Genomic DNA, 72,089 nt, shown 5'->3' with positions numbered 1-72,089 from the left:
CTCACCCTTTTCCTTCCGTCAGAGAACTACGATAAGGCTCCTCTTGTCCTCATCTCCACACCACAGTCAATGGATTATATTCATAATGTTGGTCACGTCCAGTGTGATGCCATGACCAAGATACATTGTTCCCTTGTGTCCTAGTTCAGCATTCAAAGGGGATGCTTTCCTCTGTGTCACCGTAGTTGACTCCTCAATTGTTCCCCAACAACCCTCCCCCTTCCCTCAGCATAGTGCAGGAAGTGAAGTACCTGCCCTTTCACCTCCTCCCCTGCCACCATGGAAGGCCCCAAATACTCCTTCTAGGTCAAAGACTGATTTATTGTAGTTCTTTCAACTTAGTATGCCATATTTACTGATGTGGCTTCCTTTAAAAAAATGAAATGATTTGAATGCTGGAAAACTGAAATTAAAAACATAAAATGTTGGAGGTAGTATGAAGATGGGTGGCAGCATTTATGGAGAGAAGAATACATATTTTTTCACTCTTCCATGGGATGTGGCTATCCCTAGTTTCCCTTGAGAAGGTGGTGGTGTCTTCTTGATCCGCGGAAGTCCATGTGGTGTGGTTACCTCCACAATGCTGCTAAGAAGGGACTTACAGGTTTGGACCCAGCGACAGGGAAGGAAAGGTGATATAGTTCCAAGTCGAGATGGTGTGTGGCGTCGAGGGAAACTTGCAGGTGGAGGTGTTCCCATGCATCTGCTGCCCTTGTTCTTCTAGGTGTGCGAGGCCATGGGTGCTGTCGAAGGAGCTTTGGTGAATTGCTGCAGTGTACTTTTTATGCAGTCTACACTGTTGCCACTGCACTTTAGTGGTGGAGGGAGTGAGTGTTTAAGGTACTGGAGGGGGCGCCAATCAAGTGGAATGCTTGGCCCTGGATGATGTCGAACCTCTTGATTGTTGTTAGATTCGTACTCACCTCGGTGAGTGGAGAGTCTTTCATCACACTCCTGATTTGTGCCTTGTAAATGGTCATCAGGCTTTGGGGACTCACGACTTGAGGTTCTTGCCACAGGAATCTGTGGCTCTTGTAGCTACAATATTTATCTGGCTAGTTCAGTTCAGTTTCTGGCTAATGGTACACCCCAAGATGTTGCCAGTAGGGGAGTCAGTGATGGTAATGCCGTTGAATGTCCAGGGAGATGATAAGATTATCTCTTGTCGGAGATGGTCGTTGCCTGGAACTTGTGTGGCACAAATGCTGGTTGCCACTTACCAACCCAAGCCTAAATGGGCGGCACGGTAGCACAATGGTCAGCACTGTTGCTTCACAGCACCAGGGACCCGGGCTCGATTCCCAGCTTGCGTCACTGTCTGTATGGAAACTGCACATTCTCCCCAAGTTTGCGTGGGTTTTTTCCGGATGCTCCGGTTTCCTCCCACAAAAGTCCTGAAATACGTGCTTGTTAGGTGACTTGGACATTCTGTAATCTCCCTCAGTGTACCCGAACAGCCATAGTAGTCTGGCGACGAGGGGATTTTCACAGTTCATTGCAGCGTTAATGTAAGCCTATTTATGACACTAATAAAGATTATTATATTATGTTGTCCAGGACTTGCAGCATAGAATCATACAATCATAGAGCCATTGAGTCTGCACTAACCATCTGACCTTACCTAGGTGCACTACCGTACCCCTGTAACCCCACCTAACCTGCACATCCCGAGATACGAAGGGGCAATTTTATCATGGCCAATCAAGATAACCTGCACATCTTTGGACTGTGGAACAAAACTAGAAAACCAGGAGGAAACCCACGTAGGCAAGGAGAGGAAGCGCAAATTCCACACAGACATTTACCCAAGGCCGGAATTGAACCCAGGTCCCTGGTGCCGTGAGGCAGCAGTGCTAACCACTGTGCCACCGTGCCGCCCATAAGCACATGCACACAAACTGCTTTGATATCTGAATGGCATTGAACATTTTGCAATCATCAATGAATATCCCGATTTCTGAATTGATGACTTCCAGCAACTGCAACCATCTTCCTTTGTGTTATCAATGACTACAGCCAGTAGAAATCTTTCCCCCTAATTCCCACTGAATTCAGTTTGCTCAGGCCCCTTAATCCTGCACACAGTCCAAAGCTGCCTTGATGTCAAGGGCAGTCACTCTCACCTCACCCCTTGAGGCAGTAATGTGGTCTGGAGCTGATCGGCCCTGGCAGAATCCAAACTGAGCACCAGTGAGCAGGTTATTGCTGTGTAAGTGCCAGATGATAGCATTGTTTATGAAATGTTCCACCACATTGCTGATAATCGAGAGTAGACTCATAGGGCAGTAAGCAATTGGCCGGGTTGGATTTGTCCTGCTTTTTGTGGACAGGATATACCAGGGTAATTTTCCACATTGCCGGGTAGATGGCAATGTTGTCACTCTACTGGAACAGCTCTGCTAGGTGCACGGATGGAGCACAAGTCTTCTGTATTAGTGCTGAAATGGTCCGTAACTATCTTGAAATTAGGTGGAGTGAATTGAAGTGGATGAAGACTGGCACCTGTGATGCTGGGAAACCTCAAGAGGAGGCCAAGATGGGCATTTTTGGCTGAATATAGTTACGAATGCTTCAGTCTTACCTTTTGCACTGATGTGTTGCGATCCCCCATCATTGAGGTTGGGGGCATTTGTGGCATCTCCTCCTTTGGTTATTTGTTTAATTGTCCACTAACATTGACGAGTGGATGTAGCAGGACTGCAGAGTTCTGATTTGATCTGTTGATTAGGGGACTGCCTGGCTTTGTCTATCACAAGCTCTGTTATTTGGTCTGCAAGTAGCCCCGTGGGTTGCGGTTTTACAGGTTGACGCCCTATTTTAAAGTATGCCTGGTGTTGTGCTGGCAGGTTCTCCTGCACTCTTCATTGAAGCAGGATTGATCCCCTGGCTGGGTGGTAATGGTAGAGTGGGGGATATGCTGGGCCATGAAGTTACAGATTGTGATTGAATACAATTCTGCTGCTGCTGATGGTCCACAGGACTTCATAGATGAACAGGAATACTAACAATCCTGCAGGTTATTTAATGGAATCAGGAAGGAAAGAAGCCATCTCAATGACAATTTACAATGTTTGTGTGACCACTGGAGAACAAATAATGATAGATGATAATTGAATCAGGAACTAATTCCATATGTATGGAGATTTATGGACCATGGCTGGTTTAGCACAGTGGGCTAAACAGCTGGCTTGTAATGCAGAACAAGGCAGCAGCGTGGGTTCAATTCCTGTACCAGCCTCCCCGAACCGGCATGTGGCTTCATTGAAGCCTAATTCTGACAATAAGCGATTCTTATTATTATTATGTTTCTCAATGGAGCCGTGTGCTAGTCTCAATAATTTTCAATATCCTCCTAAAAGGCAGCACGGTAGCATTCACAGCTCCAGGGTCCCAGGTTCGATTCCGGCTTGGGTCACTGTCTGTGCGGAGTCTGCACATACTCCCCGTGTGTGCGTGGGTTTCCTCCGGGTGCTCCGGTTTCCTCCCACAGTCCAAAGATGTGCAGGTTAGGTGGATTGGCCATGCTAAATTGCCCTTAGTGTCCAAAATTGCCCTTAGTGTTGGGTGGGGTTACTGGGTTATGGGGATAGGGTGCAGGTGTTGACCTTGGGTAGGATGCTCTTTCCAAGAGCCGGTGCAGACTTGATGGGCCGAATGGCCTCCTTCTGCACTGTAAATTCTATGTAAAAAGAACCACAAACACCTAATAGTCTATTGGCCTAAGGCAACTGTTCTCTCACGCCGACTGCTATTGCCTTGATAGTTCGGGCAGACAAATGTAATTTTTATTTTCCTATCCATAACTGAAAGAAAAGGAATGGAGGAGGAGCATACAGCAAAGCATCTGCTAAAATATAGGAAAATGTGTAAAGGCATAATTAAAAATAAAAAAGAAGTTGAAATTAATTTGATTTTTGAAATTTTTAATCTAAAGAAATGTCACTTGGTTCATTACTCCTCAAAATCTAACAGTTATTGATATAAACATCAGTAACTAGGGGTGAGAGTGATGGAAAATACAAAATAAAAATTGCTCAGTCTTCATAGAATCCCCACTGTGCAGAAGGAAGCCATTCTGCCCATCGAGTTTGCACCTACCCTCCAATACCCACTGGGCCCACTCCCCCGCCCTATAACCCTGTAACTTCACCTAATCTGTACATTTTTGGATTGTGGGAAGAAACCCATGCAGACACGGGGAGAAAGTGAAAACTTTGTGTAGTCACCCAAAGCCAGAATCAAACCCATTTCCTGAGTGCTGTGAGACAGCATTACTAATCACTGTGCCACCATGCCACCCATATTTTGCTATTCCCATTCAGGAAGCAGGGTATTGCTTGATCCACTGATTAACAACACCAAGGATAAAGAATCCTTAAGGACAAGTAAAGTTTGGTGAATAATATTCTGGCCAATAATTTTAAAAAATATCTTATTTACTTCAGTGCACACTTTTCTTTGGTTATGGTTACCACAGTTGCAAAATAGTTCTGCACGCCTTCCTATTGCACAAGGAATATCAGTTTCATGCAGATACGATAATGTAAATTCACTGGTGTAATAGCAGGCATGAAAGATTATGCTTCAGAAGAAAGGTTTGAAGAATTGGTTTTATTTTCATTGCAAAAAGAATTTTGATGAAATATCCACTAATGCAACCCCATCATTATGACCAAAATCAAGAAACGTTCACAGAAGTAAATGCTATGCTTGCTCAGTATGAATATCATATCCACTCTCCTTAGTTAAATACCTTACTTAACTAGTCCAAGGAGTTTAAGCAAAAGGCGGCAGAGCCAAGGCTTAGACACTCACAAGTACATCTCAGGGGTACTGCTGAAATTCAACCAATGAATACCATGCAGCTTTGGTAAGCTTTCTGTTGGCCTGCCTGCCACAAAATAGCATTATTAGCAGGTAGGAGATTAGCATAGGAGTAAAACATCAGTGGAAGCTTGCTTCTGAAATTGGCCAGGAGGCCAAGAGTAGAGAGAAGTGATAAATGTTTGATTTTTTTAGACTTCTTTCTTCATTTTAAGGGATGTGGGCGTCGCTGGATGGGCCAGCATTTATTGCCCATCCCAAACTGCCCTCCACTGCCCAGCACTGTGTGAGTACCTACACCTCAGGGACTGCAGAGGTTCAAGAAGGCATCTCACCACCACCTTCTGAAGGGCAACTAGGGATGGACAATAAATGCTGGCCTAGCCAGCAACGCCCACATCCTGTAAATGAATTAAAAATACAACTTCAGAAGATATTTTGAGAGTCACCTACACATTGGTGTGGACCTGGAGTCGCATGTAGGCCAGACCAGGTAAGGATGGCAGATTTCCTTCTCTTAAGGACATTCATGAACGAGATGGGTTTTATGACAATCGTTTCATGGTCATTGTCATAATATGCACCCAAGCACATCATGAGGTAAAAGCAGGCAGTGGCAGACACCCAGGTGAGCAAATCAACATACAGAACAGAACACAACCAATCACCAGACAGAACACCAGAGGGGGGCTTCCAACTATAAACCACACGAGGCATTAGCACTTTGCCTCTTTCCACTGGTGACAACTATAGTGACAGTCAGGGTGTATAAATCATTCAACACCTTCTACACATGGATCAGAGCTAGCCTGGTCTAGATAGTTAGAGTTAGTTTACTTAGAGTAGTAGAGAGTCAACCCACAGACAGCTGCGTGTTTTGTTACTGAAGTTCAATAAATCCTATTGAACCAACGCCTACGTTTGGTGTATGCTTTATCGTTTATCTGCATCGTGTTGCAGTCCTTGTTACCCCAGGGTGAAGAACACAACAGTCATCACTAGACTTTTAATGCAGATTTTAAAGAATTCAAACATCCGTGTTGGGATTTGAACCCAGGTCCCCAGACCCTGTCCTGGGTCTGTGGAATACTATTCAGTGACAAAACCACCACCCAACTGCCTTCCTCAGTTGCGCCCCCAGGAATCAGTATCAGGACCATTTATTTTCCAACTCCCATGTCCTCTCATACCTACCGTGCCACACTATGTCCCTTTACACACCCTCCATGGCCCATCACTCTCCTTATGCTACCCTATGTCCTCTCCTCAACCCCAAATGCCCCTCATACCTGACCCATACATGCCAACCCTTAATCTCACACATCTCCGTGGTCCTTCATAGCTCCTATTCCAACTTAGTGTTAGCCCGTTCTCATTATTATCACCCTTTGCACTTACTCCACATGCCAATTCACCTAGTATCCACCATAGGAAAATATCAGAAGCCATGCTGACACAAAATAAAGTGATGTGTCCATTACTGTTAGGTTGTGAAATCACCACAAATCCTACAATGGTAACTCTCAAGTTTATGTTTACAAACATTATGAACTAATAATTTTTAAACTCCACACATTTTCTTTTAAATTTAAAGCCCAGCAGAGTTATATCACTTGCTATATTTAACATTTCCAATGAGCTTTGATAGTTCAGATGTCTTTTGAGTATTCTTTGATAGTTGGACAATTCTTTGACAGATTGAGAGTTATTTGACAACTTCCAATTGGTTTGTGCACTTTTCACATGCATTTATGTCTACGTTTAACACTATCAAATACCACCTGATCTCTGCAAAATGGTATCTTACCTCTCTCAGAGGTGCACCGAGACCATATCCAAAGGGGTAATGCACCTGTCAAATTGGTTATCCTGGCTATTCAAAACAAAAACACAATCCACAATTGGACTGGTTGGCTCTGATGCTCCCCACACACTGCTCCTTTGCTTTTCATACTGCCTTTGACATCTTGTGTGATCAACTCGTTGTTTGCACATTCATTGCCCAGAATTGGGATGCTGTTGTAACATCAGCTGATTGGGCTATGCGGCATCAGGACAGTGGCAGGATCGTGCATGTTCTGGTGCACATAGGGAACATACTTACCTGGCCCCTTATCCTCAAAAAATCCCATGTGGGCCATGCAGGAAATGGTCAACAATGCAGGCCATTCAGGAGAAATTACCTAACCTCTTCAAGCGCTACCACAAGTGGGGCTCTGCGAACCACATTTCGGCCCCAAAGCTCTTCCTCATTGCTCTCAATGATTTGGGTGAATTCATTAAAGGAACAATCCTTGAGTTTTCTGATGACACAAAAGAAATGAGAGTTTGGGTCATGAATGTTGTTTGTGTTGGCAGTGTGAATGGTAATAGGCCCATGTATGACAGCAATCCTTCAATGTGAAGAACTGCTGTGTGCTACATTTAGATCTGGGTAATTTTTGGAATCTATATATATACATACCATGCAAGGCTATCTGCTCAAGGTTGCATAGCTGGGTGGGGACCTGGGGGTTGTAGTAGAAAAACACTGACAGACCATATGCTGTATCAAGGATATAAGGGAAGCAAATAAGGTGTTATGATACATCTCTGGGACAGTATAGTACAAAACTAAGATTACAGTCTTGGATTTGTATAAAACAATACATTTGGGCTAGTGTGGCAAGTTTTGGTCCTCCTCACATACTGAGGGATATCGAGGGGCTGGAGAAGCTCCAGTGTTGGACAACCAGAAATTTACCATTTTTAAAAAATCCTTCGTGGGCTTTAGTGTGGCAGGTCCAACATTTATTACCCATGCCTAATTGAACCTTGAGATGATGTGGAGATACCGGCGTCGGACTGGGGTGAGCACAGTAAGAAGTCTTACAACACCAGGTTGAAGTCCAACAGGTTTGTTTTAAACACTAGCTTTCGGAGCACTGCTCTTTCCTCAGGTGAATGAAGAGGTATGTTTCAGAAACATATATATAGACAAAGTCAAAGATGCAAAACAATGCTTTGAATGTGAGCATTTGCAGGTAATTAAGTCTTTACAGATCCAGAGATAGGGGTAACCCCAGGTTAAAGAGGTGTGAATTGTCTCAAGCCAGGACAGTTGGTAGGATTTCGCAAACCCAGGCCAGATGGTGGGGGATGAATGTAATGCGACATGAATCCAAGGTCTCGGACGAGGCCTTACTCATGTGTGCGGAACTTGGCGATAGATTTCTGCTCGGCAATTTTGCGTTGGTGCACATCCGGAAGGCCACCTTGGAGAACGCTTACCTGGAGATCAGAGGCTGAATGCCCTTGACTGCTGAAGTGTTCCCCGACTGGAAGGGAACATTCCTGCCTGGTGATTGTCGCACGATGTCCGTTCATCCATTGTTGCAGCGTCTGCATGGTCTCGCCAATGTACCACGCCATGGGACATCTTTTCCTACATTGGCCGAGTCGCACAAGTCTTGAGATAGCAGTGGTAAACCACCGACCTGGATACAACTGAACTGCATGGTGGACCATTTTAGAGCAGTGGTTTTCAAACTTTTTTGCCTGCGATCCATTTTTGCCAACTGGCCTCCTTCAGGACCCACACCGGACAGCCTTCATGACCAATGCCGGCCGACCTTTGCGACCCCCCCATTTTCACTTACCTTTAATATGACAGATGAGCCTGCTGGGTATTCTTAATGTCACTTGCTTTGTTATTCAATGTTACATTTCTTTTTTAAATAAATTTAGAGTACACAATTAATTTTTTCCAATTGAAGGGGCAATTTAGCGTGGCAAAATCCACCTACCCTGCACATCTTTGGGTTGTGGGGCAAAACGCACGCAAACAGGGGACGAATGTGCAAACTCCACACGAACAGTAACCCAGGGCCGGGATCAAACCTGGGACCTCGGCGCCGTGAGGTAGCGGTGCTAACCACTAAGCCACCTAATGTTACATTTCTGATACTGACTTCCACTGATGATTTAAGATCTCACTGCATCCATTGAAAAAAATAAAGAGGTCTTCCCTTGAACTCGCCAAGTCTTTGAAGTTTTGAGGGTTTTAAACTTTAATTTGCCAGTGCTTCCCTGCAGATTATACACATGGAGCTCTGTTGACCAAAAATGGGTCTATGTCCCCACGCCAGTGTAAAAATGCTGGGTTTCACTTTTGACATTCCTTAAAAACGTCCTGAGTGATTCTCTTACCTAGGGGGCTGGCAGGGCCTCGGAGAGCTTCTCACAGCTCTGGCTGCGGATACGGGCCCCCGCACTTCCGGTCGGGAGTCCGCGCATGCGCACGGCAGATGCCAGCAGCGGCCACGCCGTGCGCGATGGCATACTCGGACCGTGGACCAACATCGAGAATGTAGGCCCACCGGAAACGGCGTGCGCCCATGGATCCGAGCCGCCCGATCGCTGCCTTGGCCACCCATGAGGGCCCCCCCCCCCCCGCCGGGTACTTGATCCCCCGCGGGCTGAGACCGCAGCCGCCACCCGAGGTTCCCGACGGCCAATACGTGGTTAGAACCACGCTGTCGGGAACTTGGCCAGTTTTTTCTCGGGTGACCGGAGAATCGTGGGAGTGGCGCCAGCTACGATTTCCAAGTTAAGATCAATTCTCTGCCCCTGCGCCAAACGCAATTTCGGCATGGGGCTGCAGAGAATCCAGCCCATGTACTTTGGATCCTGATTTATAGTGACACAATTAATAAACACATACCTCAAGTAATCATCTTTGTGCTGCTTTGTTCCTGTTTTCAGCTTCTTCTTCATGGGTTGTGCACCAGAGGCCCAGGAGTTCACACCAGCACTGCTGGCAGCTGCAAAATGGAGGAATCTATCTCGTGCCCAGTACACGTGACATCAACAAACCAGCATCCTGCCGTCGCTTCGGGAGGTAGGACTCCATTATTTGTTGAAAAAGACTGGCCCTGGACAGCACGCTGACGTCAGCAGGAGGCTGTACACCCCGCTGGGCACTGGGCCTTCGCGTTGCTTGCTATGGCAAGCATGCGTGGGATGGCAGCAATCTCAAAAGTCTGTCGCTGCTGGCATTTTTAAAAGCCAGTCCCGTCCGTTTGAATTCCCTCCTGAAATCTGTCCATGTCCCACCCGCAGGTCGCGACCCTGAGTTTGAAATACTCTGTTTTAGAGGGCAGTTAGGAGTCAAACACACTGATGTGTTGGGTATGCTTGGTCTGCGAGGACTGCATTTATCATAGCAGTGAGAGAGTCAGGCTTCCAACACTTGTAGAAATGCAACTCTATTTTATTGAACTATGAACTGTTAAACATACTTGAACTGTGGGTTGACACTATGCTGAGTTGACTGGAGACCTGAGGCTAACCTGACCAGACTATCCTACTACCACATGTGGATGTTTGTGTCACTGCTCACGGGCTCTGACTGTCTCAGAGGCTGCATCCCAAGAGAGCGGGAAAACTAGTACCCTCTGGCTTTATAGTGGCCGTATCCTGTCTGGTGATTGGCTGCTGTGTTCTGTGTGTTAATTGGTCATCCTGTGTGTCAATCAGTGTATGTCTGTGCACCATCATATACTTGTGTGTATATTATGACACACATTACTGGAATTAAACATGGGAATAGTCAGGTAAGGATGGCAGGTGTTCTTCACGAAAGGGCATTAGTGACCCACATAGGTTTTTATGCCAAACTGGTCGTTTAATGGTTGCCCTTACTGGTACTAGCTCTTTCTGGATTCTGTTTATTTTCATAGAATTTAAATTCCCTCATTGCAGTGATGAAATTTGAACTTGTGTTTTTAGATCATTAGTCCAGATCTCTCAACTATTAGTCCAGTGACATAAGCAAAATGTTACAGTAACTTTAGATGGGCCATTTTATCTGCAATGCTCAGTGGGAAACAGGTAGGACTGAATTGGGCATTGGTCTGACATGCTCCTCAAGTTTACTGTTGAAACCAGTAAAAAGTAAACTTGGGCAGACACCTGTTCGATATTATTTGTCTTCCACCAGATGATTTAGGTCAAAATTGCCATCTGTCCACCTCCCAAGTTTTTGGACTTTATTAATGTGCAAGAATTTTTGTATTTTACTGTAATTTAGACTTTCTCGGAGGCTTTGTTGAGTTCACATGTCCAATACAGTTCCTGTAGAGAATACTAACAAGTGATGGAGAATTGTCATTAACTCTATTCAGCAGAGAGGTAGTTCAATCCCAGAGGATTGTGTCTAAATCCCCCAAATAAACAGGTCAGTATTAGGTGGAATAAAAACCTACCTGTGCATAATCCATTACTCTGGGATATTTACCAAGTACAAAACAATTAACGGACTAATGTAATAGTGCTTCCTAAGGTACATGGTGGTAGCATGATTGGAGCACACAGAGGACACAAATGAAATCATCTGACATTGTGTGAATCAATCAGGGAACAATATATTCAACATCAAGCACTGATTTCTGCAGATAGTTGCTGTGAAAGGCCTTCAGGAAATGAATAGTGCCTAGTTACAGAGGGAGGGACCTTTGGAGAGGAAGATCAAGTGTGAAGTTGAGAACTTTAGAGAGTTGACTGTCAAACTGCCACCTAACATGGCATCCTGCATAGAATGCTGGGAGAATTGGCCAACTTTAAGGACAAGCAGGCTGCAGCTCAAATAAACATTGATGAATAAACTGTAGCCCAGACTTATACAATACACAGAAAAAGGCTATCTCCAGGCCAAGCCAGGGACAATAGAACTATTCTGTCAATCACAAATGTTTACCAGACAAAGCGGCACCTGATTTGGAAGGGCCTACCTGCCCCCAATACTTGCAGGCATGGCCACTGTGTGCCCACCCCGAAATCGATGTGACAGCCCCTGATAGGACCAGATCGATCAGGGTGATCGAGCCCTTATCAATTGACTGACAATGACCCAGAGAGTGCCCAAAAAGGGCACAAAATCCAAGCAGGTTTAAAGGTGCTGCACCACCTTAGAATTGCGCTCTTCAGCAGCAACGGAACAACAGTGACCTTCATCGGCCAACATGAGGAAGACCATCACCCGACTAACCGAAGGAAGACCAGAGTCAGGAACAGACCAGACCAAGGTCCGGACACTGAGGACTACAGGATTCAGCACACAGATAAAAGCAAATATCTTTCTGGTACTTGCTAGTCACTCTGAAGTTAAGTCAAGGTCTTGTATGAACGTGTAGATTCTGTTGTGTAACTTATGTTGATAGTGTGATTGCGTAACTATAACATTGTATGAATGTGAATAAATATTGTTTGATTTAAATAAGTAGACTTGTTTAAAGTCGACTTTGTCCACCGTATATGGGTTATGACACACTGTGATTGCAACACTGTAAAAGGATAGACGTAAGAATGATGACAAAGGCAGTTGGGAGTGAGAAATAACCGGGACCAAGTGGTGCAAATTCTTCTTTCAGGAGTGCAATTTAACTTAGGGGTTTGATCTGGCATGTCAGTTTGCAGTGTATACTATTTGCTGAAACATAGACTGGAGGGTGCGATTCTCCGCCCCCCACAATGGGTCCGAGAATAGCGGGAGGGCCTTCCCGACATTTTTCCCGACCTCCCGCTATTCTCCCCCCCCCCCCCCCCCACGGCCGCCCCCCGACACGAATCGCTGCTCGCCGTGTTTTACAGCGAGCAGCGATTCTCCCCTAGCCGATGGGCCGATTTCCCAGGCCTTTACGGCCGTTTTCACGAACTCCAACACACCTGCTCTCACAGTTCGTGAAAACGACCGCAAAGTGCCGTTCTGGAGAACCATGCCACCGATTGGCACGGCCGCACCACGGCCGTGCCAAGGGTGGCATGGGCCCGCGATCGATGCCCACCGATCGCGGGCAGCGGGTCCGAACCCCGCGCACTCTTTGTTCCTCCGCCGCCCCGCTGGATCAGTCCGCGGGGCGGCTGAGGGGCATAACGGCCCGAGCATGCGCGGGTTTCACGCATATGCGCGATGACGTCATCGTTTGCGTCAGCCGCCGTTAACCTTGGCGATGTTCGCTAAGCCTGTGATGCCGAGGTTCACGGGGCCCCGCTGCTAGCCCCGACTGGGGAGCAGAATCGAGTCCCGGGAGGGGGCGCGGAGGCTGCCGTGAAACACTGCCAGTTTCACGGCAGCCTTCACAACTCTCCGCATTTGCGGAGAATCGCGCCCCCAGGGTTTTCACATCAAGTGCATTAAGATGTGAGCTATGGCTTAGTGGATAGCCTGCATCATAAGGTTGTGGGTTCAAGCTGCACTCCAGAACCTTGTGCACACAATCTAGGCAGGCACATCAGTGCATTGTTGTAGCTCTGATAGTGTGTTACTGGTGCCCAGGGTCCCGAAGCTGGCAGAGGAACAAGGTTAAGTGCAGCTAAACCATTTTCTCCCAATCCCCCCACCACCACCCATGGTGGGAGCCCAGCAATAGCTGAAGTAGAGTTATGTGTGCCACAATTATAGAATTGCAGCCAACAAATTAACCATTATCAAGAGGACATGTAGGCAAGCTTCAGATAGAAATCCTGTTCCATTAAAACGGCAACCCATGGAGGATGAAAGGAAAATTCGCTCCTGTAATATGGATACCTCACATTTACCATTATATGCTTTGAATGATAACTCTCAACATGTAACCTTACAGAAGTGACAATGATGTCTTGTGTAATGAAAAAAAGACAAATGGACTGTTTGCCTTTATCTCAAAGGAGTTGGAAAACAAAGAGGAGTAATTATGCTTCAGATCTACAGAGCCTACATCTGAAATACAGTGTTCAACTTTGGTGAAGACGCCTCAGTACGCCTTACAGTGGCTGCAACACAAATTCATCACATTATAACCAGGCATAAAAGGATAAATTATGAAGGCAGTTTGCGTAACCTGGCTTGTAAATTCTGGAGTTGAAAAAGCCGAGAAGCAAGCTAATCAAGGTCCTTAAAACAATAAAAGGGATTTGATAGGTTAGGGGACAGATAGCCTTTGAGGTGGGAACCCAGAACAATTCTTAAAATTATATCCTGCTCATTTAAAAACAAAAGTAAAACAAGAGATGCTTTTTCACACATTGGGTCATGGAAATCTGGAACTCTCTCCCCTAAAAGCCTGTAAATGCTGAGTAAATCAAAATGTTCAAGGCTCAGAGATTGTTTGGTTGATTTTTTTAAACTACAAAAATGATCCTGAAGGTCAAGAGTTAAACTTTTAAGAACCATCAAAGCTGTGTTTATATGAAACTTTTATTTCAGAAAGTGTCAGGGTTAGCAATACTTAAAAAAGATGAATGGTATGAAGGAAATTAAATAGAAAACTGTTTAAATGTTTTCAGAATACCAATAAAAAGCAAACTAAATGATTAATCATCCTCCATAACAATTATTAAAAAACACACAACCTTAGCCAGTGGACGAGAATGATCCAAATTGATTCCATTGGAAATAAAGAAGCTGAGAACCGTATCATAACGCTGCAATAGAACACTATTTAATGACAAACAAAAAGCAAAGCAATCATTAGAATATAAAAAGGCAAGCAAATAAAACCAGACAATCAGCAAAGAGTCTTCTTTACAATCCACAATCCATACAACGTTCTAAAGAATATGTGCATTATAATCTGGTAAAATACTGTGATAAAATCCTTTCTCTTTTCGATGTTGAAGCTTACTGATTTTAATCGGGGCTTTCTTATTGTTCCGAAGGAAGATTCTAATACCATGCTTATTAAGAGGTTAAGATGAATAAACTGGAAATAACAGAGGCAAGCGTAAGAATTGCAATAAGATTTTCATTTTCATCGTTCCCAGTTTTACTTGAAGGCACTGGAAGCAAGGACTACAGTTCTGAATGAGATGCGAGAATAATTTCTCTCACGTTGATCAAACAAACACAAAAGGCAACCCAAGTTGAGATAAAATCAGACAATGCTGGAAACGAAGGGTGAAGCAAGTCAACATCTCCAACAAGTAACCATTGGTTGTGATGACTCGGGCCCTTCACCAGAACTTTAAAAAAAATAAATTTAGAGTACCCAATTCATTTTTTCCAATTAAGGGGCAATTTAGCGTGGCCAATCCACCTAACCTGCACATCTTTGGGTTGTGGGGGCGAAACTCATGCAAGCACGGGGTGAATGTGCAAACTCCACACAGACAGTGACCCAGAGCCGGGATCGAACCTGGGACCTTGGCGCTATGAGGCTGCAGGGCTAACCACTGCGCCACCGTGTTGCCATCCCTTCACCAGAACTGACCAATAAAAAAAAAGCAGCTATAAGTAAAGTCAGAAAAGTTGATGGGTATCTGGTGAGACAGGGGGAGGGATCGAGGTTCGAGAGAAGAGAGAGGAAAGAACAAAGAAGACAACAAATCAGCAAATCTGGTCATTCATTGTTTGTCTCTTATTCGTGTGTTTTTCCATTTTTTGGTCTTTTAGTTGGTTTAGCATTTGGCTCTGATGAAGGATGCACACAAAAATGTCAGAATCTATCTTTACACTTCACAACGGACCACCTGTATCCTCAGATGTCCATATCTTCCTTTCTCATTTACCTTCCTGCAGGGTTCAATTGCTCTGTATATGATTTCATGAGTCTGTTTGCTACTGGATTGAATAAAATGGAGAAAAGGGCTGGGAGTTTCCAGCCCCGCCATAGCAGAGCCTGCCGCGAGGGATGCGGCGGGTCAGCCAAAAGCCTATTGGGTTTCAGCGGGATGGGAAGATCCTGGTGGTGGGCGGAGCCGGAAAGCCCCAGACAAGGTTCTTTAGCTTAGGTTGGGTGAAAGTGGTGTTGGTTGCTCCAGCTTGACTAATGATGGACCTGTATTCCAAACAGGAGATGCCTTCCTCTTAATGTTGAAACATATCTGAAAACATAGAATCAATTTGTCCAAAAGTATCGCAATGTACACAAGTATAAAAGAAAAATGCAAGTCTTGTGACTGGCAAGAGCAGGATAGGGACTTGACTTGTCTGAAACTCTGGTTGTTCGTGCTGGCAGGATCTTCCAGACCCACCGATGGCACAGTGTCGCTGAGGTTTTCCTGGTGGTGAGCGGTGCAATCAACAGTAAACCCCATTGACAACGGATAGACCAGCAGATCCCATCACTGGCCAATGGCGGGTTGCCTCCACTGCCATGAACCACACGGAAGGTTGCGTGGAAAACCTTGCCCAATATGTTTGACTCCCTTTAATCAGGTCTCCATCACTGACAGTGCCAAATAGCTTTTGCCAAAGTTACAAATAGCACCATATGTGATTGTGAGCATACATACATAGAAGATAGGAGCAGGATGAGGCCTTTTGGCCCTTTGAGCCTGCTCCGCCATTCATCACGATCATGGCTGATCATCCAACTCAATAGCCTAATCCTGCTTTCTCACCATAGTCTTTAATCCCATTCTCCCCAAGTGCTATATCCAGCCGCCTCTTGAATATATTCAAAGTTTTAGCATCAACTACTTCCTATGGCAGAGTTCCACAGGCTCACCACTCTTTGTGTGAAGAAGTTTCTCCTTATCTCTGTCCAAAATGGTTTATCCTGAATCCTCAGGCTGTAACCCCTGGTTCTGTTCACACCTATCATTGGTAACATCTTCCCTGCATCTACCCTGTCTAGTCCTGTTAGAATTTTATAAGTCTCTATGAGATCCCCCCTCATTCCTCTGAACTCCAGCAAGAACAATCCAAACTTACTCAAACTTTCCACATATGACAGACCGCCATCCCTAGAATCAGTTTGGTAAACCTTCGCTGCACTCCCTCGAGAGCAAGAACATCCTTCCTCAGAGAAGGAGACCAAAACTGTGTACAATACTCCAAGTGTGGCCTCACCAAGGCACTGCACAATTGCAGCAACACCTCCCTGCCTCTAAACTCGAAACCTCATACATACGAAGCCAACAAACTATTAGCCTTCTTTACCACCTGCTGCACCTGCATGCTTACCTTCAGCGAATGGTGTACAAGGACACCCAGGTCCCACTGTACACTTCCCTCTCCCAATTTACAACCATTCAGGTAGTAATAGGCCTTCCTGTTTTTGCTTCCAAAATGAATAACTTCACACTTATCCAAATTATACTGCATCTGCCATTGGTTTGCCCACTCGCCCAACCTGTCCAGATCTTGCTGTAGGATCTCTGCATCCTCATCACAATTCACCCTCCCACCTAATTTGGTATCATCTGCAAACTTTGAGATGTTACATTTTGTTCCCTCACCCAAATCATTAATATATATAGTGAATAGCTGGGGTCCCAGCACCGATCTCTGTGGCACCCCACTGGTTAGTGAATTCAACACAAGAGCATGGTGAACTATTCCTCCTCATTCATCTCAATGCATCTGTAACCTTTGACACAGTTGAGCATGCCAGCCACCACCAGCACCTTTCCACATATATTCATCTGTGGGGGTGGGATTTACCTGTTTTCATTCTTAGCTATTTAACCATAGCTGGGGAATATCCTACAGTGGCTTTTCTTCCTGCTCTTGCACTGTTAATTCCAGCACTGGCACAAGCACCAGGTGAATGAGGCAGTCACCAGGGCAGCAAGATTTGTCTGGCGGGGTGTGTGGTGGGGGGGGGGGGGGGGGGGGGGAGAGAGAGAGAGAGAGAGAGAGAGTGAGAGAGAGAGAGAGAGAGAGAGGGGGGGTTGCAAAACAACTGCTAGCTTTTTAAGAAATCAGAGCTGCAAGCCAGCCAGAAACCGAAGAAGCTGTCTGAGGGTCAGAAAGCAGCAGTTCCTGGTCTGCCAACTTCTGACAGTTGCTGAGAGCGGGAAATGACTGCAGAGTTGTGATTGAAAAAGCCGCAGTAGGCCATCCAAACGCAGATTCTATCTCTCTAGGTTTGGTGTGTTGTGTTTGAGGAATTGTTTGCTCTCTCATAGCGTCTCAGGAATACACAGTGAAGGTTTTGGACACATTGAATGAATGCAGGGAGATGGAAGACTTGTAGTTATATATTAGCAGCTTGGAGGAGGCTGCAACAAGCCAGAGGAAGAGAAAAAAATACTTTCCAAGAGAAAAAACAACTCTATCCTGGGGCCAGTGAACAGCTAATGCCCATTTTTTTTGTGAGCAATATCAACAAATCTGTAATGTTCAATTTCTGGCTATTTAACCTGGTTATAAATGTTATAGAATTATATCTACAGATCCGTACAATATTTTAAAATTTATTCTTTCACACGGTGTGGGCTTCACCGGTTAGGCAGGCATTTATTGCCCAATATTAATTACTCCAGAGAAGATTATGGTGAGCTATCTTCTTGAACCATTGCAGACCATATGGTGTAGGTATAGCCACTGTAGTTTTAGGAAGGGAATTCCAGGAGATTAACCCAGTGACAGTGAAGGAACATCAAAACAGTTCCAAGTCAGTGTGGTGAGCGACTTGGTGGGGCAGCTTGCAGGTGGTGATGTTCCCATGCATCTGTTACCCTTCTTGGCGGCAGAAAGTGCAGGTTTGGAAGGTGCTGTCGGGAGCTATGGTGAATTGCTGAAGTGTACCTTGTCGATGGTACACACTGATGACAGTGTGTGTTGGTGGTGGAGGAAGTAAAGGGTATAAATGAAAATCTGTTCTCTCTTGTTTTCATTTCTGTAATTAACAAACCTTTATCTTGTGCTGAAATTCATTGAACCTATTTATTTAATGTTTTTGCAAGTGGATTAAAAAGCAGAAACGCTAGTTTGATATATAAAAAAGGCACGGCAAATATCTGAGCACAGCACTGGAAAAATAAATCAGCTTTTGGTTGCATAGATCACATGATAGAATCTTCACAAATGCCTATAAACCATGCTGGATGTCATCACCAACATGGCAGCGCTTTTGAGAGCTGTGTAATTCCACAAGATCCTTAATCTCCCCAAATTTACTCGTGATAACTGATTCAGTCAGCTAAATAAGGTGCCAGCTGAGTCCCACCAGAAACTTAGTGAATTCAACACTACCTCAGATGTATCTGAATAATCATGCTCTGATTGCAGAATTAGTGTTCTATTTCTATAAATGTTTGAGAAATTAACCTTGTTACTGATCCTCAAACACGTGTTGTACGCTTAACGCTGTAAATATGACAGCTTTAAATAAGCCTCACTAAGGCTGAAAGTTAAAGATTGACCAACTGATGCTTTATCAGATTGGACTGCAGTGCATCAGACAAAACACAATCTCTGAAACCTATAAAAATGCCATCTTGTTTCTGGCTAACATTAATATGTAAATACGGTCTTAATTTTATTTTTCATAAAATTACTTGGCATTATTTTACTTAAGGCTTCAGAATAGACATTTATTTTTTACAATTGGCAATTATTATTCCCCGTATTTTCATTTTACCAAACTGGATTATTGTTGATACAATGATTGAAATTGGGGACAATTTGCTGTGGTTTATATTTCAATGTAGTCAGCACTGAGGGGAAGGTTACTGTATTGATGACAGCACACTTGCATTGCAGTCTCACCCTACATACACAGCAGGGAAGGAGGCACAGGAGAAAATAGAGAGAACAGAAAAACAGCTAGAGCCAAGCAGAGGGACAGACAAAGGGAAAGACAGAAGGAGAGGGACACAGAGATAGAGACAGAGAATAAGAAAGGGATAGAGGAAAGTAAAAATACAGGACAATGCCACAAGGGCAGCAAAATAAGGATGTGATTTAACACGCAACAAAGAGTCCCATTTTGGGCATGTATAGTATGGTCTTAGCACCGAGAAACACCATGATGCCCAGAGTGCCCAGGTGGCAGTGCCAAGGTGCCAAGCTGGCAGTTCCAAGGTGCCCAGGTGCCAGCAGGGATGCCAGGGTGCCACCCTGCCCAGAGCCCCACCAGGCAGTGACATCGTGATATTGTCACTGGAGTAAGGATCCAGAGGCCTAGGAGACCTGGGTTTGAATCCCACCAGAGCAGTTGGTGGAATTTGAATTCATTAAAAAAATCTGGAATTAAACCATAAAACCATTTTCGATTGTCGTAAAACCCCATCTAGTTCACTAATGTCCTTTAGGGAAGGAAATCTGCCATCCTTACCTGGCCTGGCCTACATGTGACTCCAGATCCGCAGCAATGTGGTTGACTCTTAACTGCCCTCAGGGATGGGCAATACATGCTGGTCCAGCCAGCCATGCCCATATCCCATGAATGTATAAAGAAAAAAAGAAAAAAAACAGTGGTCTCTAATGGCCTGGTAGACCCCACCCCCCACCCAGGTACCATTACACCTGGTCTACTTTTGTTTATTTGTGTGGATCAGTGTTAAATGACCCCATGGCAAGGTGTCCCAGGTGCGGGCATTTGTTCCTGGGTCAAGGGATTTTCGGCACAGACATATTCAAATGAGGCTAATTGTTCATTTCAGCGAGGGCGAGATCCAGATCGTGGCATCTTGTGAGATCTCATAGGCCTCTTGTGAGATATAACGGCCTCGTTGCGTCACTGGGTTGGGACCGATGAGGCCATTCGATCGTGCCTGAAGCCTCTGTGTAGAGCAAGGATTTCTGAAAAGACAGATAGATTACTTCATTACTGGATATTTAGGAAAAGAAAATTATTGTTGACGAACATTAAAATTGAGCTTGAATATATACATAATATTGGAAAACAATGGCAGGGGAAAGGTTACTTAGTCTGGATTTGCATCTTCCTGTCTTCCCCTCAGCCAAGTGTCCACGAACCATCCACCTGGTCACATAGGTAGAATTATTTTAAATTCATATTGCATTCATAAATTTAAATAATGACATTCAAACATGAGCTTCAAATAAGTGATGGTTTTAAAGCGTGCAGTTCGAATGAAATATTTTAATGCATTGGATCAAAATCGATTAGAAAATATAAACATAAAAGAAGTTAATTTAAAAGTTTTTTATTGTTTAAAAGTTGTTTGTCTTTTCAGCATGGTTGGGGAATCGGTGATGTTGGTTGATCAAAATATCTTATCTGTTGGGCAGCACGACGGCGCAGTGGTTAGAATTGTTGCCTCACGGCGCCGAGGTCCTAGGTTCGATTCTGGGTCAGTGTCCGTGTGGGGCTTTCACATTCTCCCAATCTCTAAATTTATTTTTAAAAATGCCTTATCTGTGTTGTCAACCATTCAGAAAGCTCCTTTTTGACCTTGTTTTGAAGAGTTCCCACCACTAGGAGTCTCATTAGTATATAAGTGAATGCTAGAGTCAGGTGACTCCTCAGACTGGCTGGAGGAAGCTGGAGAGAGGTTGCTTGTGCATGATTATACTGTTATTCATCTGTTTTGGATATAGTTTACCCACAGTTAATGTTAATAAATTGTTTCTAGCTTCAGCTACAAGTATTCTTGCAATATAAATCAGGCCAGCTGACAAAAGCATTACGTGTATGATATCCAGTATTTGATGAGCAGTATTTCCAAACATTGGGAAGACAGAAACCATTGGCTTCAGCCCCATCATAAACTCTATTCCCTATATCAACATCAGCCCTGTCCCTGACTACTTGTGGCTGAATCAGACAGGTGGTAAACTTGGTGTGACACTTGACATGCAATGAACTTCCAAATTCATATGCAATCCATCGCTAAGACTGTAGGGATACGATCTAACCAAAAAGTGCCATTGTGGGCAAGTTTGGCATGGTATTTGCCATCAGTTTTTTTGGGTGGGAGCCACACTGGAATTCACCCACACTCCCCGGTCTAACCCACACTTCAATTTTTTTCTGCAATGGTTAGCTGAGCTCACTGTTGACACGGACTCCTCAGATATTGGGCCACCGTTTTGAAAGGGGGCTGGTTTAGCACACTGGGCTAAATCACTAGCTTTTAAAGCAGACCAAGACAGGCCAGCAGCACAGTTCAATTCCCGTACCAGCCTCCCCGAACAGGCGCCGGAATGTGGCGACTAGGGGCTTTTCACAGTAACTTCATTGAAGCCTACTCATGACAATAGGCAATTTTCATTTTCACTTTCATCTCTAAGTGAGTTCGAGGATCTCCCATAGCCCTGACCCAAGTACAATGTCACCCCCGCCCACCCATGCTCATTACCACCCCCTGCCAAGTAAGGACATCCTTTCAGCCCCCTCCCTTTCAGCCCTCCCACCCCCCCTTTAGGGTCCACCTCTTTCAGAACCCCACCTTTCAGCCACCCAGCCTTCATGAGGCCCCTTCATACCTACCCTTCAGCACTTCCCCATGCTTCATTACCCCCACATCCCAACTTTTATGGGCATGACCCCTCTCAGGCCCTGATCCTTGACAGTGCCACACTGGGACAATCACCCCCTGGCACTGCCACTCTGGCACCTTGGCAGTCCCTCTTCCAGCCTGGCAGTGTCACTCAGGCTGCCATCTTGGCAGTACCAGGGTGACAGTGCCAAGGTGCCAGACAGGCAGTGCCAAAGTACCCAGTTGCCAGAGGGAGAGCCATAGTACCACCCTGCCCTGTCCCTGACAACCCAGAAGCATCCAATGGGCTGGGAAACCTCCCAGGCGCTATTACGATGAATCCACTTTTGTGTAGACCAGTACTGAATAATGTCCTGGCGAGGTCTTGCTGGGGAGGCCGGTTGTTCCTGGAAGCCCAGAGAATCAAGCACATGCATATTTAAATGACTCATTTAAATATGCTGATCTGAATCTTGCCCATCATGGTTTCTCGCGAGATTGAATGGCTTCATTGCGACACCAAGGCGGGTGTGACGAGACCATAAAATCGTGCCCTATACTTCCATTTCCTTAACATTACCTTAATATCAGGGGCTGGTTTAGCACAGGGCTAAATCGCTGGCTTTGAAAGCACTCCAAGGCAGGCCAGCAGCACGGTTCAATTCCCGTATCAGCCTCCCCAAACAGGCGCCGGAATTTGGCAACTCAGGGCTTTTCACAGTAACTTCATTGAAGCCTACTTGTGACAATAAGTAATTTTCATTTTCTCCTGAATCTGAACAGTCTCAGCTCATCTGTTATCTCTGGAGTCAAGCTAGCCTCTCATCTTCTACCCTCCACGATTTTGAGGTCATTCAAAACGCCACCCTCCCTCCCCCACCCCTGCCTTGCCCCAGTATCCTTACTTGCACCAAGTCTCCATTGTTAGTCATCCCTCTGTTAGCTGGCTTTCATTGGCCCCCAGTTAAGCTTCTCCTCGACTTTAAAATGATCAAATGATCATATTTGTGTTCAAATCCCTCAAACATCTTGCCCCTATCTCTGTGATCGCTTTCAGATTCACAACCCTCTAACACTGGCCTCTTAAGAATCCCTGATTTTAAACTCGCCTCCAGAAGTGTCCATGCCTTCAGCAGTCAAGGTTCCAAGCTTTGGAATCACTTCCCTAAACCCTCTGGGGTCAATGTGCCGACTTTTTTTATGGTTAGGGACAAAGCAAATTAATTGACACAAAAAGTGAACTTCATGCCAAACCTGAGGTACACGTGATCCAATTAGCATTGCAAACTTTTTTGTACTCCTTTGTCACTAGATGGATGAATCAAGTTAATTATTTAATAGCAGTGGTAGCTTTAAGTGGGCACAAAGGCTGACTTGGCATCTGGAACAGTACATCAACTGATTTCCCCAGTGATTAGCCTGCTGCTTGTAAAATAATACAGATGAAAACCAACAGGTTCAGTGTTCAGGAAAATCAGCAAATCAGCCATTCCAAAGACTGAGTCACTCACTGTGCCACAGCTTCTTCTGTGCAATCAGTTTGGGGGGGGGGGGGGGGGGGGAGCAGGAAATTGAAACTGGGGTGAAAGGTTTTGTGGAACAGAATTAATAAATAATGAAAGGTTAGTAAAATCATCAATTAGAAAAGAGGACAAACAGAGCGATTGAAATGCTTATCCTGAAAGAAAGTTATTGATCAATGATGAGGTGGCATGCACAGCAGACACGGCATGAGTAATGCTGGTGGGGAAATGGATCTTCAGCGGCAGCACAAAAAGGGTGAATACAAATCTGCAGCTCATTTTTCATAGAATTTACAGGCAGAAGGAGGCCATTCGGCCCATCGAGTCTGCACCGGCTCTTGGAAAGAGCACCCTCCCCAGGTCCACACCTCCACCCTATCCCCATAACTCAGTAACCCCACCCTGCACGAAGGGCAAATTTGGACACTAAGGGCAATTTAGCATGGCTAGTCCACCTAACCTGCACATCTTTGGACTGTGGGAGGAAACCGGAGCACCCGGAGGAAACCCACGCAGACACGGGGAGAACGTGCAGACTCCACACAGTGACCCAAGCCGGGAATCGAACCTGCGACCCTGGAGCTGTGAAGCAATTGTGCTAACCACAATGCTACTGTGCTGCCCACGTGGGTTTCCTCTGGGTGCTCCGGTTTCCTCCCACAGTCCAAAGATGTGCAGGTTAGGTGGGCGGGCCATGCTAAATTGCCCTTAGCTCTTTTTACATTGCACACCACCTCCTTTTGCACTGAAGGTGAACAATTTCACAGCAGTGAATTGAGAACGCCTGCAAGGAAATTCCTGGAAGAATTTGGGCACAATTTACCAGCCTCATCGCGCCCGGCTTGGTGTCGCAACGAGGCTGCTGAATCTCGCAAGAGGCCTCTCGTGAGATTCGTGAAGCTTGAGGCGTCCTCCGAGATCCAGCCGAACCTCACGAGATGTCGCAATCTGGATCTCGCTCAACAAGGCCTTAACAAGGCGCCGTTTAGTACAAATGTGGATCAGTCTTAAAATCACCTGGGCAGTGGGGGGGGGGTGGGGGGGGGGGGGGGTTCTCCCAGGCCATTAGAGACCCCAGGATGGCCGGGGACAGGGCAGAATGGTACCCTGGCACCTGCTGACATCTAGGCACCATGGCACTGCCATCCAGACACCCTGGCAGTGCCACCTGGACACCCTGGCGGTGCCAAGTGCCAGCCTGGCAGTGTCAAGATGCCCAGGTACCATGCCTGGGTTTGGGCCCGGGGTTATCTTCCCCATAAGCGGTGGGGTGAGGTGGTGGGGGCTCAAGGACCCTGGAAGAGTTAGATCGTGTGAAGTGGGGGTATCCAGAGGCCGCTGCCTTTAAAAATGGCATCCCGATCCACGAGTAGTCTTCCTACACTGAGGAGCTGAACTCTTCAGTGCAGAAATGACTAAAGTGTGGCCTTGAGTGGACGGGGTCTTTTTTGGCGCTACTGATGCTGAGAAACACCCCACTAAAGGCACCTGAAACAGGACTCTGACATTTTTTTAGTTGAATCACGCCCTTTATCTCTGGCAATTGGAGCATCTTCTTTGTGCTGAGTGGGAAATCAAATTGTGTGTTATCAATAATTAAATAAAGCAGAATTTAAAAATAACTGATTCGCACTAATGTCCATATAGTAACTGATGAGGAGCTGGATTCTCTGATTTGCAGACTAAGAGCTGATGCCGGCGGGGGAACAGTGGCGGGTTCTGCCAGTAAAAAAGGCGCAACAGCTACACCGATCCTCCGTCCAGTGGGGGAAAGCAGCCGGGCAACGTACAGCCCCAATGCTTTACCTGCGGAAACGGCCGGAGAATTGTCGGGTCCATGGCAGCACGGTAGCATTGTGGATAGCATAATCGCTTCACAGCTCCAGGGTCCCAGGTTCGATTCCGGCTTGGATCACTGTCTGTGCGGAGTCTGCACATCCTCCCCGTGTGTGCGTGAGTTTCCTCCGGGTGCTCCGGTTTCTTCCCACAGTCCAAGGGTTAGGTGGATTGGCCATGATAAATTGCCCTTAGTGTCCAAAATTACCCTTAGTGTTGGGTGGGGTTACTGGGTTATGGGGATAGGGTGGAGGTGTTAACCTTGGGTAGGGTGCTCTTTCCAGGAGCCGGTACAGACTCGATGGGCCGAATGGCCTCCTTCTGCACTGTAAATTCTATGTAATTCTATGGCCGCGCATGTGCCGGCCGCGTGCAGACCCGGCCTGCCAAAAAATGTTCCCCAGTAATCCCCCTCGCCACCCCCGGACCAACACCCACCAATCCCCCCAGCCCCTGCCGCAGCCCCCCCCCCCGCGCTGGACAAAGTCCGCAGCTACCACGCGGGGTCCAAAAAAAAACATAAGTGTTCCGCGCCATCGGGAACTCGGCCCATCGGGGGTGGGCCTCGGGTGACATCCTGAGGCCATCCGTACGACGTGCGGCGTATTCATGGAGTATGCCATTTCTGAGGGTGTGGTGTATCGCCAAAGCGGGGATCCTCCAGCTGATCGGCGAGCACCATTTCGGCGTCAGTGACAGGAGAATCCCGCCAAGGGATTTGTCATTCATGAAGATTAATTAATTTACATATTTACAATTACATGCATAGCACAGCACCTTGAGGGCGGCATGTGATGCAGTGGTTAGCACTGAGACTACGGCGCTGAGGACCCGGGTTCTATCCCGGCCCTGGGTCACTGTCCGTGTGGAGTTTGCACATTCTCCCAATGTCTGCGTGGGTTTCACCCCCACAACCCAAAGATGTGCAAGTTAGTTGGATTGGCCACGCTAAATTGCCCCTTAAATGGAAAATAAAATAATTGGGTACTCTAAAAAAAATGTTTAAAGCACAGCATCTTATTCCCAATGCAAACGTTACTGTGAGGATCGGGTTCACCAGGCCCTGAGTTTGGCCTGCTTTTATCTCCTGCATCACATGTTACAATCAAGGGCCTAGTTGGGTCACAGCATGTCAAGAGTTGTTTGGAAGATTGTCGCCTCTTTACGGCCACGAATGCCTCATCCTGAGACCTGCCCCAGCACCATTCCTGGTCTTCAATAATAATAACAATCACTTATTGTCACAAGTAGGCTTCAATGAAGTTACTGTCAAAAGCCCCTAGTCGCCACATTCCGGCTCCTGTTCGGGGAGGCTGGTACGGGAATTGAACCCACGCTGCTGGCCTTGTTCTGCATTACAAGCCAGCTGTTTATCCCACTGTGCTAAACCAGCCCCTTCACAACACATGCAACTGGGCAAATAGGGAGGCCAGATTTGTGATAAACTTTGTTATAATAATTAACGAGACCGAAAATGGACCTAGCTCAGTGTCGCCCTGTGGGCTGTGGGCCCCCTTTATCACCCGGACATTATCTTCGACTAGGTGTAGCGCATCACTATCCATGTGGTCCATTACTCTCTGAAATATCACGGGAGCTGACGATACTCCAAAGGGAAAGCAGGTGCAATCAAACAATCCTAGATGTTTATTTATTTTGGCAAATTTTCTAGACTTCAGGTTGAGCTCCACTTGTAAAAGGCTCATGTATAGCTTTGTAATCAAACAGTCCCCTGGCCAAATGAGGACATAGATCTGGGATCCGGGGCATTGGATGGCGGTCCAATTGCGAAGCCCTGTTTACGGTAAGCTTGAGTCTCGAGGTAGGAAAGGCATGGGTGAGGTTTCCAGCATCAGCAAAGTCAAATTATGTTATGAGAATGCCTTTGTCATGGCATGAATTTGAAGTCAAAAATTCATTTCAGCGTCAAAGGGGGCACCAAGGCTGTGTACAGACTGGCTTAATCTCAGACAGTTTCCAGGGAGAGGGATGAAGTCAGTAGCCAGGAAAGAGTTTGGAGTGGGTCCAAAAACATTGGCTTCAGTCAAATACGTAAGAATGTAATTATCGTAATTAATGAGAGCCAAAAGAATTAGACAGACTCTGACATTGGAAAATAGAAAGATCTAGAGTGTAATACAAAGGTAGATGCAAAGGGCGAGAATTAACGGGAAAAAAAGAGTTCCATTGTGGCCACTTTTAGCAGGGTGTTTCCCGGCACTGGCAATGCCGAGAACGACTCCTATTAAACGGGACTCTGTTATTTTTTGAGGCCTCGGTAAGGAAGGCCCGCGAGGACGCACTTACCTTTATTTCCTGCACTGAGGAGTACCAGTTGTCAGTGCAGGAGGAGATCGTGGCACCATTTTTAAATGGCACCCCGATCTCTCGATTCCCCAAAGCAACCCTCCGATCCTCTCAATTCCCTAATTTACAGATTAAGGGGTTCCCCCCTTCCCCCTTCATCAGGACCGGGTATCCGTCAGCTCGATCCCCAGCACAGGCAAGGTGCAACCTGGACACCTTGGCAGTGCCAGGGTGGCACCCAAGTGGCACTGCTGGTACCTGGGTGATGCTGCCAGGGTGCAAGGCCTACAGTGCCGACATGTCAGTTGGCATCTTTCCTATGCCAAGGATCGGGCTTGGCAGTGCCTGCCCTTGTGAGGTGAGGTACGGAGGGATCGAAGACTTTCTGTTGGTAAGTTGATGCATTGGGGAGGGGGGGGGTCCGGAGGCCACAGTTCAGAGATCGGGGGTACCATTTCTATCCTGCACCAACGAGCCAAGCTCATTCATGCAGGAAATAGAATGAAGTGCGGCCTCAACAAGGAGTTCCTCGCAGTGGTCCAGAAATGAAGCAGAGGCCTGTTTAACAGCGGGATCATTCTCGGCATTGCCAACACCAGGGAAACCCGACTAAATGTGCCCGGAAAGGGACTCTGTTTCATTTCTGTTTAATCGCGCATCAATGTGCGTGAATACCAGTGTGGATCTCACCCAAAAAGCCGACAGGAAACAACCTGCCAAACATGCCCAAAATGACACTAAGAAATGTTTTGTTAATTCGTACCTGAGCTTTCTAAGGTTCAGTGTGACAGTAGCTGAAGGAAAGCAACAACATCAAAACCGTTCACTCAGTTCTGACCTTGTGTAACATGAAGGAGTTGGCATCATTTCTCAGTACTACCGACTTCTAGCACAAATTTGTTTCAAAGTACACAGTGACTATGGAACTGTTTTGAAAGCTGCCGAGCAAAGATGCATAATGGTAATGCAATCACAGAGCAAACACTATTAAAGGTGAAGATAGCCTCTCCACCAATCCGCACACATTTTAATCCACATGCAGAAATATATGTCACAACAGATGCATTAGAGAATGCAACCAGATCTGGACTTTTACAGTACATCAAAATAAGAGAATGTTCTATTGTTTCCGCATAATGTCCTTTGTTGGAATGTGAAAGTAAGTGCCCTACTCAAGGGTGGCAAGCACTAACTCGCATCTACAATTATGGACATTAGCACATGAATCACTATTGCGGAAAGTTCGCACACCACAACAAGCACTTGTTCTAACCACATCATTAGCCATGTCAGGATTTCATCATCGACCTCTGCACATCTGCAGTTGGTCAGGTCGACTTCAACAGTACAACCTTCAGGTCGCGTATCTTGCAAATTCACATAACTGAGTAGCTGACATGCTTAGCTATGCGTCACCAACAGCTTTAGCAAAGGCAAAGTGACTTGCAATGTTGAAGACCAATGTGATCATGATGACTTTACACGCAGGCACAAATCTTATTATGCAAGAGGAGTTGAAGGCAGAATCAGCGACAAAACAACGTACTGCAGAAAGTAAGTCAGTACGTAAAAACCGAGTGTCCTTGTGGAATAAAGAAAGAACCTAAAGAAAGTGCGCAATGATCTCACGTCATTTAATTTTTGTTTTATAATCTTTATTGTCACAAGTCGGCTTACACTGTCTGTGCGGAGTCTGCACGTTCTCCCAGTGTCTGCGTGGGTTTCCTCTGGTGCTCTGGTTTCCTCCCACAAGTCCATAAAGACGTGCTTGTTAGGTAAATTGGACATTCTGAATTCTCCCTCAGTGTACTTGAACAGGTGCCGGAATGTGGCGATCAGCGATTTTCACAGTAACTTAATTGCAGTGTTAATGTAAGTCAACTTGTGACATTAATAAAGATTATTGAAATAGAGGTGGGTCACTGAGAAGTTTGCACTTACCAGCATTTGTCAAAGCACATCTGCTGTGCGTGGGCAATTGTTGAGCAAGTCAAAGTCAGGTGTAGTATATTTGCTATGGAGTTAGCATTTGCACAGGATATCGGCAGCAGAGGCATAAATGTCATGGGTTGAGGAAATGCCATAATACCCAGTAGTGACTAAAATAATTATCACAAGTTCAGGGTGGCCGTAAGAACCCAGTAAGAGAAGTCAGTAAAGTACAGGCTGAGTCATTTTGGAAATGCCAATCTGTTAGGAAGCTGTTTTCAGTAGAGAGGGAGAGAGAAAGAGATTCAACACTATATAGTGGGCATCTCCAGCAGTTAGAGTGGAGTAGAATCATTAACAGTTAAGGTAGACAGGTAGACTAACCAAAGTTGAAGTCTTAAAGCTGCAAAGGAATTTGTAGAGACATCAAAGTTGATCAAATTAAAATATCGAAGGATGTCGCAAGCCAAATTATCAGGTTAAGGTAACCAAGAAGATGAAAAAATCCCAGAAATCCTGGGATTCATGGAGACAGACATATTGACATGTTAAACTTGTGTATCATTCTGTGCCTTAACTGGTAGAAAGGTAAATATTAATTTAGATATTAATTTCCATTCTAAATTAGAGCTTGTCCTTTTTGCCAATAAGGTTATTCCCCAACAAGAATTGTTTAGTTCTGGAGTCTCATATAGAGTCCAAATCCCTACACGGTGCAATACAGCTGTCAGGGCAGCATGGTAGCACAGTGGTTAGCACTGTTACCTCACAGCGCCAGGGTCCCATGTTCGATTCCCGCTTGGGTCACTATCTGTGCGGAGTCTGCACGTTTTCTCCGTGTCTGCGTGAGTTTTCTCCGGTTTCCTTCCACAAGTCCTGAAAGACATGGGCTGGTTTAGCACACTGGGCTAAATCACTGGCTTCTAAAGCAGACCAAGGCAGATCAGCAGCACGGTTCAATTCCCGTACCAGCCTCCCGAACAGGTGCCGGAATGTGGCGACTAGGGGCTTTTCACAGTAACGTCATTGAAGCCTACTCGTGACAATAAGCGATTTTCATTTTCATTTCATTCACATGCTGTTAGGTGAATTGGACATTCTGAATTCTGTCTCAGTGTACCCGAACAGGAGCCGGAGTGTGGCAACTAGGGGATTTTCACAGTATCTTAATTGCAGTGTTAATGTAAGCCTACTTGTCAGAATAATATATATTATTATTGCATCCGTTCAACAAAACTAACAACTTCTTAATCAAATGTTTGTGACTCTTGACCAATGGAAAGTGTTCCTAGCTTCCCCGCAACAAAGTGAGCGAATCAGCTTGGCGTGCCTTCCAACTGCTATCTATAGCTAATATCTAAACAGGATGTCCTAGAACACCTGGTACTTTGACCCCCCCCCCCCCCCCCCCCCCCCCCCCCAACCACCACCACCCCGAACGTAACTTCAGTTTTTAATTAAAGCTATATTACAGTATCTGGCACTATGGAGGCAAATTTAAACCTTTTCATCATTAAGCTGATGGACAATACAATTTGATAATCTTAAACCTTGTTAATTACACAACTGTGCCAACGAGGTGAAGTCCAACAAAGAGGAACTTGAACAGTTACCCCGAAAGTGTGACATGTATTGCATTGTGACCAGGGAGAACACCCAGATGTTGTTAAGCTGAAACAGCAATTCTGTGAAGCAGTCTGACAACCAGCAATAGATCACCACATAGAACATTTCATTAGAAACTGTGTAGCTTGTATACTCTGAAAATTTGTTAAACCATGTCCCCACACCTCTACAGCAAACCCCATGGCCAACAAAAACCATGGCAACAATCCACGTTGATACTTTTCAACAAGTGCAGGCAACACTTAGCAGGGTCAGGGAGAGAAATCATGAGCCCTGGTGCTTTTTATGTTTCTGGGCCCCTAATTCTCCTCCCCCTCCCCAATTAAACCCTGCCCCCCCCAATCATAAATGATAATGTTTCCTCTTTCAAGATTCACCAATCAATTCACCAAACAATCACAGAAAGGTCCAGTAAAGTGATAACATCCATTGTTGGCATTTGGTTGCAAATATCTGATTTATATGCAGCAATGTTACAATGGAGATTTAGTTTGTGTGCAGTCTATAGATGATCATGCGGCAACGATTTTTAAAAATGTTTTATGAAGGATTTTTCATATTGTACAGAACAAAGGTAAGCCTGAACAAACGAGAACAAAAATATGCATACATCGGTCGTCTTCCATTATTTACATCAGTTGCCTTTTGTTATTTACAATGGTTACAGCTTCTTGTTTTGCTTTCTCCAGTAGGCATTTATCTCTGGCTAGGTCCCCTGCCTCCCTCTCCCTCTTTTTTTCCTGACTCTTCTCCCCTTCTGGTGTGCCCTCTTCCATTCTCAGTTCTTATGTCCTGTTTCTGTCTGGTTGGCATGACCCCATGCATTGTGTTATTTGCTGGGCATGGTTGGTCTCCATGTCTCTTTATCCCCTCCTTCCGACTCCCGGATGGCGAATTTAATCTTCTCCATCTGGAGAAATTTCAATAGGTCGGTCAGCCAGTCTGCAGCTTTAGGTGGTGCTGCTGATCGCCAGCCGAGCAGGATTCTACGGCGGGCGATTAGGGAGGCAAAGGCAAGGGCGTCGGCCCTCCACCCCATGAAGAGATCTGGCTGCTCTGATGCCCCAAAGACTGCCACTCTTGGGCATGGCTCCACCCTCAACCACATCACCTTGGACATTGCTTCGAAGAAGGCTGCCCAGAACATGACAAGTCTGGTGCAAGACCTAAACACATGGGCATGGTTGGCTGAGCCTCCATGGCAGTGTTCACATTTGTCCTCCACCTCCAGGAAGAACCTGCTCATTCGGGCTCTGGTGAGTTGGGCTCTGTGTTCCCACGGCAACTATTGAACAAACCAGAGAGTGCAAATGTTACATTAACGGCATCATGCAGTATTGTTAATTTGACAGTGTGGTGAACCACTGTACACCTGTATTAGGGGATGTAAGGGAGGACCTGTATTACAGGTTCGCCGGTAGCCCCTGCCAGCTGGCTCCGCCCAGCAGGAGGAGTATCAATATGCGTGTCCTCCATTGATCTGCCATTTCGCCAGCTGCAGCAGGAGGCTACACATCTGACTGCAATAAAGCCACAGTTGTACCCAACCTTAGTCTTTGCGCAATTGATTGTGCATCAGACAGGAAGATATCCCATTAGTTGTTGATACCACTGTGCAGATAATATCACAGATTTCAGTGACTTCCTCAGCCTCATTGACATGTTTTGCCTATTGCACCATCGGGACACCATGACAGTGATGCTCGATCAATGACTCCAGAAGCGAGATTGGAGTACAATTGAAGGCTTTATTGGACAATATGTTTCCCCCAGCAGCACAGGTAAAGAATGCCGCAGCTGGAGAGACACAGACTCTTATACTCCGCCTTACTGGGCGGAACCAGCAGGCAGGCTTCACCAATGATATTGCTGTCTCAGGTACCTCCCACACCAATGGTCTTACAGCATCAACCTGGGTACCGTAATACCCCTAATACTGACTACCACATTCACCCCCATTTAAAAAAAAGAGTCCGGCGGGGGTGGTGGTCTTGCGTTATACAGTGGTAGAGGTTGAGATTATGGTGGTACCCGTCGGTGGTACAGTGTTTTGCCTTGTTACATGTCACAACTATTTACAGTATTTATTTACATGTACATATCAAAGTGAAGCAATTAGTCCATCGGGGGCCCTGGTCGTCCTCTGCGAAGGTCGCAGTTTCGGCGGCGATGCAGGCGGTGACTCGGGCATCCGTGGCTCCGGGAGCGTGACTTCGGCTTCTTCGGTAGCTTCATCACCCCTAGATGGGACCGGTGGGAGGACCAATCCACCTGGGAAGGGGGCGGCCGTGGGGTGCGCCAGTGGGAGGGAGGGTGGGGTAGGTGGGGGGGAATGTGGGTGGGGATTCAGCGGGCGCCAGGTCCCGTAGGAAGACCGTATCCTGTCGGCCGTCGGGGTATGCCACGTAGCCATACTGAGGGTTAGCATCAAGGAGGTGGACCCTCTCGACCTATGGGTCCAACTTGTGCGCCCGCACGTGTTTGCAGAGCAGGTTGGGTCCAGGAGCTGCCAGCCAGGTTGGGAGCGAGGTCCTGGAGGAGGACTTCCTAGGGAAGACAAGGAGACATTCATGAGGTGTTTTGTTTGTCGTGGTACACAGCAGTGATTGGATGGAGTGGAGTGCATCGAGGCGGACCTCCTGCCAGCGGGAAACTGGGAGATTTCTGGACCGTAGGGCCAGTAGGACGGTCTTCCAGACCGTTCCGTTCTCCCTCTCTACTGTCCGATTCCCCAGGGGTTATAACTGGTCGCCCTGCTCGAGGCAATGCCCTTGCTGAGCAGGAACTGACGCAGTTCATCGCTCACGAAAGAGGACCCCTATCGCTGTGTATGTAGGCGGGAAAACCGAACAGTGTAAAGATACTGTGGAGGGCTTTTATGACAGTGGCTGCGGTCATGTCGGGGTAGGGGATGGCGAATGGGATGGGAATACTCATTAATCGCGTTCAGGAAGTACGCGTTGTGGTCGGTGGATGGGAGGGGCCCCTTGAAGACCATACTGAGGCGTTCAAAGGGACGGGAAGCCTTTACCAGGTGCGCTTTATCTGGCCTGTAGAAGTGCAGGTGACACTCCGCGCAGATTTGACAGTTCCTGCTGGCGGTCCTGACCTCCTCAATGGAGTAGGGCAGGTTGCGGGTCTTGATAAAATGGAGGAATCGAGTGCTTGGCTTGCCCGCAAAATTAACAGCGGGGCCCCCCGGGGTTGCCTGGTCGTCGCGTGGCACAAGCTTGTGGGGGGATGGGGGATGCATCGGGGTCGGCCGCGGGCCGGTTCCACGCTGCCCAAGGGGCTGTCGCGCAGCCGGGATGGATGCGCAGGCATTTTGGGAGGCCACATCCAGGGAGCTAGCAAGGGCCCGTGCCTCCTTGAGGCCTAGTGTCTCTTTCTCTAGCAGCCGCTGCCGGATTTGGGAGGACAGCATACCTGCCACGAATGTGTCCCGGATTAAAAGTTCTGTGTGGTCGCTGGCTGAAACTTGCGGGCAGTCACAGTTCCTACCTAGTACCAGAAGCGCATGGTAGAATTCATCCAGCGATTCCCTCAGGATTTGTCGCCTTGTCGCTAGCAGATATCGGGTATAGACCTGGTTTACTGGGCGAATATAGTGTCCTTTCAACAGGGCCATCGCGGCCTCGAAATTGTCCGCATCCTCGATGAGGGTATAGATCTCTGGGCTCACCCTCAAGTGGAGAACTTGCATCTTCTGGTCCTCCGTGGGTGTAGTTGTGGCCGTCCTGAGGTACCCGTTGAAGCATGCCAGCCAGTGTTTGAAAGTTGCTGCTGCGTTTGCCACATGGGGGCTGAGTTGCAGACACTCCGGCTTGATTCGGAGCTCCATTCTTTAAAATCTAGTACAATAAATTGATGCTCGATCAATAACTCCAGAAGCGATATTGGATGACAATTGAAGGCTTTATTGGACTAGATGTTTCCCCCAGCAGCGCAGGAACAGAATGCGGCAGCTGGGGAGACACAGGCTCTTATACTCCGCCTTACTGGGCTGAATCAGCAGGCAGGCTTCACCAATGATCTTGCTGTCTCAGGTACCTCCCACACCAATGGTCTTACAGCCTCAACCTGGGTACCGTAATACCCCTAATACTGACTATCACAGACAGTAAATTCATATTTGGGGGAAAAATTCAACACTAACAAATCAGATAAACTGCACAAGATCGTTACCATTCTGTAGAAGTAGAATAAGGCTTTCTTCTGCCTGGGTGCATAATATTATTCGATATAACAGTTTCAATTTCATACAAAGCGTGTAATTGTATTCTATTTTATCAGTAACCACACAGGGTAGATAGATCAAATGGCTCCTGAGCAACAAATTGAATTAATTGAACAACGTGAAGCAAAGTATTATGCTCCTCCCAGGTAAATTATGAGGGGGTAGGGGTGGGGGATGTAAAATTGCATGGACATGATTCCTTCCTGGATCCCACCTGCCCCAACCCAGATTAAATTTCATAATGGGGAAAGCAGGTCTTTCCCTGTGACTACTTTCTGGACACTTAAGAACCTTTCCCGGCCCAGCCTCAATTTTTAGGCTGGTGGCCATAGGTCAGGGCAGGACAGGAAACGGAGAAATAGATGAATCTCCATCTCGGGTAGAATGTGGGGAATGACACCTCAATCTGAATGCCCTGTCAGAATTAGGGTGCCCTCCCCTCTAGGACCTGGAGCTCCAGCCCCCCTCCCCGACCCCCGTCGCCACGTCAACCCCCAGCCTACCCCTCAACACCAAGATTGCACCCGCTAACCCCCCAGGGCATCTCCCACCTTCCTGCCCCAGGGACTCTTGAGACTTACCTCAAGTGCGGTCCAGAGATTTAGCACCAGGTAGAGTGTTGCAGCACCTCTTCTGGTCACTACAGCGCTGTGCCTGGACAGGCTAGAGGGCTGTGGGATAACTGGATTGGCCAACAGCTCTCCAAGGCAGGAATTTCTTCCAAAGGTGGACAGAACATAACACAAGAACATAAGAACATAAGAACTAGGAGCAGGAATAGGCCATCTGGCCCCTCGAGCCTGCTCCACCATTCAATGAGATCATAGCTGATCTTTTGTGGACTCAGCTCCACTTTCCGGCCCGAACACCATAACCCATAATCCCTTTATTCTTCAAAAAACTATCTATCTTTACCTTAAAAACATTTAATGAAGGAGCCTCAACTGCTTCACTGGGCAAGGAATTCCATAGATTCACAACCCTTTGGGTGAAGAAGTTCCTCCTAAACTCAGTCCTAAATCTACTTCCCCTTATTTTGAGGCAATGCTCCCTAGTTATGCTTTCACCCACCAGTGGAAACAACCTGCCCGCATCTATCCTATCTATTCCCTTCATAATTTTATATGTTTCTATAAGATCCCCCCTCATCCTTCTAAATTCCAACGAGTACAGTCTCAGTCTACTCAACCTCTCTTCCTAATCCAACCCCTTCAGCTCTGGGATTAACCTAGTGAATCTCCTTTGTACACCCTCCAGCGCCAGTACGTCCTTTCTCAAGTAAGGAGACCAAAACTGAACACAATACTCCAGGTGTGGCCTCGCTAACAACATATACAATTGCAGCATAACCTCCCTAGTCTTAAACTCTATCCCTCTAGCAATGAAGGACAAAATTCCATTTGCCTTCGTAATCACCTGTTGCACCTGTAAACCAACTTTCTGTGACTCATGCACTATCACACCCAGGTCTCTCTGCACATCAGCATGTTTTAATATTTTATTGTTTAAATAATAATCCTGTTTGCTGTTATTCCTACCAAAATGGATAACCTCACATTTGTCAACATTGTATTCCATCTGCCAGACCCTAGCCCATTCACTTAACCTATCCAAATCCCTCTGCAGACCTCCAGTATCCTCTGCACTTTTCGCTTTACCACTCATCTTAGTGTCATCTGCAAACTTGGACACATTGCCCTTGGTCCCCAACTCCAAATCATCTATGTAAATTGTGAACAATTGTGGGCCCAACACGGATCCCTGAGGGACACCACTAGCTACTGATTGCCAACCAGAGAAACACCCATTAATCACCACTCTTTGATTTCTATTAATTAACCAATCCTCTATCCATGCTACTACTTTACACTTAATGCCATGCATCTTTATCTTATGCAGCAACCTTTTGTGTGGCAACTTGTCAAAGGCTTTCTGGAAATCCAGATATACCACATCCATTGGCTCCCCGTTATCTACTGCACTGGTAATGTCCTCAAAAAATTCCACTAAATTAGTTAGGTACGACCTGCCCTTTATGAACCCATGCTGCCTCTGCCCAATGGGACCATTTCTATCCAGATGCCTCGCTATTTCTTCCTTGATGATAGATTCCAGCATCTTCCCTACTACCGAAGTTAAGCTCACTGGCCTATAATTTCCTGCTCTCTGCCTACCTCCTTTTTTAAACAGTGGTGTCACATTTGCTAATTTCTAATCCACCGGGACCACCCCAGAGTCTAGTGAATTTTGGTAAATCATCACTAGCGCATCTGCAATTTCCCTAGCCATCTCTTTTAGCACTCTGGGATGCATTCCATCAGGACCAGGAGACTTGGCTACCTTTAGCCCCATTAGCTTGCCCATCACTACCTCCTTAGTGATAACAATCCTCTCAAGGTCCTCACCTGTCATAGCCTCATTTCTATCAGTCACTGGCATGTTATTTGTGTCTTCCACTGTGAAGACCAACCCAAAAAACCGGTTCAGTTCCTCAGCCATTTCCTCATCTCCCATTATTAAAACTCCCTTCTCATCTTCTAAAGGACCAATATTTACCTTAGTCACCCTTTTTGTTTTATATATTTGTAAAAACTTTTACTGTCTGTTTTTATATTCTGAGCAAGTTTACTTTCATACTCTACCTTACTCTTCTTTATAGCCTTTTTAGTAGCTTTCTGTTGCCCCCTAAAGGTTTCCCAGTCCTCCATTCTCCCAACAATCTTTGCCACTTTGTATGCTTTTTCCTTCAATTTGATACTCTCCCTTATTTCCTTAGATATCCATAGTCGATTTTCCCTCTTTCTACCGTCCTTCCTTTTTGTTGGTATAAACCTTTGCTGAGCACTGTGAAAAATCGCTTGGAAGGTTCTCCACTGTTCCTCAACTGTTCCACCATAATGTCTTTGCTCCCAGTCTACCTTAGCTAGTTCTTCTCTCATCCCATTGTAATCTCCTTTGTTTAAACACAAAACACTAGTATTTGATTTTACCTTCTCACCCTCCATCTGTATTTTAAATTCCACCATATTGTGATCGCTCCTTCCGAGAGGATACCTAACTATGAGATCATGAATCAATCCTGTCTCATTACACAGGACAAGATCTAGGACCGCTTGTTCCCTCGTAGGTTCCATTACATACTGTTCTAGGAAACTATCGCGGATACATTCTATAAACTCCTCCTCAAGGTTGCCTTGCCCGACCTCGTTAAACCAATCGACATGTAGATTAAAATCCCCCATGATAACTGCGGTACCATTTCTACATGCATCAGTTATTTATTTGTTTATTGCCTGCCCCACCATAACGTTACTATTTGGTGGCCGATAGACTACTCCTATCAGTGACTTTTTCACCTTACTATTCCTGACTTCCACCCAAATGGATTCAACCTTATCCTCCATAGCACCAATGTCATCCCTTACTATTGCCCGGATGTCATCCTTAAATAACAGAGCTACACCACCTCCCTTACCATCCACTCTGTCCTTCCGAATAGTTTGATACCCTCGGATATTTAACTCCCAGCCCTGACCATCCTTTAATCATGTTTCAGTAATGGCCACTAAATCATAGCCATTCACGATGATTTGCGCCTCAACTCATTTACTTTATTCCGAATACTACGAGCATTCAGGTAAAGTACACTTATGTTGGTTTTTTTTACCTCTGTTTTGAATCTTAACATCTCCAGTTTTATTCCTTTTACCACTTACAGTCAATCAGAGCACGATTAAGAATGCAGTGTCAGTGAGTCTGTCATGGTCAGCGGGTACGGTTATGCATCAACTCTCAGGATCCCCCCCATTCTGAAAATTCTGCCCATAGGCCTGTGCTGTCACTGAGAAGTGTTGGAGCCCTCAAGTGTCTCTGTACGACAAATTTTATGAAGCCAGAGGGAAAAACTAAATGGTTCACAACTGCAGGTGTTCTCTTGATCAGCAAGTCTGAAGACTCTGCCGATTACTGCGTCTCACTCCAAAATGTTTTCAATATCGATGCAATACAACTTCATCATATTTCAATACCTCAAAAAACCATAAAACGCACCAATATGGAATAGGATAATAGGCAAGTAGACAAAAGGACAAGATTGAAGTCAATAGAAAACACTTGAAGAGAATCTTGTGTGGTGTGAAACAGGTCAGTGATTCACTATGAGCTCATTGTGCACTCCTATCCTGGCAATTTTACCCCTCAAAGCCTGTTCACAGTAAACTCCCATGAGCAACAAAATAAACAGAACTCCAGCTGTGATTCCACTCTTTGCAAGATAATTATGGATGACAAAGGCCATCTAGCCCAGTGCATCTCATCCATCCACAATGACACATGAACATATGTATTAGGAATATAAGTCGGCCATTTAGTCCCTTGGGCTTGCTCTGCTACTTGATAACATTGTCTCCAGTGTACCAGTGACTGCAACTTAGAAGTACTTAATTGGTTATAAAGTAATTTGGGACATCATGAACGATGCTGTATAAATGTAGGTTTTGTCTTTCTTTCATTACAACTGTGTGCAGTTGGCAGAGTGACTGTAACTGTGGTGAAATTGGAGGCCCAGTGCTGATTCTCTAAGGATAATTAATCACAGAGCAATCAACTGATGTTAGTAATGTGATGACAAAGAAATAATGCATTTACTGAACAATTCAACAGTGTAACCATCCAATCTTCCCCCAAACTCCCCCACAAACCTCCCCAATACCTCCCAACCTCCTCCAACCTTTTACCCCCCCAACCTCCTCTAACCCCCCCACTTCAAATCTTACCCCATCCCTCCAACCTAGCCCCCATCTGCCCTACCTCCCTACAACCTCCTCACAGCTCCTGCAACCTCCCACCCACCAGCCCCTCACACACATAAACACACATAGTTTTTATGTCTAAAAAGACTATTTCTCTACTTATAGAAAACGGACATGCTAAACTCTGAGAAATTACTTGATGCATATGCATTTCTTGTTTAGGATAGTTTAACTTAATGTAAGGTCTTCTAGCTTGTCAAAGGGGAAAAATGCATTATTCAATTGTTAATTTCTTTGGTGTTTCATTAAGTGCACGTCTCGATTCTGCTCTGTTCCGTGTGCCGTTAGTCAAGCCTGGGTGTCGTAGCTGAGAAACAGAAGCTAAATTAAAGTAATAAGCAGCTGGAAGCATGAAAATGGAGACATTTTAAAAGCATTGTAAATACAGGTCCTGCACAGATAGAAGGTGGTGTGTCATCTCTGCATGTCTCTAAGGCATAAAACACAAGTGTCTCTATTTTTTCTAGTAGGAGGGCAGACCAGAGGAGATCAGAGATGCTGTGGAAATCCATATCAATGTGTTCCTAAAGCCTTTCTGTAAAACCCCAAAAACTGTCTGGCACTAGTGTGAGCAGGGATCAAAATTGCCAGTGTTAATAACAAAGATTTATGTACATAGTACAGACTCTGAGGTCTGCGCTTTGATCCTCTGTAGATCGACAAGGTGATGCTTTACGTACTCCCTGCATTGGTGCTGTTGGCTCTGTGTGTAAAGAAATTTGCAGCCATCCTAGGGCAACAGGATCTACCTCCACTCCTTCACTTCCTCCAACAACACATCTACTGGCAGGTGAGCGAATCTTGGAGTTTATAGTTTGGGCATTCTGTAAATTGTGGAAGCATTCATCAGTACTCATTCTGAAACAGCATCAAAGCTTCGCCAGAAGCTTCAGGTGATGCAGCAATTCAGCACTCTCATCGGGCGAATTAACATCTGTCTGTTTAGGCGGTGCATTCATCCTTCTGTTGTATTACACTTTATGGTAATATGTCATTATTCTTTGCCTTTTAATCCAGAATGGTCTGATGAGTTGATGATGACCACCAATCTTTAGATTGAAGCAAAACAAATTTATTGAATAACAATTAATTAAATAACGTTTGAACACACTGCTGAGCTATAACTACTAATAAAGTAAGGTTGAATCTGTTAACCAGTAATCTATAGTATTAACTAATGATGATCGTGCTAACTCTCTCTCTCTAATCTAAACTATTCCTTGTGCTGTGAACAATTCTTCTCCTTTGCTAACTACCCAAGATTCCCTGAGGTATTATATTTATACTGGGAACTGTTGGTGCCCTCTAGTGTTTGAATTACACAGATGTAATAATTAATCCTTCACTGGTGTACCTATATACATATCATTACACCTTCATAAATGGCAATCAGTTCCTTTCCTGCACCAATGTGCATGGCCTACCGGTCATTGGTTCCATCTCTTGGGCAACCTAGTCACCAGTGAGACACAAATAAGGCTGACTGTCAAAGTTGACAAGGCTGCCTAGATGTGTGATCAGGGACCTGGAACAAGATAGTGTGTCCACCATTTCAGGGGAAAATCAACACCATGTTCCCTGAATTCAGACTGCTCCAGTCCCAGGAAATCCCTATGGAGCTTCATAGAAGAAGTGTAACAAAGCAAATGCAGGAACATTGGCAGATTGGACAAAGTGATGGAAAATTGAGTGTCCTATCTAAATTGGGCATTATTCTTTACCATATTACAGTGTTCCTAGCATGTGATGCTTGCCAGCAGGAACACAATATCAGAACATTTCCCTAGTTTTGAATAAATGTCTTGGCCGTCAAGGCAAATGTAAGTGTAACAAGGATATTATTATACCAAGTCTTAGGAGAGCTACTTTAATGAGGAAGCTTAGTATTTTCTGAGACATGGGTAGATGAATTTTTTTTTATCCAGATACTGTGATAAATTATGGACAAACCCATATAATGTCCTTCATCAGTTTCCTGTGAGACACAGTTCTTGTCTCACTAATGCAGCCACTTAATCTGGCAACCTAGTAATAATAATGGTTCAAGGTAGGTCTTCTGGTTTAAGCATGTGAACTAAATTGATTTTTATTTAGTTTCATGCTTGGCTCTGAAAGAAAAGGAAGACTTGCATTTATAAACCACCTTTCATTATACCCATGGTGCTTTACAGCCAATTAAATGCTTTTCACTGTTGTAATATCAGAAACATGGCAGTAAATTTGTGCATGTCAAGCCCCCACAAATAGCAACGTGTTAATGACTACTTGAATCCCTAGTCTTCCTTGAAAAGAGTGCCTTTATTCATGTGCAACTTGTGGTGTTCTTTGTGGTTCAGATCCTAGGATGGTTGGCATAGACCATAACTAGCTTTTGTATTAAACAAAGCTAAAGATATATTTACACTATTTAATTGAATTCGACAACTTACTTCAATATAATAAGCAATTGACAATAAATATACAATCTACACTCATCTATCACTAATCTCTACATGAATACAATAACCATGATCTGCTCTCACTCACACTAGCTTTCCTACAGACTTTCTCCTAGCCTTCTCCTCAACACTCTACCAGAAGGCTCAGCATTGATGCTTTATATAGTTCTGCATCTATCCCCCACTAGTGGTTGATTCGGACATAACATTAACCCTTATAGTTCTGTACATTTCTCATAATGTCACACACCTGAGCGGGCAGACTCTAAGTTCCCAACTCAAAGACACCTCCATAGCAGAGCACAGAGATTTTTGTGCTTAAGCCCCAGCGTAGGATTTGAACCCATAACTTGGTGAACTCAAAAGCCAAGTGTGCTACCGATTGTAACACAATTAAACACACTGCAAAGGCAAGGACATTCGATGTTTATAAAGCCGTTGTTTCACACAATTTGAACACATTTTCTGGAATCCTCAGCAACTCCAAATGAACAAATATTCTCAAGAAAATCTAATTTTTCTATTAGGTCTTTTAGTCAAGAAATTTATGTATCTTTATATTTTTAAAATGACACCAGGAACTTTCCTGCTGACTTTGTTGTTTGTTATTTGATGTGGAGGTGCCGGCGTTGGACTGGGGTGAGGACTGTAAGAAGTCTTACAGCACCAGGTTAAAGTCCAACAGATTTGTTTCAAATCACTAGCTTTGGAGCACTGTTCCTTCCTCAGGTGAATGAAGAGGTGGGTTCCAGAAACATATATATAGCAAAGTCAAAGATGCAATACGATACTTTTAAAGCAAGTCTTTACAGGTACTGGAGAGAAGGATAATCACAGGTTAAAGAGGTGTGAATTGTCCCCAGCCAGGACAGTTGGTAGGATTTCACAAGCCCAGGTTAGATGGTAGGGGGTGAATATAATGCAACATGAATCCAAGATCCGGTTGAATCCATGGACTTACTTCGTTATTTGAAGCAGACATTTCAGGGGATCAGCAGCTGCATGTATGTTTAGAGCAACACAGTAAAATGCAAATGGACTCACAAATCATCTAAACTAAGCCTGGAATGTAGCAGTTTTGCAGTGATCTCATGTGAGGGAGATTTAGAAAGTTAACAAGAAAGGACAAGGCAATAGTGCAGGGTAGAGATAGGGATAATGATAACATTCCTTGCTCACTCCCATCTGTAGGACTTGCCCGCACACCAGTCTGTTAACGTGGAGGCAACTGGCAGCACAGGTTGACAGTCTCCACCACACAACAGTTGCCACCCTGCTGGTGGGAAAATGCACGGCCCACCCAGTGAGGAGACTCACAGTAGACCCAACTGGGAAAAAGAGAACAGGGGCCACAGAATCTATCACTAACACGGGTTTCAGCCGCCACCTATACTCCTGTTGACAGGGCTGGGTGGTGAGGATAGAGGCTTTCCACATCATAGGTCAGGTGTCACTCACTGATGGGGACGGGGTGCTGTGTGGAAGACATCATATTGAAGGGACTGGAGGAGGGAAGGGGGGAAGCATGTTGATGGTGGCGCAGCAGTGCAACTCAAGGTGACCATGTCACCTGGTGGCATTGGATGGTCAAGGGAATCCTCATCTTGCAAAAATTGTCTGTCTCTCCCCCCTCCACCTGCAGATACAAGGATTTCGGACTACATCCAGCTATGCTTGCTATCTACCTTATCTCTGCTGCCGTTACGGATGTATAACGGGTAGAGGACGAGAGCCTGCCCAGGGAAGATCCTGCACAAGAGGAGCCTGCTCCAGAAAAGCAGGTACCAGCCAGTGAGGCTCAAGTGTGAGCCATCCAACGTGCCAAAGAGGAGGTGTCGCATCAGGCCATGTTTATACCATTAGCGCCTGTCCTTCAAGGGGCTGCCAGACCGCGTGTGCCAACGCCACCTCTGGCTCACCAGGGAGACTATGCGCCACCTTTGCCAGACGGTGGTGCACCTGACACTGCGGGAGTATGGAACAGGACACTCGTTCCCAGCCACCATTGTTGGGAAATAGTTAAACAACAAGTTTTGAAAATATTGTAACTGTAGTTGAACTACAAGCTTGGATTATTCTGAGTCAAATTCAGATTATAAATCTGTAGCTTGGTGTGAAATGTTATACCAGCTTTTTTCGGATCCGGACTACAAATGTATACAGCCAATAAGTTAGATACCTCTGTGAGTGATGGTAAGCATGACTATTCATAATCCAAAACTTGCAAGCCAATAGGGAGCAGAGAGGGGGCGGTATCAAACCGTAAAGGAATAAAGTTACTAGCACTTTCTTTGCCTTTGTTCATTTTCCATTGTTTTCTTCCTTATGACCTGCTGGGTTTTTGTTTCTTTCTTTTATATTTTTGAATTGTACTAACCAAGTTTTTGCAATAAAACTCAATCTTGCACTATCACCGAACCTTCATCTCTTATTTGAACATAAGAGGTTCTGAATCCATCAAGGTGACTGTCACCCTGAACCATTAGGCAGGGTACCCTGGGGCAGCAGGGTAGCATGGTGGTTAGCATAAATGCTTCACAGCTCCAGGGTCCCAGGTTCGATTCCCGGATGGGTCACTGTCTGTGTGGAGTCTGCACGTCCTCCCCCTGTGTGCGTGGGTTTCCTCCGGGTGCTCCGGTTTCCTCCCACAGTCCAAAGATGTGCGGGTTAGGTGGATTGGCCATGCTAAATTGCCCGTAGTGTCCTAATAAAAGTAAGGTTAAGGGGGGGTTGTTGGGTTACAGGTATAAGGTGGATACGTGGGTTTGAGTAGGGTGATCATGGCTCGGCACAACATTGAGGGCCGAAGGGCCTGTTCTGTGCTGTACTGTTCTATTATGCCTCTGGTTTATTCCAGGACTCAAGCAGGGATCTGTTTGGGATCTTGCAAGTGTCTGCCCACAGGTACATCCGCAGTGTAACAGATGCCCTATGCATTGGGACATCGCACTACATGACCTGCACACTGGACCAGACCCACCAGGAAGCCTGGGCAGCAGGATCTGCCGCCATCACAGGCAATCCAAGGTCCACGGGGCTTCCCTGCACCTGAAGTTTCTAGGAAGCTTTTCAGAACAAAGAGAAAGCCTCTTTAAAAAAATTACGGTTAGAAAAACAGCTGCTTCTCAGGGGTAATGGGCCCCTGTTGAGTTATATAAATAACAACGGTAATCTTTCCTTTGATATTGCCTGGATCTGTAAATGAAAAGGCTTTTAAAAGGCAATGGTCCATGAAATTGAATGTAAGTTTTTACTTTTCTAGGCATGCATACAGATTTGAAAAAGATTAAGGGCATTGAAATTCATCGTGAAAAAAACACTTCCAAGGTTTCCACCACATTAAAGCGAATACTTTTAACTTAATCTCAGAGGTCTTTGAGCTTGACATGCTGACAGACGGATTAAAGCTACAAATGGAGGACTTTTATTTTATTGTTAGCAAACTTTAATATTGATGTGCTGACAGACAGTTTAAAGGCTGCAGATGGGAAAACATTCACTCCCTTCACAGAGATCTTCAATTTTGAGATTCTGACAGACAGTTTAAAGGGTTTAAAGACAGCAGATAGGAAGACCACCCAAAGGATTCCCATCCCAGGAAAGACCCCTGACCTGAACCCCTGCAGACAAGCACAAGTCCCCCCCCCCCCCCCCCCCCCCACATCCAAATCCCATGAAGGGCTACCCTCAACATCCTGAGGGCAAGTGTAGGAAGGGTGCTCACCCCTTGCCACCCCTCAGAGTGAAAATCACCAGGTTACTGTTCGTCAGGATTTGCACCAATTCACACCAGCCTGACCTCTGGTTGGGGTGTGCTGCAGCATCCCAGGAAGTCAGTGAATCGGGCGTCCTGCCTGGTAATTACATTCAAATTAGGTCTAATCATCTATTTGCATGTTGACTTCTTCGGGGTCGGGGGAGCTGGTGAGGAGGCTCTCAATGGGTTTGACACCTGGCGTGAAACCCGTTCTGATTCCACGGTGTGTCACGAACCCGATGCTAGCTAGTGAACCCAAATAACCTGCCCCCATAGGTTGATAATCTTAAGTCGTTTTTTGGTTTGATGACAGGAATTTGGGGCTATATTTTATTGTGATCAAGGTGGAGGATGTCTGTATTGAAGAATGAAAAGGTTCTCCAGGATTTCTATTGAACATTTGCATCAAGTGCTCTCGAGCAAAGTTTCGGAGAGCCGGGTGCGAGGTAAGGTATCAGTTATGTTGCTCAAGCAATGTACATTCAGGCAAACGTAAGAAGAGCTCTGTATAAACAAATAGATCAGCTGTATATTACAAGTAAAATTGTCGTTTACGCTTTGAAATCAATATGCACAACAGTACAGAGGAAGAACAGAGGATGATGGAAAACTCTGCAGGTCTGTCAGCATCTATCAGGAGAAAAACAGAGTTAATGTTTCCAGTTCATAGATTCTTTGTCTGAACCGAAAGGAGGGAGAATGTAGAAACAGCAACAAAACGTAGGAACTTTAAGAACAAAAGACAGATGGCCTGGCGTGAGAGGAGGAGGAAAAAGAAAAAAAGAGAAGAAAAGGGGGTTTCAGATGGAGGAGAAATCTATAGTTGCTGAACTCAACAGTGAGTCCCGACGACTGCAATGTCCTCAGCCGGAAGATGAGATGCTGCCTCCAGCTTGTGTTGGGCTTCATTGGAGCTTTGCAGCAGACCAAGGACAGACATGTGGGCAAGGGAGCAAGATGTTGAGTGCGGTAGTCACCACTGATGTATATATTGTATATAGAGGATGCTGATATAGGTACTTTACGGTAAGGCCCCTGTACTACAGGTACGGGGGTAGATCCCTGCCTGCTGGCTCCGTCCAGTAGGCAGAGTATAAATATGTGTGCTCCCTGTACAGCAGCCATTTCGTCAGCTGCTGTTGGAGGCTACACATCTCAGTGTAATGAAGCCTCGATTACATCCTACTCTCGTCTTTGCGTAATTGATAGTGCATCACTGAGTTAAAATGGCAAGCAACTGGAAGGCTGGGGTTATGCTTGTGGACTGAATGCAGGTGTTCCGCAAAGTGAGTTTAGTCTGAGTTTAGTCTCCCCTATGTAGAGGAGACCACATTAGGAGCAGCGAATACAATAAACCAAATTGAAGGAGGCGGAACTGAAGCTGCTTAACCTGAAAAGACTGTTTGGAGCCTTTGAATGGTGAGGGGGGAAGAGGTAAAGGGGCAGGTGGTGCACCTTCTGCGATTGTAAAGGGACGTGCCATGGGAAGGAGATGGGGAGTTGGTGATGATGGACGAATGTACCACGGAGTCACGGAGGGAGCAGTTCCTGCGGAATGCTGACAGGGGGCGAGGGTGTGTGCATTTAGTGATGACATCATGCTGGAGCTGGCAGAAAGGGCAGAGGATGGTACTTGAATGCGGAGGCTGGTGGGCTGAAAAGTGAGGATAGAGGAGACCCTATCATGATCCAAGAGGGTGGGAAAGGGGTGAGGGCAGAGGTTTGGGAAATGGGTCAAACCCAGTTTAGTACCCTCTTAACCACAGTGGGAGGGAAATCCTGGTTAAGGAAAAAGGCAGATATGTCAGAAGCATCATTTTCGAAGGTGGCATCATTGGAACAGATGCGACGGAGGCGGAGAAACTGGGAGAATGGGGCGGAGGCCTTAGAGGGGGTGGTGTGTGAGGAGGTGTGGTTGAGATTTGGTTCCAACTCCATCTACAAGTTTACTGACGGTAGTGGGCTGGATCTCGAATAACGACGAGTCAGAATACAGGAGGGAGATAGAGAACCTAGTGGAGTGGTGCAGCGACAACAATATCTCCCTCAGTGCCAGCAAAACTAAAGAGCTGGTAATCGACTTCAGGAAGCAAAGTACTGTACACACCCCTATCAGCATCAATGGGGCCGAGGTGGAATTGGTTAGTAGTTTCAAATTCCTCAGAGTGCACATCTCCAAAAATCTGTCCTGGTCCACCCACGTTGATGCTACCACCAACAAAGAACAACAGCGCCTATACTTCCTCAGGAAACTAAAGAAACTCGGCATGTCCTCATTAACTCTTACCAACTTTGACAGATGCACCACAGAAAGCATCTTATCTGGCTACATCACAGCCTGGTATGGCAACTGCTCGGCCCAGTACTGCAAGAAACTTCAGAGAGTCGTGAACACAGCCCAGTCCATCACACGAACCTGCCTCCCATCCATTGACTCCATCTACACCTCCTGCTGCCTGGGGAAAGTGTGCAGCATAATCAAAGACCCCTCCCACCCGGCTTACTCGCTCTTCTGTAGGTGAAAATATTCACGAATAGACCTTTGCATGAGTAAAGAACAAATTCATTAATTTTCAGAGCCCTGGGAGAAAAGGCCTTTGACCCCTCATGGTCTGTGCAGCACCTTTTCTCGCCTGAGCTAAGGTCGCACTGGGTTATTATACTGAAGGAAAGAGGGATTCGTTTGCATTTGCATTTACATATACCCAATCAATTCTGTTTGCGTCACAATTCATAACATGCATCTTCAATGCCATTAATGGCTCCAAGTTAGCTCCTATAGCTTCTCATTGGCAGTTTGCCTAACCCAATCAATTCATTACATAGATAACGGTTACATAAAGTCATGGGGTTGAAACATGTCCTTCCTCATTCCTTGCTAGTTCATAATTTGGAGCCCCTTTGTCAGTTACAAATAGCTAAAAATACAGACATTGGGCAAAGGTTGCCAACGGCTCATTGTCTCTCCGGATGCATCTGGTTGTGGATCACTTGTTTTGCACAAAGCTTTACTACTTCAGCAGAAGATACTGATAATAACATAGGGACAAGAACATTGACAGAATCCATTTTATATCAGGCGGCATCCATTTTGTATCTTCTATAGTCCATTCGGAATTCTATCTCTTCACTTCCAACTTCTTCCATCGGGCAGGAGGTACAGAAGTCTGAGAACACGCACAAACAGACTCAAAAACAGCTTCTTCCCTGCTGTTACCAGACTCCTAAATGACCCTCTTATGGACTGACCTCATTAACACTACACCCCTATCTGCTTCATCCGATGCGGGTGCTTATGTAGTTACATTGTATACCTTCTGCTGCCCTATTATGTATTTTCTTTTATTTCCTTTTCATTTCATGTACTTAATGATCTGTTGAACTGCTCGCGGAAAAATACTTTTCACTGTACCTCGGTACACGTGACAATAAACAAAACCAAATCCAAATAACTGTGGGAGACGGTGGGCTTGTAATGAATATTTGTGGTCAATCTATCACCGTAAATGGAGACCGAGAGGTCAAGGAAGGGAAATGAATTGTGGGAGATGGACGATGCGAAGATGAGAGAGGGGTGGAAATTGGAAGCAAAATCAATATATTTTTCCAGGTCCAGATGTGAGCATGAAGCAACACCAATATGGTCACCTCTGTAATGTAAAAAGAGTTGCAAGAGAGGACCTAAGTATGACTGGACCAAGGAGTGTTCCATATAGCCCTCAAAAGTACAGACATAACTGGGCCATGCCGTTATCTATGGTCGTACCTTTTAGTGACAGAACAAGTTCAGCCAGCGGAGGATAGTGATGGTGGAAGGGGATTGTTCAGGAGTCTCTTTGAGGATGAAGTGGAGAGCCCTGAGATCCTCTTGGTGGGGGGTGGAGGGGTAGAGGGATTGGGAATTCATAGTGAAGAGGAGGCAGTTCGGACCAGTGAATTGGAAATTGTTGACATGACATAGGGCGGCAAATGAATCACAAATGTAGGTGGGAAGAGATTGGACAAGGGAAGAAATGGGTCATCTGGGGCAAGAGCAGGCTGACATGTTGGTGAATTTTGGAAAGGTGGTAGAAGTGGGCTGTGCGGGGTTTTGAGACAATGAGGTTGGAGGCTGTGGACGGAAGAGTTGCACAGGCGATAAGGTGAGTGACAGTCCTGGAAACAATGACTTGATGTTCAGTGGAGGGAGGGAACAAAGATAATAATAAGAACAATCTTTATTGTCACAAGTAGGCATACATTAACACTGCACTGAAGTTACTGTGAAAAGCCCCCAGTCGCCACACTCCGGCGCCTGTTCGGGTACACAGAGGGAGAATTCAGAATGTCCAAATTACCTAACAGCATATCTTTCAGGACTTGTGGGAGGTAACTGGAGCACCTGGAGGAAACCCACGCAGACACAGGGAGAACATATAACTCTGCACAGTGACCAGGCAGGGAATCAAACCTGGGACCCTGGAGCTGTGAAGCAACAGTGCTACCCACTGTGCTACCATGCTGCTGAGTTTGAGGGAGGGAGAGTGTGAGGGAGAATGTGAGGGAGGGAAGGAAAAGTGTGAGGAAGGGGGAGGGAGAGAGTGAGGCTGGGGAGGGGGAAGAAGGGTGGGGAAAGGAAGGGAGATGGGAGAGAGAGAGGTGTGGGGGGGAGAGAGAGGTGGTGGAGAGAGAGGAGCAAGTGGCAAGAGAGGAGGAAGTGGAGAGAGGGATTGGGAGATGGGGAGAAAGGGAACGGGGGGAGATGGGGAGAGAGGGAGGGAGAGGAGGGAGATTGAGTGAGAACACGAGGAGAGCGATTGAGAGAAAGGAGAGAGATAGAGAGAGAGGGAAAAAGGAGTGAGATGGGGAGAAGGAGGGACATGGGGAAAGGGAGGGAAGTGAAGAGCGATGGAGAAGGAATGCGAGGGGGAGAGGGTGAGGGAAGGAGAAAGTCGGAGAGGGAGGAGGGGGAGAGGGGAGGAGAGTGGGGAGTTAGGGGGGTGCGAGGAGAGGGGAGAGGTGAGTCGGAAATAGGGGTGGGGAGGGAGGGAGTGGAAGAGGGAAGGAAGGTAGATGGAGGGAGTGCAAGAGTGAGGGAGGGAGGGAGAGAGGGACGGAGAGGGGAGGACAGGGGAGGTGAGGGGTAGAGAGAGGGAATGGAAGAGAGGAGGAAGATGGGGAGAGGGAGAGGGAAATTGGGAAAGGGAGGGAGAGGGGGAGAGAGAGAATGTGAGAGGAAGCAGATGAAGAGAGACATAGAGGGGGGATTGGGGAGGGAGGGGGATGGTCAGAGAGAGGGGGAAGCAAGGGGAGAGTGAGAGAGTAGGACAGAGGGATCGAAAAGGGGGTAAAGGGACAGAGGGATATATAAGGGGGAAGAAGAGGAAGAGAGGGGCAAATAAAAGAAGAGGGAGCAAGGGGCAGATAAGGGGGGAAAAGAGAGAAAACGACCAGTAACGTGGGAAGAGGGAGAGAGGGCCACACAATAATGAAGAGGGAGAAGGTACTATATGAGTGAGGAAGAGGGATAGATAAGGGGGAAGAAGGAGAGAGGGACAGATCAGGCAGAAAAGGGAGATAGAGGCCGATAAGGGTGTGATGTACCATTAATCCACTGTTTAGAAGGTGAAAGCGAGAGAACATAGGTTTTATATGCGGAGCCCACCAGGGTTCCAGTACACTACATGGAAAAGGGATCATATTACAGTATTCTACAGACAACTTATTCTGGTGAATGCATTCACCACATTCACCCCCTGTTAAAAAAAATGAAGACCAGCAGGGGTGAAGTGGGGTCATCAAATGTTCAGTTTGTCTGAAGGCCGGACTGTTCTATTGGACCTCCTCAGCTCTGGTGGTGTGGCGGGTGCTGCCGATGTAGTCGTTGGCTCCGGGAGCATGTCGTATGGAGCTTAGGTCCGGCGTGTTGGCGACGGTTGAGGAGTGGGGATAGGCAGGGGGAGATGGATGGCGGCAGGAGGGTGGTGGATAGTGGTAAGGGGGAGGTGGATGGCGGCAGCATAGGCTCGGGACAGTACAGGAGCCCTGTGGGGACGTAAAGTGTTGGGGGGGTGGCGGTAGGGGGGGGCAGGGCGCGTTGGCATGGGATCCGGCAGGGGCCAGGTCCCGGAGGGAGACCGTATCTTGCCGTCTGTCTTGGTGTGCGACGTAGGCGTATTGGGGGTTGCTGTGCAGCAGCTGGACCCTCTCGACCAGGGGGTCGGTCTTATGGCTCCTCATGTGCTTCCGGAGAAGGACAGGTCCTGGAGTTGTCAGCCAGGATGGAAGCGAGAACCCGGAGATGGACTTCCTAGGGAAGACAAACACATGGTCGTGAGGGGTCTCGTTCGTGGCTGTGCAGAGAAGTGATCTAATGGAGTGGAGCGCATCGGGGAGGACCCCCTGCGAGCGGGGAATCGGGAGACTTCTAGACCGAAGGGCAAGAAGAACGTCCTTCCAGACCGCCGTGATCGCCCTCTCCACCTGCCTGTTTCCCTGCGGGTTGTAGCTCGTAGTCCTGCTTGAGGCGATGCCCTTACTGAGCAGGTACTGACGCAGCTCATCGCTGATGAATGAGGTGCTCCGGTCACTGTGGACATATGCAGGGAAACTGAACAGGGTGAAGATGCTGTGCAGTGCCTTTATAACAGTGGCCGTGGTCATGTAGGGACATGGGATAGCGAAGGGGAAGCGGGAGTACTCGTCAATGATGGTCAGGAAGTATATAGTAAGGTTGGTGGAAGGGAGGGGTCCTTTGAAGTCGATACTGAGGCACTCAAAGGGCCGGGAGGCCTTTACCAGGTGGGCCTTGTCTGGCCGGTAGAAGCGCGGCTTGCACTCCCCGCAGATTTGGCAATCCCTGGTCATGGTCCTGACGTCCTCAGTGGAGTAGGACAGGTTGTGGGCTTTAATACAGTGGATAAGCCGAGTGACCCGCGGGTGACAGAGGTCAATGTGGATAGCCCGAAGTTGGTCGTCTTGCACGCTGGCGCATGAACTGCGGGACAGGACATCTGGGGGCTCGTTGAGCTCCCCAGGACGATATTTAATATCGTAAGTATAGGTGTTCAATTCTCCACTTCAAGATTTTGTCGTTTTTTTATTTTGCCCCCTTGTGAGTTGTCGAACAGAAAGGCAACCGACCGTTGGTCTGTAACAAGGGTGAACCTCCTACTGGCTACATAGTGCCTCCAAAGCCACACAGCTTCCACAATGGCTTGCACTTCCTTCTCAACGAGGAGTGTTGAATCTCGGAGGTGTGGAGGGTTCTAGAAAAGAAGGCTACTGGCCTGCCTGCCTGGTTGAGGGTGACGGCCAGGGCGATGTCTGAAGCATCACTCTCTACCTGGAAAGGGATAAACTCATCCACCACGTGCATCGCGGATTTGGCAATATCTGCCTTTATACGGCTGAAGGCTGCACGGGCCTCAGACGTCAGAGGGAATATAGTGCCTTTGATAAGTGGTCGGGCTTTGTCCGCATAGTTGGGGACCCACTGGGCGTAGTAGGAAAAGAGCCCTAAGCAGCGTTTAAGGGCCTTGAGGCTGTGGGGAAAGGGAAGTTCTATGAGGGGGCGCAATCGGTCAGGGTCGGGCCCTAGGACCCCGTTTTCCATGACATAGCCAAGGATGGCGAGCCGGGTTGTGCGGAAAACGCATTTCTCTTTGTTATATGTGAGGTTGAGGGATTGGGCAGCCTGGAGGAACATCTGAAGGTTGGCGTCGTGGTCCTGCTGATCATGGCCGCAGATGGTAACATTGTCCAAGTACGGGTATGCAGCCCGAAACCCGTACTGGTCCACCATTCGGTCCATCATTCTCTGGAAAACCGAGACCCCATTAATGACGCTGAACGGGACCCTGAGGAAGTGGAAGAGTCGGCCGGCTGCTTCAAAAGCAGTGTAGTGGCGTTCTTCCGGGTGGATCGGGAGCTGGTGGTAGGCAGACTTTAAATTTACCGTGGAGAACACCCGGTACTGTGCGATCTGGTTGACCATCTCCACTATGCGGGGGAGGGGGTACGCATCAAGTTGTGTGAACCGATTAATGGTCTGGCTATAGTCCACTACCATCCGATTCTTCTACCCAGTCCTGACAACCACCACTTGTGATCTCCAGGGGCTGTTGCTGGCTTCGATGACCCCCTCCCTCAAGAGTAGCTGGACCTCCGACTTGATAAAAATCATGTCTTGTGCACTGTACCGCTTGCTCTTGGTGGCGACGGGCTTACAGTTGGGGGTGAGGTTCGCGAAGAGTGAAGGGGGGGGTGACCTTAAGGCTCTCGAGGCTACATACAGTGAGGGGGGGTAGGGGTCCGCCCAATTTTAGGGTCAGGCTTCGGTGACTGCATTGAAAGTCGAGTCCCAGCAGTAGCTGGGCACAGAGGTGGGGGAGGACATACAGTTTAAAACAGGCGTACTCAATGCCCTGTATCACGAGGTTCACAACACAGTACCCCCGGATCTGCACTGAATGTGATCCAGAAGCAAGGAAGATTGCCTGGGACGCTGGGTAGATGTGGAGGGAGCAGCGCCTTACCGTGTTGGGGTGGACAAAGCTCTCTGTGCTCCCGGAGTCGAAACGACAGGGGGTCTCGTGCCCATTGACCCGGATGGCCATCATCAAGTTCTTCAGGTGTTTTGGCCGCGACTGGTTGAGGGTGACTGCAACGAGCTGCGGGTAGTCTGCGTGATCGGAGGTATTGGGGTCACAAGATGGCGGCCCCCACGGGCCGCACATGTCGGGCTGGGTCGGAGATGGTGACCTAGATGGCCGCCCCCATTGGTCGCACGTGTCGGTTGGTGCTGAAGGTGGCGGCCAATATAGCCACTCCCACGGGTCGCACGTGTCGGGCTGGGTTAAAAATGGTGGCCCCCACGAGCTGCACGAGGCAGATGACGCGTCCGAAGGGGGCGGAACCACCAGGCATGCAGCCATATTGTGGTTTTGCAGTCACTGCATGTTGCGGTGCGGGCTGGGCAACGCTGCCGGTGGTGTTGGCCCTGACCGCAGAAGTAGCAAGGCAGTCCCCTGGGCTGAATGGGCAGCCGCGCAGCACAGGCCTGGGACGTCGTCGGGTCTGGGTAAGGCCGCGTGTGTGGTGCCCATGAGGGGTTCGCTGGCTCTGCCAGAACGCGCTGCCGGATGTAGTTAGACCGGACTGATGTGTTGGGTAAACTAGGTCTACGAGGACTGCGTTTACTGCAGTGGTGAGAGAGACAGGCTTCCAAAACTTGAAGAAATGCAACTCGATTTTATTGAACACTTAACTATAATACATGCTTTAACTGTGGGTTGACACTATGCTGACTTGACTGGAGACCTGACTGTCTCAGAGGCTGGATCCTGAGAGAGCTGGAAAACTAGTGCCCTCTGGCTTTATAGTGGTCATGTCCTGTCTGGTGATTGGCTGTGTTCTGTGTGTTCACTGGTCATCCTGTGTGTCAATCCCTGCCTGTCTGCACACCATCATATACCTGGATGTACATTATGACACGGACCACAGCCACATAGGTGTCCCAGATCATCAGCTTCATATGCTCGTCGGCCTTCACATCCCTGCAGTTGCAGTTGTGAGCGAGTAGGGTCAGGCTCTCCAGATACTCGTCCAGCGATTCCCCGGCGCGTTGTCGGCGGGTAGTGAGGAGGTGCCGCGTGAACACTTCGTTCACGGGCTTCACGAACTGTCTCTTTAGAATCGCAACCGCCGCGTCGTACGTGGCTGCATCCTGAATCATACCCGAGATTTCATGGCTCACCCGGGCGTGGAGGAGGCACAGCTTGAGGGCGTCGGAGGGAGGCGTTGCAGAGGAGTCGAGGTAGGCCTCAAAACAGCGGAACCAGTGGGAGAAGATTTCCTTAGCTTCTGCTGCTTGTGCGTCGAGGTCCAAGTTATCAGGCTTCAGAGCGGCTTCCATAGTGCTGTCTTTGTGTAATAAATTGATGTACCATTAATCCACTGCTAGACGATGAGAGCGAGACAACATAGGCTTTATTACACAAGAACTTGCTTGCCTGAGATTGCTGTAACAACTGAGCGCTACCCCAGGCGGCCGGTCTATATACCGTCCGGGGGGACGGAGCCAGAGGCGGAGCCCACCAGGGTTCCAGTACACGACATGGAAAAGGGATCATATTAAAGTACTCGACAGACAACTTATTCTGGTGAATACATTCACCACACGGTTGTCAGGGAGAGAGGGACAGATAAGCAGAACTGGATGAGAGGGATAGACGTTGGGGGAAGAGGGAGAGATGGACAGACTTGTGGGGGGGAGCGTCAAGGGTAGAGGGACAAGACACACAGGGAACTGGGTTGCTGGAGGAGGGTGCAGGAGAGTGGGGAAGTCAAGACTGGAGGGGAGTGTGAATGTCTGTTAGGGAAGCGACTTGAGGAGATGTGACGAAGAGGTTTGAGGAGAGGAAGGGTGAAGAGGGTCGAAGCTAGAGGGTGGACCATGTATTTGCCCAACGCTTGAGGAGATGTTTGGAGGAGGTCCTTAGTCTGTGGCAGGGGCTGACACACAGCCAGATGTGAGGATGTTTTTGACAGGCCTAAAGGGGGGGTGGGCCTGGGCATCAGAGATCGGCGCCTGGTGTTGATGGCTTACGGCAGAGGACATGAGATACAAGAAGAACTGGTTTGGGAAAGGGTGGGGATGTTGTATCACAAGATTATAGTTTTTATCTCTGCTTATGGCAATGTATTATTTTCATTTTTGTAAAAAAATTCGCATTTCCTTTTACCTTTTTCTAATCATTCACCTTTAAGCATAAAGCTTGCTGGGATGTCTGTTTTTTTGCGCAGACACGGCCTCGAATTTGCACAAGGCCCCATCCTGGTATACAGTAACTCCTCCCGGAAGCCTGTTGAGTTACTTGCCATTGCTGATGGTGAGTTGTATCATAATATCCACTCACGTATATAATGAGATGCAGACAGGCAGTGATTGACATGCAGGATAACCAATGAACACACACGACACAGAACAACCAATCACCAGACAGGACACCACCACAAAAAGCCCACAGGGCATTAAGACTCTCTCTCTCTCTCTCTCTCACAGGACACAGCTACTGAGATAGTTTGCACAAACCAGTGAACATCATCACCATGTGGTAGAGAGCTAGTCTGGTGAAGCCAGTAGGAGGTTATCAGTTAGGTCAATAGAGTGTCAACCCACAGCAGATTATGTACAGCAATCAGCAAGTTCAATAAAACAGAGTTGGACCATCACCTGTGTTGGAAGCCTGTTTCTCATTTCACTGCATCCAGTTGCAGTCGATGTTAGACCAACCCAGATAACACATCAAGTTGTAGGCAGTGGGGGCTGATGCAGGAGTCCGCTTGTTGATTTGGGCCACATTACACACTCATATCCTTGATCCTGGTGATCAGGTTCTTAAGAACAGCGGCCAAGTAGACAGGGGTTGTTGGAAGGGAGTTCCAGGATTTTGACTCAGTAACAATGAAGGAATGGCTTGTCAGGATGGTGTGTGGCTCGGAGAGGAGCCTGGAGATGTGAAAGAGGTTGTGGGTTGAGAAGGTACTGTCACAGAGCCTTGGTGAGTTGCTAGCTTTCTTAGTTGCTCATGTACTTTTGAATTTCATTCCAGTCAGATGTTACATATCAATGGTGCCACATTTACTTTGTCACTTACATTGTTGACTATTTCTTTACTGCACCACCTCCCCTACCCTTGGCACATTGTCCTTTTCCGCAGAGTTGGTGAAAGCATTATTTCCTTGAATTCCCAAGTGCTTCCAATTACTAATGACCGCTTTTGAATGAAGAAGCTGTTTTTACAACCTTGACAAGCAGCAATGGCTTTCAAGTGTTTTTGAGTGCTTTTAATGATATTCATTGAAGTGATCTCTTTGCAAGTGTAAAATAACCTTTTTTCGAGTGAATGAATACTCGTTCCAAATGACACCATTTGAAGTCAGATCAACATTGAATGCTTGCAAATGTTTATAAACGCTGAGGAATAGCAGAGATTTTATGGTAGTGTAAAGGTCAAAATCTACAATTGCCGAACTCAACATTGAGTCGTGAGGGCTGCAATGTGCCCAACCGGAAGATAGATGCTGCTCCTCCAGCTAGTGGTGGGCTGCACTGGAGTGTTGCAGCAGGCTAAGGACAGACACTTGGGCATCAGGCAAGATGCTGAGTTAAAATGGCAAGCAACAGGAAGGTTAGCGTCATGATTGTGGACTAAGGAAGGTGTTCCACAAAGCAGTCACCCAGTTTGCGTTTAGTCCCCCCTTCATTGCAAGAGGTTTCGCGTATAGAAACAGGGATGTGTTGCTGCAATTGTACAGTGCCTTAGTGAGGCCACACTTGGAGTATTGTGTGCAGTTTTTGTCTCCTTCTTTGAGGAATGATGTTCTTGCTCTCGAGGGAGTGCCGCGAAGGTTTACCAGGCTGATTCCAGGGATGGCGGGACTGTCACATGAGGAGAGATTGACTAGGTTGGGATTGTTCTCGCTGGAGTTCAGAAGAACGAGGGGGGATCTCATAGAGACCTATAAAATTCTAACAGGACTAGACAGGGTAGATGCAGGGAAGACGTTACCAATGATAGATGTGCCCAGAACCAGGGATCACAGTCTGAGGATTCAGGGTAAACCATTTTGGACAGAGATAAGGAGACACTTCTTCACACAAAGAGTGGTGAGCCTGTGGAATTCATTACCACAGAAAGTAGTTGATGATAAAACTTTGAATATATTCAAGAGGCAGCTGGATATAGCACTTGGGGAGAATGGGATCAAAGGCTATGGTGAGAAAGCAGGATTAGGCTATTGAGTTGGATGATCAGCCATGATCGTGATGAATGGTGGAGCAGGCTCGAAGGGCCAAAAGGCCTCCTCCTGCTTCCATCTTCTCTGTATCTATGTATCGATGAAGAGGCGACTGATTGGGAGCAGCGAATATAATAAACCAACAGTAAAGTTGCCCTTAATGCAATTTCAGATTATATTCTATTTGTAAAACTACTAAAATAAAGGAACTTCTTATGTTTTCACCCAGGAACTTGTAATCTTTGGACTAACAGTACAAAATAAATAAATTGCTAATGCACATGGGTTGAATGCAAGATCACAGAGCTTTTTAAATAGGTCTTCACTGTCCAGGGGTTGCTACGAGATGAAGGGCAAAAGCCCGTGAAGTAGTCAATGACATCATGGATGTCACGTGTCTCTCTTCTTAAAGAGACATTGTACACAACTCCAATAACCTAACATATATAACATCCCTCCCCCTTTACTTGTAAAGTCCAATGCAACTAATAACTAGAATTTCAAATTATTTATTTAAATATATACACAAGTGCAGGCATAAAATTACTACATTGTAATGAAACAGTCAATACGATAGATGTTAAGGTGAGCGTTTATTTCATGCTGGTTGCCTGCATGCTTTCGGGACTTTGTTCTATTCAAACTTCAATGCAATTTCAGGTGTTCCAGTAGATGTCTCTCTCCTGGAAGGCCTTACAGTCTCATCTTCCAAGGGAAGGCTAATAGTAGCAGGTACCTCTGGTGCATCCTCTGCTTCTGCAGATAACTAGAAGTTACATGATCAGATGGGACAGAGAACATTACCTCTGAAGATAGTTCTGGCACTGGCATACTAAAGTGTGTTGACACCCTGGAATGAAGTCATTCATTAGACTTCAATGAATGAAGTTCATTCGGTACTACAGCTTCACTGTGGCTGTTGTTCTTTTCTTCCACATTTTGAATTTTCTCAGTTGAATTTGGTTTGTTCTTTCTTTGAATTAGTTCTGTGTCTTCCTTTAAGCATTCTTCACTGGAGAAGTTATTTAAGACTCCAGCAAGTCTTTCTTTGTTGTCAGTCCTGTCACAATTATTACATTGGCTTCCTTTACTCCAGCAATCAACCTCTGAATGACCTGTTTTGGCACAGCAAAGCCACACATGTTGCTGGGTAGGCTTCTTCTGGGTGGCAGCCAGTTTATGGATCCCTGTGCTTGTTCCCAGCTGAGAAGCCTTCTTCATCGTGAGCGTTGTTATGGGCCAGGGTTTAGAGAACCCCAAAGTGTATCATGGAATACAGCTGACCCACAACTTTTAATAGATTGTGGTATGGGGAGCACATGGCCCACTCTACCGGTGTGGTACAGCAGAAATGGAAAAGTATTTTTTAAAAAGCGAAACAATGTTTATTCTATGAACTCAAGTTAACCTTTTTAAAACATATAATGAACATTCTAGCAACCATCAATTCAAATACAATCCCCAAAGACTCCAACATTAAGTAATCCTTTAAGCTTTCCTTTTTAACATCCATACGACTTAAAAACAAAACCTTTATCAGAAGCACATCAGGTCAAAGTCACGACTGAAAACATTTATAATTCTGAATTCACCAAATGATCAAGAGATAGTCTTTTGATTGCAGAGAGAACAGCAGTACAACTGCTTGGTGTGGCTTCAGCTCCAACACTGAAAACAAAACTAAAACACACCCGGCACCAAACAGCCTAAAATGAAAGTAAAAAGCTGACATGCAGCCCAGCTCCACCCACTCTCTGACATCACTGCACTCCAACACTGAAAACAAAACTAAAACACACCCTGCAGCAAACAGACTAAAATGAAAGTAAAAAGCTGACAGACAGCCCAGCTCCACCCACTCTCTGACATCACTGCAGTAATAAACACCCATTTCTTAAAGGTACTCTCACTACAGATATTTAGATACACACCCACTTCTCAAAGGCACTCTCACATGACACCTCCCCCCAGAAAAAAAAACCTATCAACTTCAAGATGGTTTCATATTGCACCTTTTCACTATCATTAAGAAATGCACACAGTAAATATGCTTTTTCTTTTAAAAAAAACAACACACACAAACAGGTATAATAATATAACCCATTTTCTTTTCCATTCTTCTTCCTCCAACTGAAATCCGTCTCGATTGACAGTCTCTTTGAACAAGAAGATCGCTGCACCATCCGTCCATTTCTCTACGCCTCGGCATTTCTCTTTAAAGTCATATATTTTAGTTCAATCTGGTCACAGAGTCCCTAGTAATTCTCCAACACAGGACCACTGGTTATAACAGCTTTCAGGCAGTCAAAAGCCTGTTGAAAGTCCGCTGTCCACTGAAATCTTCGATGTGTCTTCAGCAAGTCCATCAGTGGAGCAACCACGCTACAAAAACTTTTCACAAATGTTCGATCAAATCCACTCATGCAAAGAAATTGCATTATTTCCCTTCGTCTTGAGTGTATTGAAAACTCCTCAATAACTGTTGGTTTCACATCCCGTGTGACCATTCAACCCTGTCCGATTGCATGGCCAAGGAAAGTGACTTGGGCTTTTCCAAATTCACTTTTGGCTAGGCTTATCACCAAACCCGCCTCCTGAAGTCGATCAATAACTCCATCAGATGTTTCAAATGTTCTGTCCCTGTCTGGCTGAAAATTACCAGATCGTCGATGTATACCGCACAATTGGGCAATCCTGAAACAACTTGGTTAGTTAGCGATTAAAATGTGGCTGGGGCGTTTTTCATGCCAAATAGCATATCTTTAAGTAAATGCAGTTTAGAAATAAAAGCTGATTGTCCCACTTTCTCAATACAATCCTCCAAACGTGGGTTAGGATAAGAGTCCATTCTTGTAACTGCATTAACCTTTCTGTAGCCCACACACAACCGTTGGATACCGTCTGATTTTGGTACCATCACTATGGGTGAGCTCCATTGGCTGCAACCCACTTCAATTATGCCATTTTTAAGCATACTCTCAATCTCTTTATTAACCTGTGCCAATTCTAAAGGGTTAAGTCTGTATGGATGTTGTTTGATTGGAACAGCATTTCCCACATCTACATCATGTATAGCCATTTTAGCACTTCCCAATTTATCTCTACAAACTTGCCCATGTGATATCAATAACTCTTTCAGGTCAGTCCGTTTTTCCTCTGGAAGGGCACTCAACAATTTATCCCAATTTTTAAGAACATCCTCATTTTCCAATTTAATTTGAGGTATGTCAAAATCACAGTCATCTGGATTTGGTTCGTCACTTTGAGTTAGAATCAATAAAATCTCCTCCTTTTTCTCTCCTTCCCTTTCAAGGTACCTTTTAAGCGTATTCTCATGACACACTCGGTTGAGTCTTCCTTCTATCTGGTGTTTTTACCACATAATTCACCTCACTTAATTTCCTTTCAATCTGATAAGGTCCACAAAACCTAGCTTTTCAAGGCTCACCTACCACTGGTAACAATACTAAAACTTTATCTCCACTGGCAAAACTACGAACTTTGGAGTTCTTGTCCGCGACCCGTTTCATCACATTTTCTGCAACTTTCAAATGTTGTCTAGCCAATTCACTTGCTCTATTTGATCGTTCCCTAAAATTTGACACATAATCCAATAATGTAATTTCCGATTTCTCACTCACCAATTTTTCCTTAATCAATTTAAGTGGTCCGCTTACCTCATGACCAAAAATTAGTTTAAAAGCACTAAATTTGGTTGATTCATTAGGTGCATCTCTAATTGCAAACAGTACGAATGGAATTCCTTTATCCCAATCCTCTGGATAATCTTAACAATAAGCCTTCAACATTGTCTTTAATGTCTGATGCCACCTTTCTAACGCTCCCTGTGATTCTGGATGGTATGCAGTTGATTTAAATTATTTTATTCCTAAGCTGTCCATAACCTCTTTGAATAACCTTGAGGTAAAATTTGATCCTTGATCCGATTGTATTTTTGTGGTAATCCATATCTAGTAAAGAATTTAAGTAACTCCTCCACAATCCTTTTAGCTGTAATATTACGTACTGGAATGGCCTCTGGAAACCTAGTAGACACATCCATTATAGTCAAAAGATATTGATTCCCACTTTTTGTTTTAGGAAGCGGTCCTGCACAATCAATTAGGACCCTCGTAAAAGGTCCCTCAAATGCTGGAATGGGTATTAAGGGCGCTGGTTTTATCACTGCTTGAGGTTTTCCTATCACTTGACATGTGTGACATGATTGACAAAATTTAACTACATCGTTATATAGTCCAGGCCAATAAAAATATTGTTGTATTTTAGCTTGAGTTTTACTTATTCCCAAATGACCTCCCACTAGCACCTCATGTGAAACTCGCAACACGTCCTTTCTATACCCTACCGGCAATACTACTTGATGAACTTCTGCACACTTTCCATCCGCCTGCATATGTAAAGGTCTCCATTTTCTCATCAAGACATCACTTTTACGGTAATAACACTCTGGTATACTCTCAGATTCCTCTTCCGTATATGCTTTCTGATATAGCCGTTTTATTTCTACATCTTTCTGTTGTAACTCCACCAATTTTCCTGAACTAAAAATATCCGCGTCATCCTCCACCTGTTCTTGTTCTTTTTCAACCATCTGATCAAAAATCGTTTCTGATAATTGCACGTCAACTTCGTCTTCACTCTTTGATTTCTGCTCTTGTCTTAACCTATGACTTTGCGACCTTGTTAGTAAACAATCTGGAAAAGTCCCAGGATATTCGTCCTTCAACCCTTCAGTTGTCTGATTTTCCACGGGCTTATCAACCACAGTAGGCATCACTCCCACCTGTGATCCAGCTATATCATTACCCAAGATTAACTGTATTCCTGGACAAGATAGTTTCTCTATTACTCCTACTACCACTTCACCACTCTTCACTGGACTTTCTAACCTTACCTTATATAATTGAACACTACTTCTCTCACCCTGAATTCCACATATTTTCACCTTTTCTGGCAACATTCTTCCCAGACTACATAACTCCTCATCAATTACCATTAAAGATTGACTCGCTCCCGTGTCTCTTAAAATTGTGATTTCTTCACCTGCTCCACCTGATACACATGAGTAAACTTTACCCACACAAGTAAATTCTTTAAAGACATCTAGCACCTTCTTATCAATCACCTCTTGATCAGGCTGTGCAATCTATTGCACCTCCTTCGCTTCACTTGGGCTTTCTTTACCACTTTAACAAACCCTGTCTTATCCTGTTTTGCCACATCCGCCTTTCCTGTGCTTTTCTTCAACCACCAAGACTGTCACTTTACATGGCCTAGTTTATTACAGTGAAAACCCACCTGCATTTCTTTTTCAATCTGAGGTACACCTTCTTTATTGTCTCCCATCAGATCACCTTTACTTTTACCGCTCGAGTATTTCTCATGTCCCCAGTTTCCACCCCTCACAGGCTGGAACTGATGTTGGAAACCAAGCTTGATTTATGAACTAATGAAAATGAAAAATGAAAATGAAAATCGCTTATTGTCACGAGTAGGCTTCAATGAAGTTACTGTGAAAAGCCCCTAGTCACCACATTCCGGCGCCTGTTTGGGGAGGCTGTTACGGGAATCGAACCGTGCTGTTGGCCTGCTTGGTCTGCTTTCAAAGCCAGCGATTTAGTCCTGTGCTAAACAGCCCTTCATAATCACCTGCCATTCCTGCTGCTTATCTCACAGTTTTAACCCTCTGCTCTTCTACATGAGTTCTCACTACATCAGGAATTGAATTTTTAAACTCCTCCAAAAGTATAATTTCTCTGATAGCTTCATACGTTTGGTCTATTTTCAAAGCCCTTCTCCACCTATCAAAATTACTCTGTTTGATCCTTTCAAACACATGTATGTTTGACCAAATTCTTTCCTTAAATTTCTAAACCTTTGTCTGTAGGCTTCAGGCACTAGTTCGAAAGCACCGAAGACTGTTTTTTCCTCTCTGACCCAAATACCTCCTCCGGTAGTGATGCAAACACTTCACTAGCCCTACCTATCAGCTTTGTTTGAATCAGTAATACCCACATGTCCTGTGGCCATTTTATTTGTTCAGCCACCTTCTCAAATAAACTGAAAAAGGCTTCTACGTCCTTCTCGTCAAATCTTGGCAATGCTTGGACATATTTAAATAGATTCCAACCAAGCCTTTGACTTTGACGCTCTTTCTCACTATCCTCATCACTGTCATCCAACTGTACGTTTCCCTTCACGTCTGCCAATTTTAACTGACTGTCACGTTTCATGGCCAGTTTCTGAAGTTCAAATTCTCTCTCTTTATCTTTTTCCCTGATCTGGATCTCCCTTTCTCATTCTTTTTGTTCTGTTCGGGCTATTCTTACTTTTCTCCTTTCATCTCTCTCCTTTTCTTTTTTCTCTCTCCCTTTCTCTTTCTTTCTTCGCTCTCTTTCTTTTTCCTCTCTTTCATATTCAAGCTGCTTTAATTCTTTCTCATGTTCCATTTGTTTAAGTTGTAATTACATTTTTGTCATTTCCAATGAGTCAAACTGTATCTCAGGCAACTTTAAATGTTTAGCCACTGCGACAATAATCTCATATTTTCGCAATTTGTCAGGTAATGTTAACTGCAATGTTTTTGTCAAATCTAAAAGTCTGCTTTTAGTCTCTGTCCGTAAGATACTGTGTATGACTGTCTCCACCACCAAAAACTTCAGAGCATCTGAAAGAGCCATTGTCCATGTTATGGGAGAAGTATTTTCAGAACCCCAAAATGTATCATGGACTTCAACAAACCTCCCCCTTTAATGGATTGTTGCTTTTGAAGCACACAGCTTGTTCCCCAGCTGTGGTATTACAATTATGGACACGTGGTTTTTAAAACAAAACAATGTTTATTCCATGAACTCAAATTAACCTTTTAAATATACATTGGATCTCTTAATACCCCTTACTTTAAAGATAACCCCAAAAATAATGCAACAGTAGCCAATCCTGCACACTGTTCCGAATACACATCTAAACGACTTCACCTTCACAAAAAGAGTAACACCAGGCTACAGTTAATATATATATTTTCTGTTGGATGGGAAAGAAATATCAGCCTGCAGTCCCAGCACGTTTTCATGCAGCACACAGCCAACACAGGCACTTCTCAAAGTGCTTTCTCAGGACTGGCTTTCTCCTTTCAAGCAGCTCTCAGCAAAACACAAAGACACTCCCAGCTTTCTCCTCAAACTGGCTTTCTCCTTTCAAGCAGCTCTCAGCAAACCAGCCAGGCACATTTCAGCTGCTCTCAGCAAAACACACAGGCACTCCCAGCTTTCGCCTCAAACTGAAACCAAAAGCTTCAAAATGGCAGAGGTACAGCCCAGCTCCACCCACACTCTGACATCACTCCATTTCTTTAAGGTACATTGCTCAAACATCCAATTCTTAAAGGCACTCTCACATGACATCCACAACACATTCCCCACTTAAACTAGAATACCACACCTGAAAAGCAACCACAATATGCTCACCCCTCACTGTCTTTAAGTTCACTAAGCGAATCCAATAGATAAACTTTTATCCCCCTCGAGCCCCCAATTTGTTATGGTCCAGGGTTTAAAGAACCCCAAAGTGTATCATGGAGTTCTCCTGACCCACAACTTTTAATAGATTGTGGTATGGGGAGCACACGGCCCACTCTACAGGAATGGTACAGCAGAAATGTAAAAGTATTTTTTTAAAGTAAAACAATGTTTATTCTATGAACTCAAATTAACTTTTTTAAAACATACAGTGAACATCTTAGCAAATAGCAATTCAAATACAACCCCCAAAGAATACAACATTAAGTGATCCTTTAAGCTTTCCTTTTTAACATACATACGACGTAAAAACAAAACCTTTATCAGAAGCACATCAGATTAAAGTCACTACTGAAAACATTTATAATTCTGAATTCATCAAATGATCAAGAGATAGTCTTTTGATGGTAGAGATATCAGCAATACAACTGCTTGGTGTGGCTTCAGCTCCAACACTGTAAACAAAACTAAAACACACCATGCAGCAAACAGCCTAAAACAAAAGTAAAAAGCCGACAGACTGCCCAGCTCCACCCACTCTCTGACATCACTGCAGTCATGAACTCCCATTTCTTAAAGGTACTCTCACTACAGATATTTACATACACACCAATTTATAAACACCCATTTCTCAAAGGCACTCACATAACAGCTCTATTGAAATGAAAAAAATCTAATGCAATCTTCAGACTTAGATTTTGTTTCATTAATAATCTCTGAATGGCCTCATTCAAACCATACCAAATGATCTTGAATTGTGCAGTCTAATGAGTTGCCAAATTCATAATACTCTGCAGGTCACTTGAAAATTGACGTGAACTGTGCAATATTTTCCTCTTCTAAATTATTACTTTGTGAAATCGAAACCTCTCCGCAGTAATTAACGGCTTTGGTGCATAATGGTCTTCTAATATTTTAACCAATTTTTGATATGTCTTATCCCTGGGTTTCCTGGACTGAACCTAGCTTCTTAACAACTTGGAAATTTTGCTTCAAGTTGTACTGCAGGGGCCTTAATATCTTCCAAAATCTTATTTGCTAGGATATAATAATGGAATCTTTCTGAGTATGATTTCCAGTTCTCTGAGTCTTCATCACATGACCCTTTCCACAAAATATCCTACTATTTTAAAATTGTATCGGAATACTCTCCCAACTTCCCTTAAACTAATGGTCACGTTTAATATAGTTGAATGCCAATTTGTAACAGCTTTAACTCGTATAGAAAGGTGTGAGAGTCTTGTTTTCTCTGCCCCGCTCTACCTCCATATCTTACTTCACTGTGCAAGGCGAGCTCTGCAGCCTGAACTCCTCGGAGTACCTGTTTAAAATCAATACGGGCCCTTCCTTTGAATCTTTGCCCCAAAAAACTTACTGGTTCTGGTGCCAGGTGCGATTTCTGACCTACTGTTAATCTGTTTGATCGATTGATCTATTGAAGCAACTCACTTCTTCCGCATCGACAGTAAACTTCGGTTTTACTCTTTCTTTTGACATTTTTTTTTCTGATTCATTCCTCGTCGCCAGTTGTGCTTTTGTCAACCATTTGCATCTTTGGACAACAGTACAAGATAATTAAATTGCTGATGTACGTGGATTGAATGCAAGATCAACAGAGCTTTATTAGATAGGTCTTCACTGTACAAGGGTTGGTAATAGGCTAAGGGAAAAGCTGATGACATCACGCATGTCACGCAACTCCCTTCTTAAAGAAGCATTGCACACAACTACAATAACCCACACATATAACAGAAATCTAATTAAAACATTTCTGGTTAAAGCAAGAATAGATCATAAACTGAATATTGTTGAGGAAGTTCACTTGGTTTCCTGCAGGGCACACATTGAAAAAAGCAGACACCACAGCATCCAGCTGTCTCTTAACTGGCTTCAAGGTTTTTGTCTCCATTCTACACTTTCCAAATACTGATTACTTTTTGTGCTAAGAAGGATTTCCCAGAATTGGTCAAGATACTTTCTCTATTGTGGGCTACTCAACTGCTCATATTTGTTGTGTTTTCAATCCTCCAGCATAAAAAACATTAAAAAATAAGATCAGAACCAAGTAATTTGATTCTTCAACCTGCTTAATCATTGTGATCATAATTCAATTTTTGTGTCTGCCACCCATACCTTTTGAATCCCACGAAGATCAAAAATCTGACAAACTTAACTTTGATTGTCTTCAACAATCCAGCCTCCACTGGAACAGAGAATTCCAAAGAGCAATGACCTTCAGAGAGAAAAAAATCTTCCTCACCTCCATCTTAAATGGGTAACCCACTTTGACACGCTTTCAGCATCTACCTTGTCAAGCCCCCTCAGAAACCTATGCTTCAATAAGATTGCCTCTCATTCTTCTAAAGGAGAGGCAGTGGCATAGTGGTATTGTCATTGGACTAGTAAACTAGAAACCCAAAGTAATAGTCTGGGGACCCAGGTTCAAATCAGCCACTGCATATGGTGACATTTTTGAATTCAATAAAAACATCTGGAATTAAAAGTCGAACGATGACCATGAAACCATTGTTGATTGCATAAAACCCCACCTGGTTCACTAATGTGCCCCACTACCATGGAGTAGCACAGTGGTTAACACTGTTGCTTCATAGCGCCAAGGTCCCAAGTTCGATTTGCGGCTTGGGTCACTGTCTGTGCAGAGCCTGCACATTCTCCCTGTGTCTGTGTGGGTTTCCTCCGGGTGCTCCGGTTTCCTCCCACAAGTCCTAAAAGACGTGCTGTAGGTAATTTGGACATTCTGAATTCTCCCTCTGTGTACCTGAACAGGTGCCGGAGTGTGACGACAAGGGGCTTTCCACAGTAACTTCATTGTAGTGTTAATGTAAGCCTACTTGTGACAATTATAGTTATAATGTCCTTTAGGGAAGGAAATCTGCTGTCCTTACCTGGTCTGGCCTATATGGACTCCAGATTCACAACAATATCCTCAAATGCCCTATCAAAGGCAATTATGGATGGGCAATAAATGCTGGTTCAGCCTGCGACTCCCACATCCAATGAACGAATAAAAAAACTCCAATGCGTGTAGGCCCAATTTGTTCAGCCTTTCTTCAAAAGACAACCTTTTCATCTCAGCAATCAATGTAGTGAACCTTCTCTAAACATCTTGCAATGCAAGTATGTCACTCCTTTAATAAGGAGACTAAAAAAACTCTTTATATGGCTTCTCCAGTGACCTGTACAGTTGTAGCAGGACCTCCGTATTTTTATATTCCTTACGTTTAAGGGTAACATTCTTTTTGCCTTCGAATTACTTGCTGTGCCTGCACACCAACCTTTGTTAAGCAGTGCGAATGATTAATGGAAACAATATGACTGAAAAATCTGGAACCATTGGCCTGTCGCCATTATTGTTTGTTGAGACTATCATGGAAGTGGATCATATGGAAAAGTAACATTTCAGAGTTGTCTCTATTTTTTGGGGGCTACAAAATAAATCATTTCTAAAAGTGAAAACATAAATTGAATTGGAAATTCGACATTTTCTTCTTACTTATTTTAAAAAGGATAGAGATCTATACAAACAGATGAATAGCTGAACGGAATGAAATATAATCAACACATATATAGAAAATATACTTTTTGGTTCATTCTAATCAGTGAGCAAACATAGGAGATCAAACCATTTTAAAGATTTTAATCTCACCCAGAGTAGATTCAGAAATACTGTAGTAATCAAAAGTCTATCTTATGCTCAATGACTAGTCTTCCAGGAATTGCCCTCCAAGCATTATTTTCCAATAAGCTTTGCAGGTTTGTGAATGTTCGCGGAACCTCACTGCTAACTCATTCAGATACATTACAGTGATCATTATAAATGATGTGGAGATGCCAGCGTTGGGGGGGGGGGGGGGGGGGGGGGGGGGCGGTGGGCACAACACCAGGTTTGTTTTGAATCACTAGCTTTCGGAGCGTAGCACCTTCATCAGGTAAATCTGATGTCAGTGTCGATATGCGCAATCTTCTTGGAGATCCTCTCCACTTTGAGCCGGCAGTTTGCGGTGTCAATGGTAGCCATGATTTGGAGATGCTGGCGTTGGACTGGGGTGGGCACAGTAAGAAGTCTTACAACACCAGGTGAAAATCCAACAGGTTTGTTTGGAATCACTAGCTTTCGGAGCGCTGCTTCTTCATCAGGTGAATTCATGAAGATGATCAAGGTCCGCCATGTACATACCGTTCCTGCGCCACTCAGGGAGCCAGCATAGCACTGGAGAGCATCTGGAGAATCCCGCCCCATTACCCTCATTGCTCGGGGCTGTTTCTCAAGTTTCCATCGTGCTGGGCCTGGTGGGGTGTATGTGCTTCACGGATCCAGAGCACCCAACACATCACTGAGCTCTGCCAACTTCTTCATGAATACACGCAAATTGTCCAGCAGAGTGTGATGTTGAGCCCCGTACAGTACTATGTGGTGGATCCTGGCCAACAGTGGGTCCGTCTTTATACATGTCTTCACCAGGGCCACCGTGACTGGAAAGGAGTTCATGAAGTACAACGCTGCAATCACCCCATGCGAGGTTGTGGATGTTGGCTGAGGGCGTCCACTTGCAGGATCTTTCTCCCGACCGATGTTCCAACACATATTTCTAAGCCGCCAGGAGCAGTGGCCAGCGCTGAATGTGGGCAGATGCCACAGGGGGAATTGCCCTATCCTCCTTTAACAAACCCAGGAGGAGTTTGTGATCTGTATAAACCATAAAGGTATGGCCGTACACATATTGGTGGAACCGCTTTACCGCAAAAAAACACCATCAGACCTTCCTTTCCAATTTGCACGTTGTTCAGCTCCGCTGCCGCCAAGGTATGGGAAGCAAACGCAATAGGTTGTTCCGTGCCATCATCATCTGATGTGCCAAGACAGCCCCGTGCCATAGGGCAAAGCATCGCACGTCAGAAGCAAAGGCTTGGAAGGGACAAAATGAGTTAACAGACGTCAGGACGAGAGCCTAAATTTCACCTCATCAGAAACCCTTTGCTGCGGTGGATCCCATACCAATGCTGTCCCTTTTTCAGCAACAGATACACTGTGGCCAGAACAGTCGCCAAATTGGGGATAAACTCCCCATAATCATTTATCAGGTCCAGGAAAGAGCGGAGTTGCATAGGTTTCTTCGGGACGGGGGCCTGCCGGGCCACCGTACCTTATCATCTACCGGGTGTAAGCCATCTTGGTCAACTCTGTAACCCAAATAGATCACCTCTTTTGCGTGAAAGACACATTTTCCCTTTGCAGCTTTTATAGTGCCTGCACAGATGGATGGAACCATGACCGTCACTATCAGCACAGCCCAATCCACAAAATGCACGGGGTGGATGACCCCCA

This window comes from Scyliorhinus canicula, chromosome 8 (genome assembly GCF_902713615.1).
Source record: "Scyliorhinus canicula chromosome 8, sScyCan1.1, whole genome shotgun sequence".
Classification (NCBI taxonomy): Eukaryota; Metazoa; Chordata; class Chondrichthyes; order Carcharhiniformes; family Scyliorhinidae; genus Scyliorhinus; species Scyliorhinus canicula.
The sequence above is the reverse complement of the archived record's forward strand: the minus strand, read 5'-3'. Positions refer to the sequence as shown.